General features: G+C 34.4%; 10 protein-coding genes and 2 non-coding genes across 20 annotated transcripts; 5 read left to right on the plus strand and 7 right to left on the minus strand.

Moving 5' to 3' along the window:
* Window positions 1-5,299: 5,299 nt before the first annotated feature.
* On the plus strand, window positions 5,300-11,745 carry LOC100247482 (uncharacterized). Of its 6 annotated transcripts, none has more exons than XM_019219637.2 (7): window positions 5,372-5,449; window positions 5,661-5,777; window positions 6,239-6,531; window positions 7,257-7,362; window positions 7,611-7,712; window positions 9,614-9,757; window positions 11,095-11,745. In XM_019219637.2, exons 3-7 carry the CDS (start codon window positions 6,254-6,256, stop codon window positions 11,341-11,343), a joined length of 879 nt encoding a protein of 292 aa, XP_019075182.1. In that variant the 5' UTR covers window positions 5,372-5,449; window positions 5,661-5,777; window positions 6,239-6,253; the 3' UTR covers window positions 11,344-11,745. The 6 variants fall into 6 exon arrangements, with proteins under 6 accessions (XP_019075180.1, XP_002278710.1, XP_019075182.1 ...); XM_019219636.2 differs by having other exon boundaries at window positions 5,373-5,449; window positions 5,661-5,703; XM_019219635.2 differs by lacking the exon at window positions 5,661-5,777 and having other exon boundaries at window positions 5,300-5,449.
* Window positions 11,746-12,167: 422 nt separating this feature from the next.
* On the minus strand, window positions 12,168-14,063 carry LOC100266178 (probable protein phosphatase 2C 72). Its single transcript, XM_002276918.4, has 5 exons — window positions 13,671-14,063; window positions 13,185-13,514; window positions 12,991-13,105; window positions 12,681-12,904; window positions 12,168-12,572 (listed from the first exon to the last, which is right to left on the minus strand). The coding sequence occupies exons 1-5, from the start codon at window positions 13,890-13,892 to the stop codon at window positions 12,366-12,368; spliced, it is 1,098 nt and encodes a 365-aa protein (XP_002276954.2). The 5' UTR covers window positions 13,893-14,063; the 3' UTR covers window positions 12,168-12,365.
* A 1,521-nt stretch (window positions 14,064-15,584) lies between these two features.
* Window positions 15,585-20,475, minus strand: LOC100260976 (uncharacterized). Its single transcript, XM_002277045.4, has 3 exons — window positions 19,922-20,475; window positions 18,795-18,953; window positions 15,585-16,244 (listed from the first exon to the last, which is right to left on the minus strand). Exons 1-3 carry the CDS (start codon window positions 20,288-20,290, stop codon window positions 15,888-15,890), a joined length of 885 nt encoding a protein of 294 aa, XP_002277081.1. The 5' UTR covers window positions 20,291-20,475; the 3' UTR covers window positions 15,585-15,887.
* Window positions 20,476-20,763: 288 nt separating this feature from the next.
* LOC100255897 (uncharacterized) lies at window positions 20,764-26,576 on the plus strand. Its single transcript, XM_002277087.5, has 9 exons — window positions 20,764-21,020; window positions 23,241-23,321; window positions 23,631-23,680; window positions 24,481-24,558; window positions 24,739-24,796; window positions 24,879-24,928; window positions 25,237-25,345; window positions 25,426-25,487; window positions 26,345-26,576. Exons 1-9 carry the CDS (start codon window positions 20,937-20,939, stop codon window positions 26,385-26,387), a joined length of 615 nt encoding a protein of 204 aa, XP_002277123.1. The 5' UTR covers window positions 20,764-20,936; the 3' UTR covers window positions 26,388-26,576.
* A 1,243-nt stretch (window positions 26,577-27,819) lies between these two features.
* Window positions 27,820-32,739, plus strand: LOC100250728 (serine hydroxymethyltransferase-like). The gene is made up of 12 exons (XM_002277110.5): window positions 27,820-28,077; window positions 28,698-28,945; window positions 29,428-29,623; window positions 29,712-29,886; window positions 29,980-30,097; window positions 30,196-30,308; window positions 30,462-30,584; window positions 31,314-31,418; window positions 31,526-31,612; window positions 31,694-31,801; window positions 32,042-32,114; window positions 32,204-32,739. The coding sequence occupies exons 2-12, from the start codon at window positions 28,732-28,734 to the stop codon at window positions 32,476-32,478; spliced, it is 1,587 nt and encodes a 528-aa protein (XP_002277146.1). The 5' UTR covers window positions 27,820-28,077; window positions 28,698-28,731; the 3' UTR covers window positions 32,479-32,739.
* A 301-nt stretch (window positions 32,740-33,040) lies between these two features.
* On the plus strand, window positions 33,041-34,343 carry LOC104878979 (uncharacterized protein C6G9.01c). The gene is made up of 2 exons (XM_010650020.3): window positions 33,041-33,234; window positions 33,654-34,343. Exon 2 carries the CDS (start codon window positions 33,671-33,673, stop codon window positions 34,142-34,144), a length of 474 nt encoding a protein of 157 aa, XP_010648322.1. The 5' UTR covers window positions 33,041-33,234; window positions 33,654-33,670; the 3' UTR covers window positions 34,145-34,343.
* Window positions 34,344-35,932: 1,589 nt separating this feature from the next.
* LOC100245594 (60S ribosomal protein L28-1) lies at window positions 35,933-41,848 on the minus strand. 4 transcript variants are annotated; one of them, NM_001378014.1, is made up of 4 exons: window positions 41,698-41,848; window positions 38,678-38,830; window positions 38,137-38,300; window positions 35,933-36,457 (listed from the first exon to the last, which is right to left on the minus strand). In NM_001378014.1, exons 2-4 carry the CDS (start codon window positions 38,823-38,825, stop codon window positions 36,335-36,337), a joined length of 435 nt encoding a protein of 144 aa, NP_001364943.1. In that variant the 5' UTR covers window positions 38,826-38,830; window positions 41,698-41,848; the 3' UTR covers window positions 35,933-36,334. The 4 variants fall into 4 exon arrangements, with proteins under 4 accessions (NP_001364943.1, NP_001364944.1, NP_001364942.1 ...); NM_001378015.1 differs by lacking the exon at window positions 41,698-41,848 and adding an exon at window positions 39,009-39,032 and having other exon boundaries at window positions 36,158-36,457; NM_001378013.1 differs by lacking the exon at window positions 41,698-41,848 and adding an exon at window positions 38,922-39,021 and having other exon boundaries at window positions 36,168-36,457.
* On the minus strand, window positions 37,268-37,358 carry LOC132253698 (small nucleolar RNA R24). Its single transcript, XR_009465584.1, has one exon. It is a non-coding gene; the product is annotated as a small nucleolar RNA R24 (small nucleolar RNA).
* LOC132253699 (small nucleolar RNA R24) lies at window positions 37,726-37,816 on the minus strand. The gene has a single exon (XR_009465585.1). It is a non-coding gene; the product is annotated as a small nucleolar RNA R24 (small nucleolar RNA).
* Window positions 41,849-42,233: 385 nt separating the features above from the next.
* Window positions 42,234-46,559, plus strand: LOC100264627 (ferrochelatase-2, chloroplastic). Its single transcript, XM_002277254.5, has 9 exons — window positions 42,234-42,525; window positions 43,576-43,843; window positions 43,950-44,093; window positions 44,269-44,370; window positions 44,628-44,731; window positions 44,823-44,949; window positions 45,079-45,231; window positions 45,419-45,519; window positions 46,016-46,559. The coding sequence occupies exons 1-9, from the start codon at window positions 42,440-42,442 to the stop codon at window positions 46,326-46,328; spliced, it is 1,398 nt and encodes a 465-aa protein (XP_002277290.1). The 5' UTR covers window positions 42,234-42,439; the 3' UTR covers window positions 46,329-46,559.
* A 618-nt stretch (window positions 46,560-47,177) lies between these two features.
* Window positions 47,178-50,756, minus strand: LOC100267911 (uncharacterized). Its single transcript, XM_002277297.5, has 3 exons — window positions 50,563-50,756; window positions 49,422-49,613; window positions 47,178-47,765 (listed from the first exon to the last, which is right to left on the minus strand). Exons 2-3 carry the CDS (start codon window positions 49,601-49,603, stop codon window positions 47,579-47,581), a joined length of 369 nt encoding a protein of 122 aa, XP_002277333.1. The 5' UTR covers window positions 49,604-49,613; window positions 50,563-50,756; the 3' UTR covers window positions 47,178-47,578.
* Window positions 50,757-51,669: 913 nt separating this feature from the next.
* Window positions 51,670-58,282, minus strand: LOC100259454 (uncharacterized). The gene is made up of 6 exons (XM_002278725.5): window positions 57,660-58,282; window positions 57,011-57,294; window positions 56,602-56,691; window positions 56,448-56,519; window positions 56,144-56,260; window positions 51,670-53,143 (listed from the first exon to the last, which is right to left on the minus strand). Exons 1-6 carry the CDS (start codon window positions 57,997-57,999, stop codon window positions 51,974-51,976), a joined length of 2,073 nt encoding a protein of 690 aa, XP_002278761.1. The 5' UTR covers window positions 58,000-58,282; the 3' UTR covers window positions 51,670-51,973.
* Between the last annotated feature and the right edge of the window lie 2,677 nt (window positions 58,283-60,959).

Below are 60,959 nucleotides of genomic sequence, written 5' to 3' on the forward strand. Positions count from 1 at the left end.
TTATTTTTCTATTCAAATGTAAGACAAACTCATTAGAATTTAGAGTTTGATAAATTACTAAAGATGGAGTTGGACTTAAAAGACTGATTTTAAATTAATTTAAAATATGTTATTTAATTTTTATTTTAAGTATTAAAGTTGTAGGATAAAACTTAATTATTTTTTTAAAATTATTAAATTAATGTAATAATTCTCGTGGGAATGTAAAAAGAATTGAATTTGATTTAAATCTAAATAAAGCTTAATGTTATTAAATGTTTAAATAATTTATATTTTCTGGTTTGCATATTTTTTTTTAATTTATTTATTTTTAAATATTTTGATTTGATTGATTAAAATAATAATATTTGAAAAAAAAACCTTATGAAACGTAATTTAACATATTTCTAAATATTCGAAAATACCATGATTTATTATTAGTAAAAATTACATAAGAATTAATGATTCTTTTTTCAATATTATTGATTCTAATAGATATTGAAATGGACATGAATTATGTTATAAATTTTAATTAAAAAATTATTAGCATTGATAAAAAAAAAAATACTATTGTCAATTTGATTTCTAAATATATTTTAAGTCAAATCAATCCCCAAACAAAAAATGAAAAATCATTTGATAGATTAATAAAGACGAGGGCACGTGCTATGATTGATTAATTTCACATGAAAAGTCGTTTGATAGATGATTATGATTAGAATTATTCAACCATTGATCTCCAAAACAATTTCATAAAGAAAAACTCGAAAAAATAAAATTTGTTAAGAAAGTTGAAATGAATATTAAAACAAGAGACTAGTTTTACTTTAGAATTTGTATATGCCGAGATTTTAAAAAACATTTATAATATAAAAACGTTTTTAAGAAAATACTAGGTATTTTGCAAAATTTATAATGCGTATAGCGATAATTTTATAAAATGTTTTTAATCTTTTTTTAATATTTGAAAATTTTTATTTTTTAAGTATTAGAAATATTAGAAACATTTCCTAAAATCATCTTCAAACGTAATCTTATAAAGTACTTTAAAAAAAATTTAAATTACTTATAGTGTTTTTTTAATAAATATTTGATAGGTGGTTTTCTAAAAAAACAATTATAACAAAATCATTTCAAAAGTATTCTAAGAGTCCGTTTGACAATAATTTTAAAAAGTATTTAATTTTTTTTTTATCATTTAAGCATTAGATAAACTAAAAAAAAAATTTAGAATTACTACCAAACGCAACTTAAGAATCCATTTAGTAGTGATTTTAGGAAGTGTTTTTAATATTTATAATACTTGAAATTTTTTATCATTCAATTGTTATAAATGCTAAAAACGCTTTTCAGAATCACTCATAAATGCATTTTAAATCACTTTTAAAGTAAATGATTTTAATAAAAATGTTTTAAAGTGGATTTGAGAATGCTTTTCTTGAAAATGCTTATAATAAAGCATTTTCTGTGATGTCCCATGTCGGATAGGGGAGAAAGATCTTGACACTATATATGTAGAGGCTCCTCTTAACCAAGTAGACACATTTTAAAGTCGTGAAGGCCCCCTTGGGCCTAAAGCAAACAATATCTACATGGTTTGATGCGGGTCGTTATAAATGGTATCAAAATCAATCCCCGACCCTGGTGTGGGGGTTTGTTTGGCTCCGTAAGGGATGTTTATCTGTTTGACCCCACAATTCCATGGGACACAACAAGGACGTTGTGTCTGCATGGGGGGGTGTTTATGATGTCCCACATCGGATAGGGAAGAAAGATTTTGGCGCTATATATGTAGAGATTTCTCTTAACCAAGTAAATGTATTTTAAAGCCGTGAAGGCCCCCTTGGGTCCAAAGTGGCCAATATCTACATGGTTGGGTGCGAGTCATTACAAAATCAGATGATGGGATTTTGAGGTTTAGGACTAGACTTTGTGTCCCAAATGATGGAGACTTAAGGAGGGAGCTTTTGAAGGAAGCTCATTATTCTAGGCTTGCGATCCACTTAGGAGGGACAAAGATGTACAAAGATTTGAGACAGAATTATTGGTGGTCAGGTATGAAGCGAGATATTGCACAATTTGTGGCTCAATGTTTGGTGTGTCAACAAGTGAAAGTTAAGCATCAACGACCAACAGGATTTTTGCAACCACTTTCTTTTCCTGAGTGGAAATGGGAACATATTACTATGGATTTTATGATAGGGTTACCAAGGACCTTAGGAGGCAATAATGCAATTTGGGTGATTGTTGATCGATTGACAAAGTCTGCTCATTTTCTGCCTATGAAAGTCAATTTTTTTGTGGATTGTTTGGTTTCTCTTTTATATTAAGGAGATTGTGAGAATGCCTGATGTACTTGTTTCTATAGTATTTGACAGAGATCCTCGTTTCACTTCTAAATTTTGGCATAGTTTATAGAAAGCATTGGGTACTAAGTTGAGTTTTAGTACTGCTTTTCATCCATAGATTGATGGTCAATCAGAGAGGGTAATTCAGGTCTTGGAAGATTTGTTGAGAGCTTGTGCTTTGGACCTAAAAGGTAATTGGGATTATTAGTTGCCCCTAATGGAGTTTGCCTATAATAATAACTTTCAAGCTAACATTGGGATGACACCTTTTGAGGCGTTGTATGGTAGGAGATGTCGATCTCCTGTTTGTTGGGATGATGTTGGAAAGAAGAAACTTTTGGGGCCTGAACTTGTGCAGTTGACTGTTAAAAAGGTCTCTTTAATTAAGGAAATATTAAAAGAACACAAAGTAGACAAAAGAGTTATGCTGATAATCGCAGACGAGATTTAGAGTTTGAGGTGTGAAATGACTGTCACGCCCTTGGAGTGGGTCTTGGGGTGTGACTGAATGGTATCAGAGCCGATCATCGACCCCGGGTGGGGGTTTATTTGGCTTCGTAAGGGGTGTTTATCTGTTTGACCCCGTAATCCCATGGGACACAACATCCTCGTTGTGTTTGAATGGGGATGGGGGGGGGGGGGGGGGGTGTTTGTGATGTTCCACATCGGATAGAGGAGAAAGATCTTGACGCTATATATGTAGAGATTCTTTTTAACCAAGTAGATGCGTTTTAAAGCCATGAGGGCCCATTTGGCCCTAAAGCGGACAATATCTACACAGTTGGGAGTTGGTCATTACAAATGATATCAGAGCCGATCCCCGACCCCGGTGTGGGGGTTTGTTTGGCTCCGTAAGGGGTGTTTGTTTGTTTGACCACGCAATCCCATGAGACACAATGAGAATGTTGTATCTGCATGGGGGGTGTTTGTGATGTCTCATGTTGGATAGGGAAGAAAGATCTTGACGCTATATATGTAGAGACTCGTCTTAACCAAGTAGACGCGTTTTAAAACTGTTAGGGCCCCTTTGGGCCCAAAATGGACAATATCTACATGGCTGGGTGCGGGTCGTTATATTTTCTCTAAAAATATTTTTAAGTAAAATGTTTTCTCTAAAAAAAAAAATTTAATAAGTAATTCTTTAATAAACAATTCTACCAAAAAATTTTCAAGTGTACTCTAGAGCACTTTTAAAATAAAATATTTTAATAAAAAAGTTTTAAATTGCATTTGACAATGCTTTTCATTGAAATACTTATAATAAAATCATTTTCTCTAAAAATATTTTTAGATATTTTTATATAGAATTCATGGAAATTAGATATATCTCTCAATTTGTTTTATTTGTTTATTTTTACGATAGGGGTGATGCTGACTTTTAAAAGAGGTTGTGTTGTTAATAAAATAATAAATTAAATAAGTGAAGGCTGGAAGGTTGGAAGAGGATGTGTTGTTCAAATAATAGAACAATAGAAAGGATTGTAATGGCTCACATGGGTTGAAGTGAGTGAAATAATTCATTGATAGTGAGATTTGGTGGTGGCGGCTCCATTGAAGCCAAAAATGATGATGGTGATGTGATCTTGATCTTCATAATAAAAATAGAATGATATTTTAGTTAAAAATAAAAAATAAAAAATAAGGCATTTCATGAAGACAAATAATAATAATAATAATAATAATGTTAATACAAATAATTTTTATTTATGTTTATGTTGGGTGTGGATCAAATCTTTGAGAGGCTTCTTTCAAGGTAAATCATTTTATAATTTGTTATTTGCTTCAATTTATAAAATAAATCAAATAATATTTTTTTGAAGTATACATTTCTCGGTTTACAAAAATAAATTGAGAATATCATATGACTTGTTCGTGGTCTTGGTCCATAGATGATAAATTGTTGACTTTCTTTATTCTTGATAAGGTAGTGATATAGAGTAAAAAAACATTATAATGCTATTTTTCACCATATATTGTATAATAAAAATAATAATTTTTGAAAAAAAAATCATATATCAATTAATTATTTAGAAATAACTTCAAATAAATTTTTAAAATTTTAAAAATAATTTTATTTTTCAAATATCTAATTTAAAAAAATTACTTTTAACCTATCAAAATTACTCCAAATGGACTCATATAAAAATATATTTTACATAAAGTTATTATATAGTCAAATCATATTTAAATCTAGTAAAGTTTTTCACATGATACCTATATGGTTGGGGTTGCTTTTCCAATTAGTTTTGATTTTCCCACAAGTAAAGTTAAGTGAACATGATCCAATCATAAGAAAATTAATTTTCATTGAAATTAAATTAAATTATTGAAATTTTATAAAATATAAGAAAATAATATGGTTTCTCTAAAAAGGAATTTTTTTTTAGTATTTTCCTTAATTTTTTTTTTCAAAAATTTTCATGAAAAAAAATTTGTTAACATTTTTTGTCTTTTCTATCTCTTAAATAAAGTTAAGAAAAGTTTGAAAATTGGCATTAAATAGTGCCAATTTGAATTTCTCTTAAATTTTATCATAGGAAAGATGGATGGCAAGTTGGGATTAATTAGAATGCGACTATGAAGATTTTTAGTTTGTAGTTAATCTCAATTTTATGTCACATTATTAATTATTGTCTTAAGATTATTATTTTAATGATAAGATGATAATCTACTACATAAGTCACGTAATAAATGAATGAAATTAAAAAAAATGTTCAAAACATTATTAATGTGAATTATTATTCTTAATTACATAATTTTTATTCAACTGTCAATGGTTTCTATTTGTGATTTTTAATTTTTAAATATTAATTTTATAATCTCAATTTCAATTAAAATTAATCTCAATTATAATATTCATCAAATGGATCTAATTAATTATGTTTTTTTTTATTATTAAAATTAAGAATAAGCGGCACATAGAATATTCATTTACCAATTGGGGATAGGAATATCCTCGACTCGTCCAAGAAAAGCCGAGCGTACGATATCCAGCTATCCAAACAATCCCTACTTTCTTCATCACCCAATTAAAGACCCAAACCAACATAGCCCGCCGATTCCAGAGCTCAGACCACAACCAAACACGCCATATCTGGGCACTACTGCCTGTTGCCATTAAGGTTCCACTCCTTTCTTCTGTTTCTTCATATGCTAGGATTTATCGAATCACTGAAAAAATTAGGGTTCAGTCGTCACTTTCTAATCACATAGTACCATCTGTTCGGTTGCTGAGAGAATTGAGAAAAAGAAAAGATAGTTTTCTTTGTGCCGTGTCCTGGAGAAATAGTAATCTGAAATCAAAATTTTGATTTTCTTCTCACATTTTCTCAGACACCCAAACGGAGCCGGGATGGACGATTGACTGGTTTTTTTGGTGGGCGGTTTATTCTTCTGCGTTGGGCGCACTGTTCAATTATAAAATTGCCAAGTGACCTGATTGTTTTGAAGGCAAATTCTATTGAATTATATAACGAATGCTAGGTTTTTATATATATAAACGCGTGTTTGTGTGTGTGGAAGGATTTTCTTGTTGAATGTGTGATTGTTTTGGTTGCTGGATATGTTCTACTAAAAATTGTATTTTATGAGGGTTTTGGCCTAAATCTGGAACCATTGATAATGGCAACCATTCCCTGTAATGTCCTGATGTTATGCTGTCAATTTGAATTTGTTTCTGCTTTTAGAGAATTCTTTTGAGCAATATAATATAGTTATTTCTGATGTACATCTCTATTTCACCCATCTAAAAGCGCCTAAATAGGAATTTTTTTTTTTAATTTTTAATTTAAATTTTAGATATTGTTAGCTTCTATGATTTGTACATTGCAGGTGTTTCATAAATTTGGATCTCTCTTTTTTATTTGTAATTATGTTTCAGTCTATAATTTATATATTCCAAATCTTTGCAGTGTGGGTGTTTCTTCATGGAGGGAGGAGACAACATATTAGAAGCAATATATGAAGAGGATGACTTAGAAGATGTTGAGATGCTTGATATAGAAGGAGAGCATGTGGATGTGGAAGAAGGAGAATGTGTGGATGTAGAAGGAGAGTTCATGAAAGAGAATTCACAAAGCAGTGGCCAAATTGTGAATACGGTGAATCAAGATGCTTGCAGTAAAAACCGCAGACGGAGGCAAAATAAGAGGAAGAATAAAAGGAAGAAGAGTGGTTCAGTGCCGAAAGTCACTGACATAAACAGGTTCTATTTTGTCAAAGATTGTCATGTTTTATTTGTAGGAAAGGAAAAAGCTTTTGCTTGTTATTAGTATTATATTCTCTGCTTGCAACCAATTACTTATCATGCAGGAAACCTGAATTTACACATTCCCTCTTGTGGATTTTAGTTGAAAATCTAATTAAGTATAGTGCATTTAGTCAATTTTTTAAAGTAAAGTAATATTTGTGTTGAGTTCACGAATAAGATACAAAGAAGAGAAGGTAGAAAGTTGAAGTGAAGTCAAAACTTGAAATCGAACTTAGCATAAGCCTTATGCCAACCATATCTCATCATTTTACTACATAGTTCATAAGGCCATATTTAATGTCATGGGTCACATGTCTTTTTTTCGTAGATAAGATATACATAACTTGTGCCATGTTTTATGGTAGACTATCACATCTTTTCTCATAACCTCTATCCACATTCTTTTTGGCCTCTGGCCCTTGTTGTATCCCCTTTCAATTTAAGACAGATCACTCAATTCTGGTAGCTTGTGGTCTTTGTTCCATATTATCAAATCATCTCTACTGAATCTTTCTCATCTAGTCCTTATTATTACCCATAGAAGTCAAAGATTCTAATGAACTACTCTATCTTTCCCTCCCATCAGTAATTTCAAATTTGAAATATTTACTCTTTCTATTGAGAAGGGAAAGGGAACTTGTGTGTGGTTCTGAGTTTCTTCTAAATTATGTTCTTTGCAGGTTTGTTTTAGATACATGCAAGCGTCTGAAGGAAAAGAAATCATACCTGGTCTGGACTGCTGTGGGTTGTCTTGGGGTATCTGCATTGAGTGATCTTGTCAAAGAGGTAATACTCTCATCTAATCTTGTGTTTATGAGAGTGGGTGAAAATAGAACTTTCTTGGCTTACTTTGTATGCGAACCGAAATGTCGTAGACTCCTAAAGGGAAGTTAATGTGATGGATACTAACTACTAAGACCATGATGCGATATTCTATTGACCATGATCAAATTTAATGATACCCCTTTGGATGTAATTTGTTTTATGGGCTATAGTATGAGCTTAATGTTTCTACCACTTTTAATTTTTGTTAGGAGGATATTATCAAGCAAATAAATCTGATCTCAAAATGGATAGAAGATATCATTCAGATAAACCTCTTGCATGTTAAATGGCTGTTGAACTGGATTAAAAATGTAAGTGGAACTCTAGTTTACAAATCCATTCATCTGCATCAACAATAAATGCTACCGTTGTTTACAAATCCATTGGACAAACATTGCGTTTGTCTCCAAGTTTGTGGCTGCTTTGTACTGCTTGTTATCTCTTCTTGGAAGGATGTGTTCTCATGTTCATGATGTAGTTGTCTTTCCATGTGATGTTGTGAACTTGCAATTACATTCTAACAGGGAAGACATACAATTTAACTTCCTTGAAGTTGCTAATTATTTAATTTTGTTGTGTTTGCCAAAAATTCTAGATTGGGAAAATTCGATTTTCCTGATGCTTCATCCTTCCAGTGACCCTATATTGCAGATGCCATTTTTGAATCATATCTAATATGGGCTATGGTTGTCTGTCTCAACGTGTCTTATAAGATGTCTGAAGGTACCTTCTTGTGCACATAAGTTCGTGGCCATTACAATCCAGCTATATGCTTTATTAGACCTTTGTGTGCTTCATGAACTTCTCTCCATCACCTATTTCGTTATATATATATATATATATATTCCCTTTTTAACACCTTTAAGTTTGTTACTTGTATCTGTCCTGACCTTCACTGGTACTCCTAAAGGTTGGTCTGATCTCATGATCCCTCTGCCTCTTACTTCATTCCTCCTAATATAGAAAATATGAGAAATAAGTCGTCATTTGTTTTGGTATAGAAAAGTAAGATTCATTTGGTTCCTGCAAGTAAAGGTGAGAACTTGGGTTTGTAATTGACTTTCGACCAGCCGAGAGCTGACAATTCTTATTCACTCTGTTTAACACCATAGTGCCTTTCCTAATTTCTGATGCACAGTATTGTTTCCCTACCCTTGCAGATGTCTCTTGCAGGAGTCATTTTTTACTGCTTCTGATCCCGTGGATCTCTGAGCTGAGATTTCCCCTGGCTGAACTGCTTCATTGTTTCCTGTTGGTGTAGGTTAATTTCAAATGGCTTGGTGCATTCTTTTTTAGAGTTTTGGCACTTCATACGAGTATATGTTCCTATCAGAAAAAGGATTATGGATAGGAAAAAGTATCATCTCAATTTTCATAGGAAAATTCATCCACAAAGTCTGGTCTTCAGATAAAAGTAGACGATTTCACAAATTCAACCATTAAAATTGGATTGGACAGACTCCATCGTACTAATTTGGAACAAAGGTTTTGCCCATTTCCTACTGCCAATTAAGGACCCTATGTAAGATATATAGTGTAAGTTCTCATTATATTTTTAATGCTAGTGTTGTCTCTTGGTCTTTTTTTTTTTTCCTATTCCTTCTTAACTTCTGTTAATTTACTTCTCCTGTTTCAATCCTCCTATTACCCTTCAATTGGAGGTCTTCTTAATTTTTCCATTATGTGCAAACACACTAATCTTACAGAATCAACATACCTATGGTCCAACAGAAATCTTCTCTTATGTAATTGGTAGGAATTATTTTCATGATGTATTACATCATATGCTTAGAAACCATAACTACGAATTTACATAAATATATATTTGTGCAATGATGTAATGGTTAATAACCGGTGATAGAATGAAAGTCAAACTTCTTTCATTGATAGCTATGAAGAGTGCTGATTGATATTAGTGTTTTACACAAAGCTCTGATCCTATGTATAATTGCAAGGGAAAGTAATATTTGTTATAAAGCATGTTTGCTATAGTAACTTGTGTTAGATGTTTGTATGTTTTCACATTTCAAGTATGAGCTGTTGATTCCTTTTGTCAAGATGGAATTTAATTCATTTTGAAAATGTCCTACCCCTTGTGATATTCTCAAAATGTAAGGTTATTTTTGAAATTTTAACACATCTTTAAATTCTTTATTCTCTACTAGATTCCTTTTACTGTTGGAATATCTGTGATGCAACATAAAACTTGCAGGTGGATGCAATTCAAGCTTGTGGAGGTCAGATGACAGCTGATGGCAAACGCTCTAGAACAGGGGGTGGCATATTATGGAGCATAATCAAAGTACGGGATCCTAATGCCTACAAAGAAATAATGAAAAGAGGGAAGGAATTTGAGGTGTGTAGCCAATCAGTTTTTAGCAATTAATCAACAACTTTTATGCTGCTGGTATTCCATGCATATCCACGTGTTATATTTAGAGCATATTTCTTAATAGGAGATTTGGACCCTGGAAATATTTCAGACTGGCCCCATTGGTCATGTTTGGAGCAAGCAGATGAACAATCCTGATAGAGAGAACACTTTTAAGGCTCCATTGGTAATAGGGAAAAAAGATGCTAGGAAATGTCTTCAGAAACGTTCCCATCTTGTTACAAAATGCCGACCCTGAAAATTAATTGTACATGCATTTTACAATAGCATTGAGGCCTATGCTTCCAAGTTTCAATTTCCATTGAAACAGTGGGAGACTAGTTCTGATTGAAGAAACGCAGGAGTGCAGTACATCCCTTATTCATCCTGCATTTTGGAGTACTTCAATTGTAAACATGAACATGAGTTCTGGGAAGTTCTGAGTGAGATTTTCTTTTATTTTCTTGTACTATAGAATGCTACCTCGGGATAGATTTCAAACCATTCAAGCTGGTGTTGTCAGTTCACTGCTATAAAACAAGGGTCAAGTAAATTGGGAAATAATTCAGTGGAGCTTTGACCTATCAACCTTGAATGGCTCTATGCTCAGTGCCTTATCTCTTAGGTATCTTACATTCTTACTTTTGGCTTTACATGATATTTGCCCCTCTATTGAGGCTGCAAGTTAGTCTGGTCATGCTAGGAATACCCATCAATAATTGGTCCATCTCAAAGAATTGAGTGGCCTCATATATTATATGGTTGCTAGTCTATTCTTCTGATAAGTCTATTTTACCTAACCCTTGTCCTAAATATTTGGGGCTTTACATACCAAAACAACATGGGGCATTCCTTATCAACATGAACTAATTTCAGTTTTGGGTAAATAAATCTGTTTTTCCTTTGTGCTTCATCTGGGATTATATAAGCATATTTTAGTTAAACGATAAGCCATTATGTCTCTTTCACCCCCTTTATCACTCTTATTTTTTATCATTCCTGTCATGCTTGTAGTTCCTTCAAGTTGAGCCACAATGCCATTCCAAAAACAGTGACACCTTAAGAAGCCATTCCAACAAGGACAAAACCTTAATCATTAATGGGTGTCAGTAGCAAATTTTATTTTGTATTCTGCTCCATGGGGACCCATATATTTTGCCCACTTTAAGGTCTCTTTTCTGTTGTCTTCTCAGTGCCTCAATTCATGGATTTCAAAGCTTTTTGCCATCCTCATGTTCCCAAATTGCATTACATCATACATTTTAATTTTCAACTTTCAAGTTGTAGATTATAATTGCTGTTATATTATTTACCATTTGCAGAAGCAATTCAGGCAACCAAACAGTAAGCAACCACCAGCGCAGAACAAAGAGGCATCTTCTCAAAATATTGTCCATACATCCATTGATGATACTGCAATCAACGTTTCAGATGGTTCCCAGCTTACACCTCCAGTCCAAGATCAACTTGAACAACCTAATGCTGGAGGAAACCGTGTCTCTGTTCATAATAGGATGAGGGTACCTGTTACATACGATGACTTGCTTGTGGAGAATCCCAAAGATGATTAAACGTGATTTTTGGAGTGAATTGGCTTGGGGTGGATCCCAAAGAGGCTTTGTCATTTCTTTGGAAGTTTCTTGACAGACCCTGATGGCAGTGCAGATACCTTTCTAAAGAAGAGAGAGCATATTTTTTCCTCTCTTTAAAGAGATTAAGATTTTGTCCTCTAGCTTTACAGCAATATATTGGTTTGTTTTAAAAGAATTCTTCTAGTGGCACTGTGGCTTTTCTGCTTCTAGTTCTCGAGTGCAGGACATGTTGCATTCGGGTGTTGGAGCTGCGGGAAGAAACCCCATCTAGCAATCAGTTCTTTGTTTTGATGTTGGATGGGGAGGTGGGTTTTGTTGGGACTCGGGAGAGATGTGGGAATTTCTGATTTAAGATTAATCAGTTGCAGTTATTCCTTCTTATGAAGTGTTTCTTAAAGAAGACTTAGGTCCAAAAACTTACTTGAAAAATCACTTATTCAAAATATATTGACCTGGCTAGAAAAGCTTCAAAGCTCTGTCTCTGTACCCAAGAATTGAATTCAAATTGTTAACAAAAATTTCTTATGATCTCCTAGTTTTTCAGCCAGGAAGCCTTTCCAAGTTGTGGACAAGGTTTATATCAAGACATGATGTGGTACACATCTATGGAGGTGCATGGCATGCTAAAATTTAGGACTGATTTTGAGAAAGTGTTGTAGTGTTTTTTTTATTTGATAAAATCACTTTTTTCAAGCAATAATTTTTTTGTTATATAATATATTTATCAAAACATTTCTTTTTTATTATTTATATTCAAGTACTAATTGATTCTCTTTAAAAGAATTTCTCCAATTAACGAGCAATCAACAAAATACTGTAAATAAAAGCACTTTAACCAAAATCACTCCGGATTGGGTTTTACATCCTAATCTATACATTGGTGCCTTCTTTTCAGTCATATCTTCAGCGCCTGCATCATTGAGATAACTTCAATGCCCAAATTATTATCAATTTTGCTTTTCTCCTTTCCTGACTATTGCAGTGAAAAAGAGAGGAAATCCTCAACTGGGAGGGTTGCAGGCTTGAAGCACTTGCTGCCTCTTCTGCAAGAAGAGGCAGACCACAGTGCAGTCATCCACCTTTGAAGAAGGGAACTTGTGCTTCCATGCAGCAGTGGCCGCATCCACCACTGCTTTCGCCGCCTCCTCTTCACTCTCTGCTGACCAAACTATCCCTGCAACTTGGCTGTTACTCAGCACATCCCACACCTGAATCAAAACAGAGTATGAAAATGATCAACATCCTTCCCAAGAGTTAACACAATCGTTATTTTGTTCATGATTCTAGAGGTGATATTTCAATGAAGTTGGCCTTACCCCATCAGTTGCTAGAACAAGAAACTGGTCATTGGAAGCTAGACGGCGATATGAGATATCAGGGATGGCGATTATGCCATGGTTCTTGAGCAGGAAGTCTCCAAAAGCTCGAGACATGGCTAGGCCAGGTGAGTCCTCATTGGGCAACCACACGCGCTGAATGTGCGGCTCTTCCTTCAGCGAGATCACTCTGCCATTGCATTTCCTTATTCGGTCTGCCTCCACTGCATTGCCAGTGATATAGTTTCTAAGAAATATGAGAACAAAAGATGGGAATTGCCCAGAAGATAAGCTTAATCAAAGATCTTACTGGGCAAGCCAGGCTTCAAATCAGTAGTTAACTGAACAGCAGTGACTCCATTCTCAGTAATTGTCCCTAAAACTGCTCTTGAATCGCCAAGATTAGCTATAACAAGATCGTCTCCCTGAAAAAAAGTTGAAGTGAATTGAGTTATTTATTTGAGAAATGATTTGTTCAATTCACTTTCTTTGTTTTTTTTTTACCTGTTTTACTATGACTACAGCAGTGGTTCCACTGCAAGAGCAGTCCAAATCCTCTTGAAGCTTAATCTCCTTGTCCATCACCTTGAAAGCTCCAACACAAGCCTCTTGCCATTTCCTGAAAATCTTGTTTGGCATCACCATGCCATCTCTTCTTTCCTTTTGAGTATGCAAATCTTCACCCTTCATTGCAGTATTCGCTTTTAAGAGCGCGTTCTTTTGGTTTAGCAGCAATGATGGTAAGTGGTTTCTCACAATTTTGCTCACTATGTGACCATTCTTTCCATGGCCGTCAAAAACTCCACAGAAAGCTCCATCTTCCATTCCATAGCCCTTGCAGAAGAAAAAAAAAAGTTTGAAAACAACTATACTATATACGCCTCTCAACATGAAGAATACTCTGGATTATATCAGTAAAATTCATAGAAGAACAAGCTTTGATCATCATTTTCCAAAAGAAGACAAAAAAGATGGAACATATCAACTAACCTGATGGAGGATGGCAGCATCTTGGTTTAGTCCTTTGCTTCCTGGCTGAGAATGAAGAGAGCCAAGCCTCTGAATTCCTATAGAAGCAGTGGAATCTTCAAAGAATACCATATTCTCATGGCCATCTCCAGAGTCTTGAATCTCTGAAGATACAGTGGATATGCAGATTCCCATCTCAGCTGACAAAACACCAAGTTTTAAAATCCAAGTCTCCTCAAGCATAAATTTAAAGACCCCAAAATCCTATATTATATGCAGAAGTGGCTCCCAGTGTGCTCAAAATAACACCTTGGTTCAATAATTCACTGTTTTTTTTAATGTTGGGTATTATTCTAGGCTACCTAAAGGGCATATGAGGTGTACCCATGTAGGATTAACTCTTCAAAAACAACTATTTTCATTGATTCAAACTAAATGCTGCATCTAATTTACGAGGGCCATAAAATTCAAATAATTCAAACTTACTGTTCCTTTTTTTCTTTTTTCTCTTTCGTTAGGTGAAATAGTGATTGAAATGTGTGAACAGTGGCAAAGCAGGTAATTGCAAATGGGTGTTTGGGCCCTAGGAAAAAAGAAAAGAAAAGAAAAGGAAAGGAAAAAAAGGAGGGTTGACCCTTGATGCAGGTTGATGCTTACTTTACAGGCAAGGGAGATAGGAAAAGTGGCAATTCCAATTGGGTGAGAGTCCCTTAACAGTTTGGACAAAACCATGAAAAGATGCAACCAGTGGGTCAAGCATTACAAATAATTTATTAGTAATCATAGTGTGATTAAGGGTTTATAAATGGGGATTAGACCCACATTCAATCCATCCCCACCTATTAAAGTCTAAAGCTGACAAGTCAATCAAATGATCCTGACCATAAAACAAGTGGACTTTTTTTGGGTGATTAGGATCCTTCTGTATAGGTTCTGACTTTTCCCATATCTGTGGGGCTTCTTAAGATAGTCCCATTTACTATAGAATATGTAAGTTCTATAGTATGAAGGAAAATATTTTGGGAAGAAAGCAAATGGGAGTATAAGAAAAGACTCTTTCAAAATGAAAAACTTTAGCCGCTCATGAAAGGGCAGTAGTGCTGAAAAATACTCAAAAACTATGCCATCAACAGAAGTGATGATGCCCTTGTCATTTTCAAGAAATGATTATTAAAAGGCAACCCATTTGATTGGAGTTCTAAGATATTTTTCTGACTTCATATGGCTCTTGGGCCTGCAACAAAACCATTGACTGCATTTACATTTTCCTTTCTTCAAACTCCCTTGAATCCAACTGATTCCATTATTTTGAATCAATAATTGAACCCAATACTTTTAATATTTTGATTCAAATATAGGTATTTGATTCTTTAATCAATCGAGTATTAACAAAGGGCTGTGGCATAGAAGAGTTGAAAATGAGCAGTTGTGGCTGATAAGCACTACACAAGATATGGGAAAAGTATTGAGTTAGACTGATTCATGTATCAAAGCACTTTAATGGATGAAAAGCTCTGGATTTATCCAAAATTTTGAAGTAATATGCTTTAGGAGGATGCTGAGGTGGATCGCAATCCCCATTTTCTTGCTCCTCCAGCTCATCAGTCCCCGCATTTTTAAAAAATTTGTAACACACCCAGCCCTAATTCTTATTCGTCAACACTCAGATTTGTTCAATGAATTCAAATAATTTTTGCCACCCTGTATAATTCAAACCCTTTTCTTTTTTGTATAAGTGTAAGACCTTATCAAGAATTACATCTAGATGATTATATTTTTAATGGGTTTCCAATTATAAACATAAATTATTGTTCAGTGCATGGAAATTATCCACCTGAAGCTTCAGAAATCAAAGGGAATATTAATCACTAGATACTATAAAAACAAATAAAATGATAAACATTTTTCACTCTGGATTGGGCACTCAACAAAGAATTCATAATGATGCATCATCCTTTTTTTTCTGAGCCATTTTCCAGGATGTACTTTCCCATTCCCCAAACACCAGCTTAAGATGAAAATACAGTATGGAATGTTGAGAGCTTTTAAGTTTTGTTACACATTTCAAGGACCCAAAGAATAATACTTCCACAATTTATACAGAAAGGTGGGTGCAAATTTGGAAATTCTCATTGAACTACAGATGCATATTAACTTCTTTCTGTAAAACCCCAAAAGCATACACATAAAAATTAAAAGACCAAAAGCAACATAAACACACTTTAATTTCTTAGAGACTCATTTGCTGGATACAGGCACACTTTCTTCAGCTGGGGTGGAGTCAGCTGCAGGCAACTTCTTTGCGAGGGACTTGGGTATGTCAACGTCGTCTTGTTGACAACGTTGCTGGGGGTGTGATAATAGAACACACATATAACGGAAGAGGACACGTGTTAGCCCCTGCCCGCTCTCATGGATGTAGCCCTCATACTCACTGACATGTTCAAGGGCATCCACAAGTGCATCATAGACCTTTTGTGGGCAGTTCTCAGGACCAGGCTTGTCATGGAGATAAACCACGTCCAAAGTGAAGAGTTTCTGGTTGGCAGGCCATTGATGCTGAGGAGGAGCAGAAGATCTGCAGTAGATTAAGATCTGTACATGGAAGAATATTGTAGTGTCATATTTTTAAGGATGAAGTAGGAAATATGCAAATGGAAGCCACAAGAAAAGGAACATTCCATTATGTTTTCTACAGAATTTGGATTCACAAATTCATTGCACAAAATGATGTCAACATCACATGGAGCAAAAATGGGAGCCACCACCAACGAGTACTTCAAAATCCAGAAATAAAAAAATTGATAAAAAATAAGAATGATCTTTTTACTTAAATAAACCACATGATAAATAGGCAAAAATATTTCGACCTTACCCAGGATGCAAGCCAAAAGCTCGTTATTGGTGCCATAAAAATTTATTAAAAAATGAAATGTTTTAATTTCATGTGGCTTTCCTTACACCTTCTGGTCAAACATTAGCTTTGAACATTTCTTCAGTGACCACTCATAGAAACCATATTTTAGAGAGCTACCTCATAGAAGCTCAGAATAACTTCTTCCCTTCTCCATACTCCTTCCTCCTCACTACCCCAAAAATATATATATGGCAAAAGGTAATATTATTAACAACAACTAATTAAAATGGGGAGCACAAAGGTACATAGGTAAGGTGTCAAAAAGGCAAAATAGATAGAGAGAGGTTAACAAAAAACACATTTCCCACATCAAAAAGAGCTCAACCAATAACAAAATCTGGAATAGACATAGAGGCACCGTCTAATTACTTTCTAGCCCAAAGCTAAAGAGCACATGGGAAAGAGTTTTTGAGCCCTTGATCCGATTGTTCTACCCCAAAAATAAATATATTAATACTAGTTCCCACCAGGTGGCAGCCTGAACCTAGTGGCTAGAAATAAGAAAATGTGCTTTTCTTTCATAATGGATAAGTGTGCATGGACATGCATGTGCCACTGCACCTGTTAATGCAAATTCATGCTAGTCCTTCAATCATGAATTGTGCTATGAACATGTGTTTCACCATATTGAATCTATGTTAGCCCAAGCCACACTTGTCACTGTGTTATGTAACACTATCAAGCAATCTATATGAATTCTAGTACTGGTGTTTGAGTTCTCCGTTTTATAAGCAACTTCCACTTTGAGTAAATTATTTTCAATGTTTTGAGTTTGAGCATTTGCATGCAAAATTCATGGAACATGAACACAGAATAATAAAGCACGTTATTTTTATGAAGAATACAACAATTGGAGATGGTCTTAAAATCACCAGGGTGGACAGACGAGCCTATAACATCTAAGGGAAGTAGGTCCCCTTTTAATTTGTAGTTTGGATAGTTCCTGAAGAAAGGAGTTCCCCTACCTGCTAGAGTCATTCTGATACACACTTTTGAAACAAACAAAGGTGGACTCTTTGGTAACCATCCAAATAGGTGCCAGGCATTGGGTGGACTCTTTGGTGAGAGTTCAAATAGGAGCTGAACATGATGGACATGGGCATCCTTTGTTGACAAGTATTCAACACACCAATCATTGATTGGGAGAATTATTACAGTTCATTTGGACCTTGAAAAGTTTGTAGGAAAGAAAGGGAAAAAATTTATAAAAAAAAAAAAAAGAAATCAAGGAGAATAAGAAATAAGTTTGAAGTAAATAAAATTCTCACAAGCTTCTCCAAATTTATTTCCCTTTTTTTCTCCTCTTCTATACCAAAGAATGAAGAATTTCAAAAGATATATAAACTCCTAAATAATTTTCATTATATTTTATTTTTCTTCGTATTTTCCAACAAGAGATGCAAGATTCCTTCCTACTCCTTTTCCTTTTCCTAGTTCTTTATGTGACCCAAATGGAGCCTTGGAAAGCTGATAATATTTCAAGCCTCTAGTTGAGATGCAGCCTAAACATAACACTTCAACTACTTTTTAAAAAAAAATAGGTAACATAACACTTTAACTACTGTTCACAAACATTCCATAAATACCAAATACCTGCCTTGGTATGAATGTTTTGATACTATATTAGATATGTGTTTGAAATTAGTTGCTAGATACAATGTCAAATAAAGCAGCTTCTGGGTTAAACTACTAGTCTAAGCATGTTAGGGTTTGAGATATTACATTCTGCAACTCATATCCCCCAGCACTGGATGGGTTAGCAATAATTACTTCGGGATGAAAAGTAATAATTTTTTTTGTATCACTTCAGTCAAATAAATCAGTTCCTAATTGTACAACAAAAGCCATTCCATACTTATTCAAAAAGGTACTCCATGTATGATTTGCTACTACCATAGGATTTCATTACCTCAAAGACATAGCTATAGAATTTAGAAATGTGCTCAGGGAGAATAAGACACCGCTCACTATCAGGCCCAGTACTGTTCACTGTCTAAGTTACAATGTTACCTAGAGAACAAGGAAAAATAAACAAAAGGCATACCATAGAGAACCAATTGGGAGAAGAAATACTCCAAACCATTCTCTACTACCACTCTCAAATACAGCTGTATCACAAGCAAAGATGCAATAGATAAATGAAAAAAATTTCTCAATGTAGAAATAAGTAAATAACTGTATAAGCAAATAAATATAAAAGTAACTGAGTGAATTGAAGCTTTGCTTACCACCCTGAAAATCCGATTTTGTGCACGAGATTTCTTTGCTTCATGAGCTGCTACCCGGAATAACTGGGTCAGATCTGCATTACCACAAGAGCCATCAACTGACAGACCCCGAAGTGCAGCAATTGCAGAATCAACTTCACTGCTAAACTCTCTCTGAAGCTTCAAAATATTGAAGAAGAAACAAGACACCTCTGAATTAATAGCAATTAACAGCCCTTAACGAAGAAGAAGGAAATAGCTTAGTTATTCAAGCAAGATCCCCAGAGTTCCTAAACGTGATTTATGCATTAAATTCACAAAATATTAAAATTAATGCAGTTTCAAAATGCATTTTCACAGAGCACACTTTGTGCCATAGGTGTGTTATGCCCTTCTGAAATGAAGCCCATGGGCAATTGATATTTGAGAATTGCAGAAATGTGATTGATTAGAATTTTTCTTTATCAATCTTATTGAATTAGAATCAAGCGTTAGGCTAGGCCAGAGAGAAACTCAAGATTCGAATAATGTATGAGTACAAAAGTTTTCTGTCTTCGTCAAGAAGAACATCAAGTTTTAGGTGGATAAGAACATTATAAATAGTCAAACAACACAGAACACAAGTTCAAGAGCCCTGGTCATAATTAATAACATGCGAATCAAAGGAAAATCAAAGTTCAATCCAAAGTAGACATATGGAACCTAACAAAAGACAGACTCTAAGCTATGGTTGATACGGCCACCCTAGAATTGAGCATGGTACGGATATTCCAAGATTAATACAACATAAATACAAAAAAAAAAAAGGGGTTCTTTTCTTTTCCTTAGTTTTCTCAAAAACCAAGGATTGGCATATGGGCAAAATAAATGGAAATGGGAAGTACCCAAAAGCAGATTCATCCAGGCAGGATAAGAAGTTCCTTTCTTTCTTTCTTTTGGTGGTAGAGATCCGAAATTTCACTCCTATTACTTTCTTCATTTTCTCACCAACCAAACAGACCAGAAACCAGAAATAGAGGGGAAACGAGAGCAACCCATGAAGCCTAATTTCCAAAAATCAACAACGCCGAAGTGAATCGTTCAAAAAGAAAAAAAAACCCCAGAGTCAATTTTGAAAAAATAAAAAAAGGAGAGAGAGAGACAAATACCCAAGAAGCGGTTTTGCCCAGAGCAGCAAAGGCGAAGCGGTGATCAGAGTTGATGGCGAGCTTGGAATGGACGAAGAGAAGAATAGCTTGCTTGATAGAATCCATTCTGGTGATGGGTCTCCCCTTGGATCCCGTCACCTTCATCTCCACCATGGATTCAGCGTCGACATCGATGCAGAAGAGTATGTCTTCGTTGAACAACTGTGAGGGTTTCAGAACGTAGGCAAGTGTTGAAGAGCTTTGAGCCTCCATGCCCTCCATTTTCTTCTCATCGATTTTCCCACGACTTCCACCCTGCGGATTTGGCTTCTGCGCCATTTCCCCCTGCGCTCTCCTCCGGACCCCTCTAATGATTCTTCTCAGCGTCATGGTTTATCCTTCTGTTATTTATGTATTTATTGGAATTACTCCATGATTTCCTTTTAAATTATTTTCAATAATTGAGAATTTTTTTCGCAGAAGAAAAAAATAATAATTATTTTCCTTGAATATGGAATTAGGGTTTAATAGAACTATATTTATAGCAATAAGCATCTGCCAAATACTATCATAATAATTTTTTAATAACATTTTTTTTAATTTATATATGAATATTAATGTTTCACCTTCAGAGGTAAAAAAATAAAGTGTATTAATCAAAATCATTTATGAACAAGAAAGTATTAAGAAAAAATAAATAAATATTAAGAAAAATAATTTTATTATATTTAGTTTTATTTTTAAATTATAAAAAATAAAATATAATTAAAAGTAATTTTAAAATAATATATAAAAATAATTTATTTATTTATTCTTCCATTTTTCTTATATACGTATAGTTTTAAATACTTACTGTCCAAACAAAAAGAATGGTAACTTGGCTGCCAATCACTCCTTTAGGCTTCCAATGGAACGATGCGTTTTGAAAGGACAATTGTTCTAGAAAGTAAAAAGCGAAGGCGTCTGTTGGCTCCTCTTCCAAGCAATTTTCTAGGCTCGTCTTTTTTTTGTTCTTCTGCTGTGTAATTCTTTATCAATGGCTTGCTTACACGACCACAGCTGTGAAGATCACGATTGTGCCGCTGATTGGTCTCTCTACAAACATATAGACCTCTCTAAGGTGAATTTCCATCTCTTATATTCCATTAATTTATTTTTTTATTTTCCTTTTTATAAATTGTAAATGGTAGTGAACTGCTCACTGTATTGTGATAGGATTTGATTTGTTTTGAAGAACCCATTCTGATTACTGCGACATAAACCCTTGGGCTGAATTTCATTTTTATGCATTAATATCAATGTTCTGACGTGCCCAGATGAGTAATTTGTATTTTGACAACAACCCATTTGCATAAATTGGAAATCTGAACCTTGAGATGCTTGGCTTCTGTTTGTTGCTGTGTTTTTAAGGGGTTCCCTGATTGTTATTTCATTAGTGTTATGTTTGTTGGGAACTCAGTCTTGTTGATCGGTAAAGGGGAGAAAGTGGGTGTCTGCGCCTCCGCCTTTGCTATTTCTGATTTTCTGCAATATACCTGATGCTCTTTGTATTTCCACAAAATTTGTATATCAAGTTGTTAATGTTCCAAATCTAAAATGTGGGAACTCATGAACTGCTACTGCTTTATATCTTTGATTAGTATAAAAGTTTTACTCCTCTTGGCTACTTTGAATTTGGGCTTACCATGTTTAGTGTGCGATCTCTTTAGGAAGTCCATAGATTGTAATAGAATATCCCATTATTTGTTAGTTACTTGATTAATGTCGTTTTTGTGTTATTTCTTTTGTGGCCTTGCCATTTTGTGCCCGTTGTATATGTCCTATGTATTCTAGTGTACTGTTTTCTTTTGCTGTATATATACAACCTCTCTTGCCTATCAACAAAAAATTGTTAGTAATTTAATGAGTATCCTCTATTCAGCCCATCATATTGGCTTGGTCAAGTTTTTGTAGTTAGCATCGTCTTTAGAGTTGTTAAGGTGAAAGCTTTTGCATGGCTTTGTTGGCTTGGTTATGTTGAGTAAATTGGTGACAAAGGAGGCAATGGTGAGGATGTTATTTTCATGGAATGGGAAGGGTGGTCCTAGCCTCCTAGGGTTTTAACTCCTGCCTTTTATGTCGTTGAGAATTGAGAAACAGTAACAGATTACTTACCATAGATCTATTTTTGCTTTGAGGTGGTTTCAAGACAAAGGTTAACTCGAGGAAAAGTAAAACAGTGCTAGTTGTGGACTGAACAAGACTAGCCTTTTGAAATCCGGTGTGGGATGACTTCTGGTTTTCTTCCTTCACCCTAACTTTTGGTGTTCCTCTGGGATCTTTATTGCTAATGCTCTGAGATAAATTTACTCAAGTGGGCGAACTAATTTTGGTATGGGTAGGAATATCTGAGACATGTGCTTTGGAACTTACATTATGAGCACCTGACCAGGAAGTTATGGTGGCAAATTATTCATTTATCTGGTTGAGGTGATGCAGTAGGATCCTGGATTTATGAGGTTACTTCATGATTGCATACTAAGACTGAGTGCAGAGTTCTTCAAGAAATTCTATTAGGTCCAATTTAGGATTGACATGACTAAATGAAGAAATAGCAATGGGAGGTTATTGCTGAAATCCTTTTCTAATGTATAATAGTGAGAATGGAAAGTCTTCTTTTAGAAGGAGGATGTGACACTCTTTTGTCCTCTGCATGGTGGCTGGTTGTCACTATGCAGGAAAAAACTCGAATGGCTGATCATTCAGTGCATAGAAACTGGGTGGTTCTATATCTTTTGTCATTTATAAGGAGGATGCAAACTGAGGGGATCATCTTTTAATAAGTTGCAAAATGGCCCAGGACATTGTAACATTCAAGGAAAAAAATATGGGATGTTACAAGAAATAATTATGGGATCTTTTCAATGGGTCATTTGATCTGGAGAACAAGCCTGTGGCAAGATTGCCTAAGTCTCTTTGTCCCACATAGGAAATAGATGAGCGATAAAAAGGAGTTTTTATTGAATCTCACTTTCTAAGCCTCATGGACTTATGGAGAGAAAGTGGAGGCCCATGTGAGAGGAATTTTGGGGGCCTGATTCAGAAAATATTTCACTGGGCAGGAATTCTCTGATTAATGAATGATTTTGTTGCCGTATCTACTAATGAAATCTAACAAGACATGAATATTTCCATGTGTGTTCTTGTGCATTTTGTTTTTAACTTTGTTTTCTTTCTTCAGTTAATGATATATGTTAGTGGGTTCTTGTTTGTTTGTCGAGAAAATTCTATGTCTATTGACTAGTTATTTGCCTATATTTTCCATTGTCATACATCAACTTTTCTATCCGAGGATTTACAGGTATCTGCTTTAAATGAGGCTGTGCCAGGAAGTGTTAAGTCAGTTTTTAAAGCTTGGGAGCAGCGTTTGAATTCTTCAGAGGTAGGTTTAGTGTGTGGAGCATGCCTTTCCCTTATCTATTTAGAGACAGTCTGCTTTTCAATCCTCATTTTTTTATATGTTAATTAATTTATGATATAATTTTTTGATATAACTCATTTACTACTTTTACAACTATGAACAACACAACAATTTTTTATTCCAAAAATAAATTCTGGGGTCCAAAATTGTTGGTGTATGGTATCAATTCTTTTGCAATAAGGGAATACCAATTTTAGCATGCCTGGTTTATTTGATGGAAATTTTGGAGGTCTCGAGGTGTTTGAAGTATGATCCTCTTTGTTGTAACAGGGACATTTAGAAAGCAATGATGGCGACCCTGAATTACTTGTTTTCATCCCGTAAGTGGTAACTTCTGTTGTTTTTAGAGGCTGCTATTTCCTTAGCATGAAAAAGGTAATTTTAGAATAGCCTAGAACCTAATAACAAAATCCAAGATCTTCCATGAAATTTTGGCTTTCTCTAAAGTGATATCAGATTGTAGTCACTAGACAGTCCATCATTTAAGGCTTATGATTTTGTATCTCTACTTTTTCTCTCAATATATTTATTTTCTACCAAAAGTATGCTGCTCATAGAGCATGGTTTGACTAGTTAAGCAAAAGATTAAGAAATTAACCTTGTGATGAATGTCATAAGGTTTTTCTCTCTTTCATTAACGCTTTTGATTTCATATTTTATCTGTTATTTTAATATATTGGTGGTACCCTTCCCTTGGAAAATCAGATATTGCTTTATGCTTGTGCAGGCCATACTCTCAAATTAATTTCCCCTTCATTGCATTGCTTTACTGCCAATATTTTTCATTTCTAATTGGATGTGATATGTATCTTGTCATGCTTGATGAAAATCATGTGAATCATTTCATCCTTATGAAATTTGTCTGGTTGTAATGTTGCATTTGGTAAACTCAGAATTTTGTTATCCTCTTGGTTATTTGTTTACCAACATCCGAAAAAGTGTTTTTAGTGTGGTTGTATACCCTAACTCTTGGACAAAGGGAAATAAATTCCTGAATAACTAATGTTCATTTGTATTTGTTAATTTGTTGGTGTTACTATCTTTTTATTTTTATTGTTTTTTTTTTTCCTAGAGGGGTGAAAAAGTGTTCTGATTTATTTGCTGGAATTAATTGTGATAGGTTTACATCAGATGTTAAGATCAAAAGTATTTCAGTTGTTGGTGGTGCTGATGGAACAAGTCCTTGCAAGATGAGAGCGTAAGTTTGTCCTTCTGAACCCATGGAATTATTATAACAGTGAGCTTGTTTTTTATTCGGGATTCCTCACATAAAGAGGGAACTTGATAATGTTTCTTTGACCAGCTGTATATAGTTCATTGTTTTTCCTTCCAAATAAAAAGGGGGGAAAAAAACTAAGTCTGTCCTGTTGAAATTCAGGTTCATTAATCGAGATGGGATTGATTTTTCAGATGCTCAAAGTATGCAATCTATTCAGGTATTACCTGATCTTAGCTTGTCAGAGAGTTTGGACATAATTTTTAAGACCTATATGAAGCATTTGTTTGTTTTGCCTCAAGGAGTGGGATTTGGCTGAGAATTTGCAAGGAATGCTAGAATACCAGACACGGTAATATTCCTCATCTTCAATTCTAGTTGACGTAACAAAATGCTATTGGTTATGAATAGATTATTTTGATCGATATGGAATTTTTTTAGTTCTCATTGCTGCCAGTGATATTAATTTGATCACTTTTACAACAAACGCTTGCTCTCAGCAGTGTGATAAAATGGAAGGTTGTGTAAGGGAGAGGAATGAAGGCAGGTCTAAGCCTTGGGAATATGATTGCTTATCTGTACAGATATTACTGGGCTCTTCTCCCATTTTGTACACAGTTGTTTTCTACTTTATGACATTGTATCAATCCATTGAATCAGGTATTCTAGATTTCAAGGTGTTGCAAGTCTCACTTTGCACTTCCCTGAGAACTTTGGTGGTGAGACAACTCAGATACGCTATATTGGGTTGAAGGGTGAAGCCACCCAGGTAATTTCATTGCCAAAGATAGGTTGCCATGGTCGTGTTGTTGCTTCAAGTGATGATTTTCTTTTGATATGAATTAACAGTTGAAGCGGGATGTTGTTGCAACAATCGTGTATGAAATTACTCCAAATCCTTCTGATCACAAGTAAGTCATTGTTTGCCTTCATGGGATGGTTTTGAATGTTCAGTTGCTCTTCAACAATTGTTGATTTGTGCTTAAACATACATTAGTTCTTTACATCATGCTTTTTTCATGTCTTATGCTTGCTAAATTTATGTCAGCACCTGCATAAATGCATAACCTTTGGATTTGACTAATGTTGTTATAAAAACTTTTGGAAGCTTGGGCCTGTTTGGTAATTGTTCCTAAAAATACAGTTTTCTAATTTAGAAAACACATCTGATAAACTTTTGATAGAAAATCATTTTTTGATAACTTATTCTGGAAACAAATTGTTTTTTAAAATAAATTTAAGGTCTTTTCAGTTGCTTTTTGTAAAATGTTTTAATCAACAATTGAAAAAAATGAAGAATACTCTCTAGAAACTTTTGCATTATACGTTAGTGTTAAATACCCTTCAAAATAAGCTTAGAAAATTGTTTTCATATTTGAGTTCTCAAATAGGATTTTGTTCCTGAAAACAATTTAAGAACTATTTTAAAATCTATTCTCAAAAACTGTTTTTTTGGTGAAGTAAGCCTTTTCATTTGGTGCCATCCTGCCTTCTGAATCAATCCCCTTTGCTTCTTTTTAGATGGTTTAAATGTAGAATTTCAAATGCTTCGTCAATTCCATTTGAAGCTGTGGCCTTGTTTAGAATGAGGGTTTTTCCAAAGCCAAAAGATTTTTCTTTTTCCTTTTTTTTTTAAAGCCCAGTAACAGATTAAATGAAAGTCGTTTGCCCATTTGAAATTAGCTTCTAATTAATAAGGAGAAGGGGGGGGAGCAATAATCTTATACCCAGAATAGCCCTGAAAATGGTCTTATATACATGTGTGCAGGACAAAGGCTGACAGTGGAGCTGGCTTCTCCCATGTGGAATGAAGAACACATTCACCCTCTGCTGCTTCTCCAAAACCCACAGTAACAAGCTAACTCAGTGTTCTACTTTGCCAACTCCATACTCAAAACCTTTACTGGAGATTAGACTTGAATCTTCCATTTTCACTTGTTAAAAAGGGACAACAACTTTTATCAACCTCTCTTGAATTCTATAGAGCTTCTTTTGCTGAAGTTGTCCTTATTCTCCATTTGGATTACATTTCATCCATTTTATTTCTGCTCATGATTTTGCCAAGTAGTTCTTTTCTCACTTGAAGATCACTCAATCAACTTACTTCTCAACTGTGAGCAAATCATTTGTTAATGATATCTTCAATCATATATATATATTAAAATCTCGAGAAATTAATAATCTTATTTAAATAATAAAATCTTAGGTTCCAACTCAAGGTTATATACTAAATTAATAATTTTGTTAAATGCACATAAAGTAATATTTTTTTTTTTGGAAAATTTTTAAAGATTAAAGGAAATATAAATTAGTAATTGATGAAGTCTATGAAAAGAAAAATGAAAAATAAAAAATTATATTACAATGTTGAGTAATTTTTTATAATTTCTATTTTTTTAATGAACTTTTTCTTTGAATTATAATAACATGCTCCGAATCTCTTTATCTTATAAGAGATTAAGTTTTAATACCATATATCTTTTTTTAACGGTCTTTCTATCTTCTTATAATTAATATTTATATCATTTTTATAGAGTATTGTCGGTTTTTTTATATTAACTTTTAACAACATCCATTGATTTTGAATTTATAAACTATACATTTATAAATGTTATATAGTAAAAACATATTAATCTCTCAATTAAAAAAATATTTATTTATTCATATATTAATAATTACATTAAATTGATATTTTTCTTGATGGCAAGAATATTACTTAATAGGGGTTTTAAAGTAACAAGAATCTTGGGGTGGATTGGATATAAAATGAGTCATAAAAAAAAATAAAAAATTATTGTTTTAAATTTTAAAATTATATAAGGTGAAGTCTATACTTTTCATACTTTTTATTGATGTAAAAAATTATATATTTGTTATTTAAACAAAAAAATAGAAAGTGTATCCAACTGGATACTTGCTTTTCAATTTTTGTTTTTTCAAAATTATTTATTGGATTTTCCATATAAATACAATGTACAAGTATTCCTACTTTAAAAATAATTAATTTTATTTGAATAAATTAGAAAATTACTTTAGAAAACAAAATATTCCTTAAAAAAGACCCACAAGTTCAAGCCCACCAGGATAAATTTTATTTTCAAGAAGTATTTTCGGAATCACTTTCAAAGTATTTAAATTTTCCGAAATTAAAAAATGATTTAAAGATGGGCAATTGTAAAATATATTTAATTTATTCCTTTAAAAAAATCATCCACAAGAGTACTGAAAACTCTATATCAATTTGGTCCACGTGGCATAAACATATGATAATTTGGTCCGCGTGGCATTTCTGCTGTTGTTTTATTCTATTTTGAGTATTTTCGCATTCCAGTGCCTCTGACATCCAAATCTATATTGTCCATTTATCGCCACGTGGTTGCTCTCGCTGTGGTATTTATTTATTTATAATTATTTCTACTTAGCGTAGCGTGGCTCCCTTTTTAAGAATTAGGGTTTTAGTCCATCTCATCACTTTGGAGGAAGCTCTACTTCGATTCTCAGGTGGGTTTCATTTTCCTTTGATTCAAGGCCTGTATGAATTTCTATTTTGTATTTATTTCTATGGCTGTAAATTCAAGTAAAGGTTCTATTACTCCTCTGTTTGGTTGCTGGGTAATAAAAAGGATTTTTTTTTTTAATTTTTAATTTTTGTTCTTTTATGTCTGTTCCTAAACTGAAAGGATGCTGTACTTGGTTTATGTTATATATTGCTTTTCGTGCCATGAATGACTTTCATTTTCCATCGCAAGAAAGTTTTATTCTCCCTTTTTGCAAGTGTGTGTTTTTTTTGGACTTTCTTGTGGTCTGTTTGTTTGCCGAGAAAAGATAGAAAAATAAAAGAAGCTTGATTTTTGAGCGTTGGATTATTCGTCTTCTTCCTTTTACCTGTTTATAAAGAGAGAACGCAAGATACCCCTTTGCTCTAGGGTCTATTTTCAGATGCTCTGTTTGGTTGGCGTTGAAATGGTGGAAGAGCAAAGAGATTGGAATTTCAATTCCTGGGGAATTTTAAACGGAGGAACTAATTTTTAGCATGCTTTGAAGTTTGCATATTGATGTTTATGTATTGACTTTAATCCCATGTTCTTAATCATGGATTTTTTTATTTTTTTGGAGTGCAGAGGAATTCTGCAAGGCATCATATTAGAAGCCAGAATGCAGGCTTGTAGTGGAACTGCTGCTATGGGTTCTCTGCAACAGCCCATTTGGATTAAGGGGTCAAGTTTTGCTCCAAATGGGTCTACTGTCAATGGGTTCCCACACCAAATTAAACTGAACTCGGTTAAGCCATGTAGATCTTATATCAAAGGAAGCTTGGTTACTGGGAAGCCACCTTCCTCTGTGTCTGTCACTGTGCCTGGAAATGGGGGTAAGGATTCTTTTGAATATTAATATTTGGCATCAGTTTATATTTAATTTGTTTTCATCTTCTAAATGTCTATGTGACTGTCTTCTCATGACTCTTGCGGACATTGTTTGGAAAGATATTTTTTATTTCATGCATGTGTTCTCGGGTTGCAGGGGATTGGGGTTGTTATTGCTCTGGTTGGGAGTGGGCTTGCAACCATATGCATAAAGCAATAGCATGATACAATAAAAAAACAATCCAGTGGTTTTGAGTTTTGCCCTCTGTGTGAAAATTGCATGAATTTGATATATCATCTCTATTCTGAATAACTTTAAGACAGTACATGCTTTCTGCTAGATGACTTGTGGTCACTCTTTAATTATTGGTTTATAGTTGCTTCTTGCATATGATTTATGTTGGAAGTAAATTTGCAGATGACATTAGCCCTTCTTTGGGAGAACTTGAACACTAATTCCTTATGCATGGAATGTTTTGTTATGCAGATAGTGGAGTCAATTTTATTGACCATGGCTTGAATGAAGCTGATCCTGAAGTGTGTGCAATTATTTACAAGGAAAAGCAACGGCAAATGAAAAGCTTAGAACTTATTGCCTCAGAGAATTTCACATCCCGGGCAGTGATGGAAGCTGTTGGTTCTTGCCTCACAAACAAATATTCTGAGGGATTGCCTGGTAAAAGGTAAAACATGGTTTATTTCGTGGAAGTGTTTTTGTTCTTGCATTCAGTCTGCTTTTGCTTGATCCCATTGGTCAAATCAACGTATCAGGTACTATGGTGGTAATGAGTTCATTGATGAGCTGGAAACTCTGTGTCAGAAGAGGGCTTTGGCAGCATTCCACTTAGATGGAAAGAAGTGGGGTGTCAATGTTCAACCATTGTCTGGTTCTCCAGCTAACTTTGAAGTATACACTGCCCTTCTCAATCCACATGACAGAATCATGGTAAGTTGTTTTTTGCTTAATATTGCCTTTGATCATTGGAATTGTTTTGGATTGTATTGATCCGCACTAATCACACTTGTAAACCATACTTAGGGCTTGGACTTACCTCATGGGGGCCACTTGTCTCATGGTTTCATGACTCCTAAAAGACGGGTATCAGGCACATCAATTTATTTTGAGTCTATGCCTTATCGACTTGATGAATCTACAGGTGTTGCATCTTTATTGTTTTTAACTTACTGTAGGATAGTTGGTCTACTTATGTGATTGGATTTGTGCCTGATTTGAAGTTTACAAATTTTCAAACAGGTCTTGTTGATTATGACATGCTTGAGAAAACAGCTAATCTTTTTCGACCAAAACTCATTATTGCTGGTGCTAGTGCTTATCCTCGAGATTTTGATTATCCTCGTATGAGGAAGGTATGGGTATATGTAGTTATGCTTGCTCTTCAATGATAGTACTCTTAGTAATAAGTATTCAAATGTATTTTTCTACATTTTCTTTAAATTCGTTTTTTTCCCTATTTTTTTTTTTTTAATCTAATATTAGTTGCACTTGATATGCTCTGAAAGATTGCAGATGGTGTTGGTGCTTTTCTCATGATGGATATGGCTCACATTAGTGGACTTGTTGCTGCTTCTGTGGTTGCTGACCCCTTTGAGTACTGTGATATTGTGACAACAACAACACACAAGGTACAAATTGAACAATCTTGAAGTTATTTTGTACTAGGTTCATCCTCATTTGTGCCAATGCTGTGTATCATACTTGTGGTTTTCTTAACTTATTTTGATTTATTTAATAAGACAAATTGAGAATAAGTTATCAGTGTTATGCATATGCATTTACATTTTTAGCTGTCTAACTTGGTCCTCATTTGATAATTTTGTAGTGTAGTATATTGTGTAGAGACTTCTTTTCTGTATGGGTCCTGATTTATTCAGTGTAGTCTGTGTCTTTGTTCAATTTTTAGCTAACTATAATTTACCGGGGCACCAGTTTTATAAAATAACTGATTGCAAGATTGTTCTAATTTTTTTAATCTTCTATCTTGAACATTGCAATTTCTTAATTATAGCACAAAAAGTAGTTATTGTGGTAGAGGAAAATCATGAAGGGGTTGACACTGTCAAGACAAATGATTAATACTAAGGTTCATTGTTTATACGCTTTTATCTATTATTTTGAAATCCATTGTTGTATGTATTTGCCCATCTCTTTCTGCGAGTTTGGTATATAATGTTCAATGCACATGAGTAGCCACAAGAATTAGAATGGATTTTTATGAATGATCCTTTGCGTTGGAAAGGAGGAAGTTTCTACTGGTATATTTGTGAACTTGCCTTATACATGTGCGTATGCATATATTTTTCCATTGCAATCTTCACATGCTTGACTTAATTAACTTGGATGATTCTATCCAGTCTCTTAGAGGTCCTAGAGGTGGCATGATCTTCTTCAAGAAAGATTCTGTTCTGGGAGTTGACTTAGAATCTGCCATCAACAATGCTGTTTTTCCAGGTTTACAGGTTTGTTGGAGCCGTCTCTATGCTGTCTTTTTGCTTATGTGAACCTCTATTTCCTTCTCTGGTTTCTATTTATGAAATAAATGAAAGGCAATGATTTTTCTTTACAGGGTGGTCCGCATAACCACACAATCGGGGGACTTTCAGTCTGCTTAAAGCATGCCCAATCCCCAGAATTCAAGGCTTACCAGAACCAGGTACTACACTTTCCTTCCATTATTAGAATCTGGTTCCACTTGTGTTATCCATATAACTCAGCATTGTGTGGTGTCTTTTAGGTAGTGTCAAACTGTAGAGCTCTTGCTGGCCGGTTAATCGAATTGGGATATAACCTGGTTTCCGGGGGAAGTGATAACCACCTTATTCTTGTGGATCTTAGGCCATTGGTAAGTTTCTGGCATCTATGCTATGTTTTCAATCTTTCATGTTTAAGCTGATTTTTTGCCACTCATAAATACTCTACTTGTGGAGGCTGCTTTTTACTTGATCGTGAAAAATCTTCAAAATAATGATGAAAGTAGATGGATATTTAACTATATCAGTGAATCTCATTACAACTGCCCATTTCATTTCTTCTCCTGCGACTCACTCAGTTTAATAGTAATCCATGTGTCATCCATCAACAGGGTATTGATGGGGCTCGGGCGGAGAAGATTCTTGACATGGCTTCTATCACCCTCAACAAGAATTCAGTGCCTGGTAAACTTCAATCCTTCATCCCTTTTATATTCCACTGACTCCCCCTTTTCTCCACCTTATTCTACTTGCTCCAAATGTTAAAATCACAGGCGACAAGAGTGCCCTCGTGCCTGGTGGCATTCGCATCGGATCACCTGCGATGACTACCAGGGGATTCTCCGAGAAGGAATTCATAGCAACTGCAGATTTCATTCACGAGGGCGTGCAGCTATCTCTTGAAGCAAAAAAATCGGTTTCAGGATCAAAGCTCCTAGACTTCATGAAGTTTGTAACGTCCCCAGATTTCTCTTTGATAGACCGGGTGTCGGATTTGCAGAGGAGAGTCGAAACTCTCACAACCCAGTTCCCAATGCCTGGATTATAAACGGCACAAACTCACAAAGAAGTAGTGCTTAATATGAGAGGACCAAAGTTTCAAAGTTGATATTTGGCATAATGCGGAAGAATGCTGAGATTTTTGCATGCTTTGTATTATCATAACTTAGTACTTTCACCGATATTGCTGATAAAGGAAGAGACGGTGGAAGCCAGCCATGTCTATTAATTTCTTTTCCCCTTGTCATAAGCACTTGTATGGTGGCTGGACATGGAATAGTTTTCTGAATGCCAAAAGGGCTTTTGCTTCCATGCTTGATTTCAAAATATATAGAGAGAATAATTGTAAAAAAATAAGAGAAAAAAATCGAAAGATGAGAAAGATATATTTAGATGTATATGTAAAGGTTGATGGAAAGAAAATTAACCATTTACATTTTTCTTACTTTTATAAAAAAATCTATTTTATAAAGTTTATATTTTCATATTTTCGCTAAACATAAATTATTTAATTAAATTAAAATTTTTAAAATATAGTACTTTTTTTAAATTTTAAAAATAGAATTCCTAAGTATAAATTTTGCTGGCATCGTATGCTAAATCACTAAAACTTCAACATCTTCTATTGTTAAATGCTTAAAAGCCAAACAAGGTTTTATATGCTTTCTTACCCTCTTCAACGTTAAACCCTCGAACGAACAAGCGTGCGGCGCTTGTGCCCTTCTTCTCATTCAGTGGGAGCGCTTCTCTCAGACGCCGACGACATCGCCCACGGAACTCCGACTTGTAGTCTTCTCTTTTTTAGGTCAGTGGTCTCTCTGTTTCTCAAGTTGTTTCTGCCTTGGTTGTCTCTGACGAAGAGGGATTTTCCCCTAGGCTCGGTTGCTTTTAGTGTTTTGGCCAGGCAATACCTCTAGTCTCCACGTATTCTGAAAAAATCTGTTTCATCGCTTTTCTTGTAAATTTGTTGCCGTCTTGTTTCTGAATTTTGTTCGGAATTGAGATTTTTCTTGAAATTGATTTCTCGAAGCCTTGGTTCCAGGGCACCTGAATTTCTGTTTTCAGAAAATAACTTTTGTTTCCATCAATTTTAATTTGATTTTATCAAAATCGGCTGCTATAAAATGGGAGATGGCATTGCCCTTCTGATTCCACCTCTATTCAAGTTTGATTTTCTTGTTTTTTTGTTGTATATTTTGCAATAATAAAGAAGTGGGTTCGCAGCTTTCAGTCACAACTCAATGCCTAAAAAGAGTTCCGCAAAGAAACCTAAATCAAAGCAAGAAAGCCCAGATGTGGAACAGAAGAAACCGACTCCTATAGTGAAAGAACCTCGTAATGAGATTGATGAGATTTTCTCGGGGAAGAAGAGGAAGACACCTGAGAAAGAGAGCCCAGATGTGGAAGAGGAGAAACCCACTCCCGCAGTGAAGAAATCCACCAATGAGATTGACGAGATTTTTGCGGGAAAGAAGAAGAAGAAGAAACCTAAGCAAGAGCAACCGGAGAAGGGGATAGAAGGTGTGAATTCAAAAGTGAAGAACAAGAAGAGGATTAAAAGAGATGAAGGGGGTGGTTTTTCAGATTCACCTTCACGGGCTAGAAAGAAAACAGAGGATGGACTCGTCCTCTACACAGAGGAGGAGTTGGGTATTGGGAAGTCAGATGCTGGAGGTACCCCACTTTGCCCTTTTGATTGTTCCTGTTGCTTCTGATCATACCCAGCTACTTCTTTGGGTGTTGAGTTGCTCCCTTGTTCTTCTGAAGTTTTGGGATATTCACTAAAATTTGAAATTTTGTAAGTTTATTCTGCAATTTTGATGGTCCAGTTTGAGGACGGTTGAGGGTGCTTATTCCATTATTTAGATGTACACTAGAGAACCATATTACATGAACCACTATCTATTTTTATAACTGATGGACATAATTTTGAAATTCTACAATTTGCGTTCCCAAATGAAGGATTCTGTTCATTCTAAATTTGCATTTTGAAGACTTGGGTAGATTCTTCTCTAGATTTCAAGCTACTAGCAGTTGCAGCAATTGATACAGTAACATAGGCATCCATCAATCATATAATTGAGAAGTTGAGTTAAAAGACTCTTAAGAGTCCTCCAATAAGCTGTAAATTCTGCTGCATTTTTTGATGATGAGTTCTTGACTAAGGTTTACACCCTTACCTTATTTCTATTGTCATTTATGGGCTTTGTTGTGTGAACACTTTTCTTTGCCAATCAGCTCGAGCTTTGGAGTTTTCTTTGTCAGATCACAGGTTCTTTACTCACCAATTCAGACGTCTCCTTTTACTCTTTCTACCGGCCTTGAAGCTTAAGGGAAAGTTCAGTTCTTATTATTCTATTTTGCCCTCTAAAGAGCTAGTAGGTTCATTGCTTGGCTTCCCAAACAGTTTTCCTCATCAGCATCAACACAACAAAATTGAAAAATTGAAATGCTAGATACCATTTTGCAAATGCTCCTCAACGCCAACCTGCATAAGAAATGACCCATCAGTTTCCTATATTTCACCGTTTTCTTATACCTCAATTTCCATCATATAGTTTAAACCATTGTTATGGACTGCATATTGTTTGCTCATAGTATTTTTAATGGCGAAGCATCTGCATTTCTACTTGCCCCCACCCATGCATGTTCTCAGTGTTTCCATTCCTGAAACTATTCAGTATGTTCAGGGACATGCTAGGTGAGAAACAATGCTCAAATTATTTGGTTGCATGAACTCGTATTCTTCTGAGTTGTTCCTATGTTCTTGCTGAGTTCAAACATATGTTCATAGGGCAACGGTTGGCTCAAAACATATTGTTTTGGCAACCTGCTCCACCCAGTTTCGCATTGATTCTGAAGTTTTCAAGTTTTTTAACTTTTTATATTCCCTCCATTCATTAGTATTTATAAAATTAGCATTGTTGTAGGGCTATACTTGAGTAGTGTTACAACACTGGCGGTAAGTTCATCCCTTAGTGTCTTGTTAGTTTACTTACAATTTGGTTGCCATTGGAAGCTAAGGTCAAAAACAACTTTCATTCCAGAAGTGGATCACCGCAATTCTGGAATAACAAATGGTATCATTGAATACAGTTTATTGTAGATATATATCTGAACTGAGAAGCCCCTACAATATCCAACAGATGCTTTGCTTTTAGTTTGGTTAGAATGCTAGGGCTTATGAAGGTAAGATGCTCTACCTCAAGATGGAATACCCCGGCTTTATGACATCAATACTAAACAAATCGCCAAAGCAATCAGTACTATTTTTTGCCATTGCCCACACATGGCTGTAAACTATTATGCAGCAAAATGTGCACAGGCTCATGCCTTTCTTTTCGCCTAAAACTTGGAGCAAATAACCTCAGTACGACTGCATTTTCTTTAGTAACCCCAATTCAGGGCATGTTTGGAATGGCTGGAAATCATCTTTCACTTAGAAGTATTGGAATAAGAAATCTTCCTCATTACTGTTTTTGGAATTACAATTAGAAATGAGAGTGAAACTAAAAAATAATTTATTGTCATAAAACCTAAAACCCAATTTGTAAGAATTTTGATCTCTTTCATTGCAATTCACTTCCATTCCCCTACTTATTCACATTCCATTTCTACATTCCAAACACATCCTCAAGGTAATGGTGCAGGCATTAGCAATTTTAAGTCTGACCAGCTCAGTCACCATGGAAAGATGGCATTCATGCTCGCTTTTAACAACACAAAAATGGCAGAACGTAGAGAATTATTTAATATTTTATAGATTGGAATCTAGGAAAAATTTCTTTGCAATACATTGAATTTTTTTTTTTTTTAAAGACTAGAACCATCTAGAATGTCAAAAAAAGGACAAAGTTCAAAATAGTCCTCTTCCATCCTCAAGTGTCTCACTTTCAAGCGTGGAATTAGACAGCCTGCCTGTTCCTCTTCTTCACACCAGATTTGGCAACCTTGAGGCTCCTGTGCACAGCACTCAACCTTGCAAGAGCTGCCTTCTTTAGATCAACCCTGTAATAATTATCTGAAACCTGACATTAATGAAAAAAAAAAATTGTAACACAGGAATGTTATCACACTGAATCATTTTATATACTAATTTGGGGTGGCTGGGTATACCGTATAGCACAGCAAGAAAATGAGATAATAATAATAATTATTATTAGTTTTATTATGAAAGAATTTGACTCTGCATGTAAGCCAGGCTTTGCACCATCTTTCCTCGTGTAATTAAAGGAATGACAGAAGATAGAAAACATGGCCACTTTAATTTAGCTTATGATTATGTTAAGTGCTAAAGGGGGGAAAACTAATTAGCACTAGACCGTCAATAAGCACCAAAGACACTGCAGTACCATATAGAACAACCATGAAATAAAACAGAATGGTAATTAAAAAACACCAAAACCAAAATGAAACACAAACAATCCTGATTGAAATTAAGACGTACATTAAAAAGAAAAAAGAAAGCTTAAAAGACTTCCTAAAACAATATGTACAAGAGTTTGCATGTAAGCCACATTTAGTGTCATTCCCTCATGTAATTAAGGGAATGGCGATAGAAAACATGCCTCAATTTAATTTAGCTTATGATTATGTTAAGTGCTAATTATTTGACTAATTAGCACTGGACCGTCGATAAGCACCATAGACATTAAAATGGCATGTAAAAAAACCAGAAAATGACGAGACATTATGTCAAAACCCCAAAAGCCAACATGAAAACACAAAAAATTCCAATTGAGATAAGAAATTCTCACATATGGGATTCAGTCAAATAAAACCAACTCAATTTTCCAAAATCATAATCTCATCCACTTCAAAGTATGTGGGGTTGGGAAGGAGCTCAGAAGCCAAGCGTAACAAGAATATTTCATTGAAGATCCAATTAATATGGATTCTTCTTACATGTTAGCTTCTCATCACTGCATCAAATTCTTCCAAGTGTATTTTCAAGAAACACTAAGTCATTGATCAAATTGTTTATTGGATGTCTAAATTTCAAGACAAAAACTCAGTACCTACATTAAACTAATGATTTGGAAGACAAGCACCGAGGAAACTTTATTCTTTAAGAATCCCATAACAAAAGGATGCTAATGAAATAAAAAAAAATAAGACCCTCTTTGAAAACTATTCTTGAAGACTGTTTTATGTCAAAACCCCAAAAGCCAACATGAAAACACGAAAAATTCCAATTGCGATTAGCAATTCTCACATATGGGATTCAGTCAAATAAATCCAACTCAATTTTCCAAAATCATAATCTCATCCACTTCAAAGTATGTGGGGTTGGGAAGGAGCTCAGAAGCCAAGCGTAACAAGAATATTTCATTGAAGATCCAATTAATATGGATTCTTCTTACATGTTAGCTTCTCATCACTGCATCAAATTCTTCCAAGTGTATTTTCAAGAAACACTAAGTCAATGATCAAATTGTTTATTGGATGTCTAAATTTCAAGACAAACTCTGTACCTACATTAAACTAATGATTTGGAAGACAAGCACCAAGGAAACTTTATTCTTTAAGAATCCCATAACACAAGGATGCTAATGAAATAAATAAAAAAATAAGACCCTCTTTGAAAACTATTCTTGAAGACTGTTTTATGTTCTTCTAACTCAGAAAATACGCCTAGCACAAGCCAAATAATAGCTTTACAGTGATCTATTCAGCTGAACTTCTGGTTTTCCAAGAAAACTAATACCTGATTCACAACAGCTTTTGCCATTCGAGGGAACTCCTTCTTCATTACTGACTTCTGAAGTGAAATTGAGGGATTGTTTTGTTTCTTTGTTTTTGAAGTTGCAAGTACCACAGACAGATCTTTACCTCCGGGCTGAATTGTAACTGTCTTGCGGTTTGCTAGTCCTAAAAATTTCCGAAGCCAAGAAAAATTAACAAAAAAATAATAATATTCAAGTGGATACAGATAATTTTCTGAAACATGACTAATTTTCCCACGACTCACAACTTAAAAGAATCTGTTGGGTAGCTGAAAAAACTGAGAAAAACAAAAGAAAATAAAATCTTATGGGTTTTATGTTTGAGAAAATGGATTTTTTTTTCAAGGTTCCAAAAATTAATGAAAAATATATCTAAATTAATAAGTCGGTTTCTTTTCTTTTTCCCACTTTCTCAGTGCCAACTCGCACGTCAAATAATATTTTCTTTCCCCAGAAGGTTTTTATAAACCACTTTCCCTCAAAACGAGCGAATCCAAAAACAGATCTATGAACTTTTATTACCGGAGTGCTTGAAGGAGTGAACATTGCAGAGGTTGTTAGTCTCTTTACTGAACTGTACTTTTGCAGTTCCATTTCCAAACTCCTTCACAAGAAACGAGTTATTCTTCTTCACTATCTCCCAAATCAACGGTCCAGGTACGTTCGCCATTTGATCTGCACAAATTGCGGAAGCTTTAGCATTGAGATTGACAAAAATCAGAAAACCAGAAATTACAGGATGTGTATATGATTGAAGAGAGATCACTGTTTGGTTTTTGAGAAGTGTAGATTGTAGCTTAATTTTCTCAGAAACCAAACAAAGGGTTAGGAAAAGCAGAAGGCCTAGACAGACATAAATGGCAAGCCATACGCCCATACCTTGAAATGAGATTGCGAGAAAAACCCTAAATAGAAGTCCATTTATATAGAGATGCCAAAACCCTAAGAGGGAGGGATGCGGAGGGGTTTAATGTGAAATTACGGAAAAGACCTCCTGTGGAGAAGTATTTGCCACTTGGTCGTGGGTTGTGCCTCAATAACAAATATTTACCATATGGCGTACTTTACTCTTTGGGCCGAAGCCCAACCCTGAGGGGAAGTGGCTGACATTGGACTGGGCTTGGATCCAATTAAAGCTCACCCAATTTAAAAAATTATCTTGTCTTTAAAATGAAAGAATAAGAAAAAAAGGAACACTTTTAAACAGAATTTGGACTACCAATAATCCAATAATTAATAAAAGAAAAATGGATTAAATTATTTTTATAAATTTTTATTACAAGAATTTATCATCACAAAATTTGTTTAAGAATTTAGGGATACTAGATTTATTTGTTTATTATTATATCATCTATTTCTTATAGGTTATGTTTGATTTTTTCATAAAATATTTCAAAAATAATTAAATATAATTTAAATTAATTAAAAACTTATACATTTTAAAATTATTTAATCTTTATAGTAATAAATTAAAATAAATAAAACAAGTTTAAAATAACAAATAAAAATAATTTATTATCTTTTATTTTCCTTCATTTTTTCTTTCCTTTTACTTTTCTTCTCTACTCTATTTCCTGAACCAAATATAGCCATAAAATATTACAAAAAGATGAAAAAAAAAAAACAATAAAAGAGGGAAAAAGTTTAAATTTAATAAAAAATTTCTTCCAAGTTTAGCAAATTTATTTCTTTTTCCTCCTTATAGGAAAGAATTTGAAGAGGTGTAGGAAAAATAAATGGGAAAAAAATAGAAAAGAAAGGAGGAAGGAAAGAGAACATGAAGAAAAATAAAAACTAGATTTAGTGTCTAAAAATTATTTTTATACAGGTTGCAAACTAATTTCACATCTTTTTATTTTTTATGTACAAATTAAATAATTTTAAATTATAGAAAATTTTAATTATATTTGATTTTTTCTTACATTTTTCACAAAGAAATTAAATATAAAAAAAATTATATTTAAAAGAGTCTCGATCTGAACTGTTATAAGCTGAAAGCACTTTCATTTAACTTGGAACATGAGAACAATATGATGACCACTTGTTTCACGATTAAGTTAAAAAATTAACCAACTTTTGTTGATAATAATTTTCTATCAAATTTATATTCATATCAAATTTATTTACCATCCATTTTTTTTAAATATAAATTACATCTCTAATTTACAAACCAAGTTGTTACATGTCCAGATTTGTACGATTAATTGAACTTTATGCTAAAACCAATGGTCTCCTACAAGCTCACTCCACCACCTGGCCGGGAAGCACTGACAAGTAGTCTAAAAATCAACATATTCCCAACATATTTTTGTAAGGTTCTTTGCAAACCAGGATTCAAAGAAATGCATCTACACTGAATCCATGAAAAATCAAATAGATGGGACAAGAAAAGAAATATTTAGCTACTTTAAATTTGAAGGGAACTATGGCAAAAAATTGCAGCTCACTCCAATCGTGTTAGGTAGCTCTTTTTGGGCACCGTGCAAAAGGTGGCTGGTTACCATAGTGAACCAAGTCCCCGTGTCTATTGTGCCGGTTAAAAAATCCAGTTACAGATGGGAAGGGAAATGTATCCGGGTATTGTATCGTGAAACAACAGTGAATTTCACAAAAGTCTTCCTCCGGAGAGTCCATTTTGGCTCCAAGCGGCAGTCAGGTCACCATGAACTGGAGCCCGCTGTTGACTCTGAATATGGAGCCATGACTGAGTGTATATTTGATCCCCCAAGAAGTAAGGCTTGTAGAGATCAAATACCACACCATTTCACGACACAAGATGAATTAATCCAAATTGAACGTAGTAACACTACTGGACTTTGTTAATCCAATCTATGTACCATCTGTCAAGCTTAAATCTACAATTTCCATGATCATATGTTTCCCAAACTTATTACCTAAAGAAATAAGAGCTTTGCTGTCCTATCAATTGAGGATTATATCGTAGCAGATATGACGTTAGAAATAAATAGACACAAACTGCACATCAGAAGAACTTTTTCTACAAAAGATTCACATATTCATTTAGCTTCGTTGTATTCATTGCCACAACGAGAAAGACAGTTGATTTCAGGCACAAGAATGAAAGAAACATCCATTCTACCATGTAGAGAAAATGCAGAAATAATAAAATGTTTTAAAACTCGGGTCATGGATGACTCATCTTTTAAAAGAAAAAGAGCCTGAGACGCAAATAAGGAAATGAGATATATTAACGGACCGTTTGGTTGCCGAGAAAACAGAGTAAAAACCAAAAAATGTTAGGATGGAACTAGGACAAATAAATGAAATAGATTCACAAATCCAAAACCTTAATGATCCGCTTGGTTACAAAAAAAAATGGAAGGAAAAGAAGAGAAATAAAAAATTCAACTTCTAGGCATCTATTACGCAGAAAACCAAAAACCGAAATAGAAAAAAGAAAAAGGAAAAAAAATTCAAGAAAAATCAAAAGATTCAAGACATTTTTTCTTTGCTTTTCCTCCGTTTTCTTATAAACCAAACAAAAGGCATAAAAAATATATATATATTGCAAACTTGATTACCAGGCGGCATATGGGTGCCAATGTTGAGCACCAAACTGCAGAATACGCTTGCAGTTCCATCGGATTTGCCCTAAAATCCTATTGGAAGAACTGCAGATTCGCGCAAAGCAGAGGAACCCAACTCAGAGAAGAGGCGTGGAAATTACGAATGGCAGAAATGATGCATCGGATGCGAATTTATAAAGGTCCACACAAACCCTAAAAGAACGAGGGTGGTGAAATTACAAAAAAGAACACTCGGTCTTGAACCGGGGAGTGTGATCTGGTGTGGACTGGACTGGGCCTAGTCATTTGGACCGAGACCGTACACAGTACCAATTTTATTTCTAAAGAGGTTAAAAGTTAAAACTCGATTTTATTTTTTAAAATTGGATTATTATTTTTCTTTGGATTTTAGACGACAATGCTGAAGGAAAATCGTTGTTTGATTGCCGACAAAAAGAAAAAGAAAACTGGAAAAAAAAATTAAAGGAAAAAAAAAAAAAAAAAAGAAGAAAGCAGAGAAGTCAAAAGGCAGCGACTCCACCAAACTTCTCCGAAACAGCTGGTTTGAAAGACTTGGTACACACGTCTTTTTCCGATACATAGTAGAGAGGGAGGATTTGGTGGAACTGCGACCAGCGTTTTTGACATTTTCAATTCAACACTCCACTCGAAAGCCCTAGAAATCCCAATCTCATTTCCTCACAACCTATCTCTCACTTTTCCTCATTTCTCGAAGATTCGGGATTCGATTTTGGCCATGGAGGCAGTTTCAACCTCCAGTATTCTCCCCCATGGGAAAGTCTCCGGTTTGAATCATCGGAGCTTTAATCAGAAATCGTCTATGTAAGCATTTCTGCAGTTATCAATCACTTTCTCTTTGTTGAATTTGGAAGATTTATGAATCAGGAATTAATCAAACATTGATCGATTCTTTTCTTTTTCGTTTTTTTTTTCTTTTTTTGGGTGGGGGTGGATTGTGATTAATTTTTCGTTTGATGGATTATTGGGTGCTTTTTATTTGATTAATTCCTGTTGTGTGATATGATGCGCAATATGCGCAATTCAAGAACACCAATTGTTATCGGCTATTCGTAACAGTGAATTGTATTGAAGGCATTGTTGAGACAACCATGAAAAGTTGTATTTGAATATCCTTGTTTGGAGAAGGTGGCGGCTACCCTGGTAAAGGAAATGGGTTTGTGAATGAGACCGATGATCAAATCCTGGCTTCATCATGACTACAAATTTTGTAGCAGATCATCCCCTTGGAAGGGAAAAGGGAAGGAAAAACTTTCATTTGTGTTAACCTTTCAACGGGGTAAAGTCACATGGAGGATTGTGTGACTTGTGTCAATACCAGGTCTGAGTTGGATGATGAATGTACTCTGTCTGGTTGCTGAGAAAATGTAAGAAAAACAAGAGTTTAAGATTTGGGTTTGGTTTTTTCATTATTTGGGACTGGAAGAATGAGGGGTTTTCCTTAATTTATGTAATGCTGCCATTTGGTTTAGAGACAATGACCTAATCTCTCAGAATTAATAAATTGGGAAACACAAAACTCAGGCTTCTTCTTTTTTCTCAGCTCCATCAGCAGTCAAAGCCAGGGTTTTTGACAATGCATTGCGATTGGATTTTTCACTTAACAAAAACATACAAGAGAATGATAAAAAATGAGGCTATGGAGGCAATGTTTGTTAAGGTGGTTTTTAGAGAATTTTTCCACTGTTTTTGGTCTTACCTGTGATATTTTTCCCATGAAGGAAATATACACAATGGAGGAGCAAAAAAAGGCCATCACATTAATAGAGTTTATTGTAGTTTATAACACATGACAGGCTAGTCAGTATTTTATTCCATCAAATTAAAGTTCCAATTGTGTACTTCTGTTGCCAGGTCATGCCCTCAGACCAGATCGTTTAAGTCTGCACACTGTTATTCATCTGAGGGTCTCAAGGGATCACAGCTTTTGAACTCCATTGAGAAGAGAAATCCAGTTGGGCAAACATTTTCATCTGCAGGAGCATACACTTATGTTGGAAGTGCTGTGGAATCCCCTACACATGCTGTGGAAGAAAAGGTTGGAGTGCTGCTTTTGAATCTTGGAGGACCAGAGACACTTCATGATGTTCAACCATTTTTGTTCAATTTATTTGCTGATCCAGTACGTTATTCAATTTTATTTTATTTTCTTTTGCATTTTTCTCTAACAACATGAGTAGGTCTCAAGTCTTAAGTGTCACATTAATGTCTTCAATTCCTTGATGCAGGATATTATTCGACTTCCAAGGCTGTTCCAGTTTCTCCAGCGACCATTGGCTCAACTAATTTCTGTGATCCGTGCTCCCAAGAGTAAAGAAGGGTATGCTGCAATAGGAGGCGGTTCACCTTTGCGAAAAATCACCGATGAGCAGGTAGGAGATGCTTGCTCATGTTAAATTATTCATTTTATTCTCCTTTTTATGATCTTTATTGGCATCATTTGTTATACTTCTGCAGAAATCAACCATGTTTCAGATATTATGTTGTGTATTTTATGCGTGTTTGTGTTAGTCTGGTCCGGTTAATAGTCTGAGGTATTTTTTGCAGGCACATGCAATTAAAGCGGCTTTGGAAGCAAAGAACATGCATGTAAATGTTTATGTTGGCATGCGTTACTGGTACCCATTCACTGAGGAAGCAATTGAGCAAGTGAGTCCTTAAGTTCTGTGAGGCTAATGATCATTGTCTTGTACCAATCCCTAGTTATGTGGAAAAAAATTCAGTTCCACAAAGCTTGCTGATTTAGGAGAAACATAGCCCTACTTTTTTGTTCTATTAATAGAATGGAGGATATCTATGCTGATTTTGTAGTCTTCTAGTGCTATCCAAAGTTCAGTAAAAAAGTGCCTCCTCTCTCTTAAAATTATTCTTCATTATGGTTGAAATTTCTTCATTATCTGTGGCAGATTAAGAAAGACAAGATTACAAGGCTTGTTGTGCTGCCACTTTATCCTCAATTCTCTATTTCTACAACTGGGTCAAGCATCCGTGTTCTTGAAAGTATCTTCAGGTTAATTCTTGTTTCAGTTGGTATCTTTTTCTGCAGTCTATCGAAATTGTTTTTCTCAATTAAATCCTCTAAATTTTGAGTCATCTGCCAGGGAAGATGCATATCTGTCAAGGCTTCCTGTTTCTATTATACAATGCTGGTATCAACGACAAGGTTATATCAACTCTATGGCTGACTTGATTGAGGAAGAGCTGCAGATTTTCTCTAAGCCCAAGGAGGTGGGTTTTGTTCCCGTTATCTTGTTTTCTTTTTCCATAATATTATTCTTTGAAATTTTATTATTTGCACCATTAGTTGAGTTTTACTGCCGTAACAAATGAGTTCCTAACTTTTTAGAGGAATTCTAGGTGATGATATTCTTCAGTGCCCATGGAGTACCCGTTAGTTATGTTGAGGATGCTGGAGATCCATACAGAGATCAGATGGAGGAGTGCATCTACTTAATCATGCAAGAGTTGAAAGCTAGAGGAATCAGCAATAAGCATACTCTCGCTTACCAGGTTGGTCATAAAATTTGAGTTCTTAAGTTCAAGTTTCTGTTTCCAAGTGTTGCATGATTATCGGCTCTATGTCAGGCTGCTCTCTTTACTTTCTGCTTAACTGTTGATTTTCTTCTCCTCCTCACTACATAGGGGCTAAGTTTATTTTGTGTTGCTCAACTCCTTCAATTTGATTATTTTTCTTCAGAGTCGAGTTGGTCCTGTACAATGGCTGAAACCATACACTGATGAAGTTCTTGTTGAGCTTGGCCAAAAGGGTGTAAAAAGTCTCCTTGCTGTTCCAGTAAGGTATGTCATTAATAGTTAAAATAGAATTTGTGATTGTTCTTGTCTTCAGTTTGCATCATGCTTCATACTTCCACATCATTTCTCCCATTTCAATTTCTGGGTGTTAGTTTATGGGAGATTTTAGTTAGTCTTGAGCTTATAATGATTATCATTTGTTATTTGGTAGAGGCCTTAATTGTTAATATGTTGTTTTGGCTTCAGTATGAATGAACTTTGACCCATCTGCAATTTGTGACCATTTTGCAACTTGTAACATTTTCTGGTCTGCATGATGGGGTGAAAGGTGGATCAAAATGTGAATCTTTATGATCAGATGCTAATTATGTCTTTAGAATGCACTATCTACATGGGTCATGGCTTAACCTTGGTCTAGTAGTTGTTTCAAAACATTATTCGTGAATTTAGGAAGCAAATCCCATGTGATTTTATCATTTTAAGAAAATTTTTAGACAGTATGTTTAACATGTTTGCTACTCCAATTTTTTTCAAATTCCAGCTTTGTAAGCGAACACATAGAAACACTTGAAGAGATTGACATGGAGTATAAGCACCTGGCTCTTGAATCTGGAATCGAGAACTGGGGCCGAGTCCCTGCTCTGGGTTGCACCTCTTCTTTCATCACAGATCTGGCAGATGCTGTGATAGAAGCTCTACCTGCGGCAAAGGCCATGACAACACAGAGCACCTCTAAGGAATTCAACATGGATCCTGTGAACTATGCTATAAAAATGTTCTTCGGATCAATCTTAGCATTTGTTTTGCTCTTGTCACCGAAAATGATATCAAAGTTCAAAAACCAGCTCTTTTGAAGGATATTAGGACACACTAAACCATTGCGGACTCCATCATACTCGACACAGGCAGCCCTTACAGAGAATGAAAGATGAAACATAAGAACACAGATTTTTTTTATTCAAGAATCTCAAATATTCTCTCTTTTTTTTTTGCTTATACCAAAGATGAGATTTTTGGGATGTAACTTGTGTCACCGGCATATAGTATTGATTTGTGAAATCTTTGATTCCAGTATATTATCTTTATACATTGTCTTATTGGGAAGGCATGAATATGACAGCAGTGTGTAACAATATACCAGTTGGGCATCTTGCTTTTTGCAGGGGCCCTTAACGCTTGCCGAATGTATTACACCTTCTCATTTCCCTTTATCAGTTAAGGTTTGGTGTGTAAACCAAGTGCAACCCCAACTAAGAGCCTGTTTGGGACTGATTCTAGTTAAAAATTAGAAGCCGCTTCAGTAGAAACACAGTGGCTTGGCATTTGGACATAAATTTTTACAAAAAAGAAAAAATGAAAAAAAAAAAAGGGTTTCTAGTATTTTTTGGCAATATATTACATAATAAAAAAGTGATAGAATCACTTCAAAGTGATTCTCCACTTCGAGCATTGAAAAGCGCTTTCAACCCTTTTAAATCACTCCTAATCGAGCTCCAAGTGATTCAACTGCAACAAACCAAACCCTATCGTAGGTTGCAAAGAAAAAACCAATCTAGTCTTCTGGAAATATTTCGATCTCCATGGAGATTGCATAACAAATGGCAAAATTATATGCAATGTGTAGTAGCCACATTACCACAAAATGGCATCACGCTGGTCCATCTGATGCAACTAAAAATTTAGTGTGCAGAAAGCCAGAAACATTATTAATGTGTATACCATTTAGGTAAGCAAATAGGTAGTAGTATCAAACACATTCAGCCTCTACATGAATCATACCCCATCTGGAATTGTTCAGATATCACATGCTTGCAACACCAGGTACCTTCCTCAGCCAAATTTGGCTTAAATGCATCAACAGACAGGCAAATTATTCAGAAAAAAGGATGTTCCTCTGACTCATCAGTATCACAATTCTTGGGGAAAAACAAATGAAAAGGGGAAATTGCCATGTTGGATTACGGTCTCAATTAACTAAACCATGTTACTGAAAAAATATATCCAATGGTGAGCATCATCAGATTGATTCAAATCCAAAGATGATTCTCCTTGATGCAGCACTTAGTGATCAGTGTGATCGCATTCGTGATTCTTCATGCAATACTTAGACATAGTAGCCAGTGAATGTAAATCCTCGTCCTACAATCTCACCAGCACAAAACCAGGCAAAGCACTCCAGCCCAAACAAAGCAGCAATGCCTGCATCCTCGACCTTCATCTCCTGCCTGTTCTTCCATAGTTGCTTGACACAATCAAGTTCCTTCCAAAAGGCCTCATAGCGTCCAGGAATACTGTACCAATAAGTCAATTAGATAAGCTGATCATTGATGATTTAACATGAACAAGAAAGGAAAAGGAGTCCACATTGAATTGCTTGAGGAAACAGTGCATTTTGTTTCGGTAGGAATTTCTTAGCCCAAATTAGCTAGAGTTGTGTATAACTTTTAATCAGAATTCATTTAAGGCAACAGTAATCAGATTTCACAAGAGATTGCATGACAAAGCAGGCTTCTTTTTAAACGATCATATTCTTGGTTGAGGTTTTCTTCTGTCATACAAAACTACATCCATGCTTCAACAAGGATAAAATACAAGAATATTCACAAAGTTCACTAAAAATGAGAGGAATGAAATAGAAATTACACAACAGAATAGAACTGATGCATCCTCATCAAAATTATGGACCACAAGCACTATTCCTTTCAACGCCCAAAGGCATCCAAAAGAAAGTGCAAATCTTTTTTCAGTTGAATGATTGGGTATAAATAATGAAACATAGAGAGTATTCTTTGATATTTTTTACAGCAATAGAAAGATCTATGGAGTCATCACAACAGTTTAACCATATCTAAAAGCACTCATAAAGGAATCCAGAACATAATGCTAATGAGTATGAATTAATAACATGAAATACAAACACGTAATTCACTTCTTTGCCAGATGGTTTTCATAATGAACAATTAGAACCATCAAGAAAGCTCTATCCAACAAGCAGAAAAAATGTCAGTCGAAATATATCATTAGCATGAGCAAGATGACAGAATGCCTCCATTAAATGAAGATGATTGAACAAGAGTTCTAACTAACAGGTGGTATTTAGGAGTAACAGTTGTCAAGCCCAAACTCAGTCAAGTATAGAGACCAATCCAAGCTCAATCAAGGTTGATCTCAATCCAAACCATCCAATCCAAATTCAGCCTCTTGTGTGTATCAAGATGTGCTCAAAATTTGGATGACCTGAATTGAATATCCCATCTAAAAATATCCACGTAGCATAATAGAACATTTTTACTCGAATCCCATATATTTTTTCCTATTGATTTTTTACTTCTAGCAATCTTTTTTTAGCATTTTCCCCAGAGATAGCATATGAAACAGATTGGTTCAAGCTCATATAAAAAAAAAAGTTCAGTCATTCTCAAAAACTTGTAGCCAATATGATGCCAAACTAGCCAAACTTGGGTCAGCCCGTGTATAATTGGAACAAAAATAAATTCTCAGAGCTTGGGCTGTAAATGAAGTGAGGGTGTTGTTTTTGGTGTATAATAGTAATTGCTTTACCTATCAAAAATAAAAAATAACAAAACTCTGAGAGTCACCCAAGACAACCTAGATTCAGTCCAATTCAGCCAGCGCACATTTGTGGCAATATTGCCAATATATGCAGAGATCAAACTGTAAAGTCCATTCTAATCATGAGCCCTAAGATGGATTTTCTGCAAACTATTTGAACCTGTATAATGAATCAAATATTGAGTCAAACATAACACTTGTCAAAGCACAGATTCTTAGGTTTTTAATACAATTGAGAATCATCAAAATTACAGTCCCAAACCATAAGAGATCAAGGAAAACTGAAAGCAAAATAGTATAATGGACCCAGCAAGTTTGATTGAATGACCAAGAAAATTGAAATATAGATAGTTGGAGTAATTTGATAAACTAACCTGGCAAGACGAGTGTAGAACAATTGTTTCGACAAAAGATTGCATTTCTCCACGGTCGGCGGCTCCTGGATGTACTGCTTATTTTGCTCCATCAGCTGCTTGTAGTAGGCACATCCATGCTTGGCCACGAACTGTGAGGCCTGGGAAGCCTTGGATTGCAGTTGAACCAGTTTGGAAGCCATGAATTCCCACCTAAGAAGACATAGTCATTCACTGTTTCAGATATTGTAACCATAAAAAATAAAAAATTCCCATATATATGGAATCATTCATATGCTTTGTGGAGAAAATGAAGGAAAGCACTTATTGTTAAGAGTGTTTTATTTTGACTTTCACTTAAAGACTTTGTTTTCGAAAACAGAAAAAACCAAACATAGAAAACAAGTTTTGCAACACATTTTCAAAAATATTTACCGGAAAAAAAAAATTAATCATTCTTAAAAATTGTTACCATACTGTTTTTTATGCTTCAACCGTGCACATTAGCAATTGAAAATGATTGAAAAAACAAACTCATCATTGTTTCAATTCTTTGAAAAAGGAAATTTTCTCTGAAATAACATTTTCATTTCCACACTAACACAGGCTCTACAAGATTTGGTGCCTGAACAAAAAATTTGGTACCCAACTTTTGGGGTTAGGAAGGAAGATTTGACACCAAATCTAACACATTTTCGGGCATTTTCTAATAATTATATGATATAACAACAACAACAACAACCTTTTATCTACAATACATTTTCTTTTTTATAAAAAAAAAAATTCAGTATTACAACACTATAATGCCAAAAATAAACAATGAGTTCTCAAGCCATCAAGCTGCGGACAACAATGAATCAAAGATTTGAAACCATCGATAAACAGTCAGTACACGAAATTTGTGGATTACATTATTTGAAACTATCGATAAATAGTCAGTACCCGAAATTTGTGAATTACATTATTTGAAACTATCGACAAACAGTCAGTACACAAAATTTGTGGATTACATTCATCAAACCAACACATCAGATCATTACTAAATAATATATCAGACCTTCATTTCAAGAATCTTATAGTTCAAGTCACAAACCCTAATCAAACCACCAACAAATAGACAAACGAGCAGGTACTTATAAATCTTAGGAATGAGATTTAATACCTGAAGTTTCTCAGTAGTTGATGAGGGAGGGAGGAAGAGAGAGACAGATAGGGTTTTATGGGTCTATGGCAGCTCTCAAGCTCACAGATCTCTATAGCCTTGGCCGCTCCCTCCAGTAAATTCTCTGCGGTGTGATCAAGTGACCACTAAAATTTTGCCATGTTATTGGATCCTTGGTACACGTCGGCAAGGCCGTGTTGGTTGGAATTATGTGTAAAGTGTGATTGTAGAATTGATTGAATTCAAAAATAAAAATAAAAAATTGTTTTTAATTTTGTGTGCGTGTGTTTGAAACCTAGAATTTTTCTTGATATTGACTCATTTAATTTTACATCGCTAGTTAATCTACAAATCATAAATCAGTAGAAAATAAATTTTGTAAATTCTCACATTTATTTATTTTTATCATTTATGCATTTTATCTTTTTCAATTTATTTGTTATATATTTTCAACTGTTTTAATGCAAATTCATATAATCTGATAAGATTAATAAAATATATTCTTATTTAAATATCTAAGAAACTTATGATAAACGATATTGATGCTCTATAAAAAAAAAATTATGTAAATGATAAATAAAATTTGATAATATTTTAGGAAAGACAAATTTTTTTTTTTTTTAGACCTTGTTTAATAACTCTTTCGAAAAACAATTTTCTGTTTTTCTGTAAATTTTTTTTAAATTTGTTTTAAAATAATTAAAAATAAAATATTATATATAAAAATTATTTTAGAAATAGAAAAATAATATTAAAAAATATTTCAACTCAAAACGCAGTTACTAAATACACCTTAAGTTTCCATTTCAAGCTTTGAGTTTAAACCACGTAAATTTGTTTGTAAGCTGGCTTCAAACAGGTTAAATCAAATCTCAATTATTTTAAAGACTAAAACTTTTATATGAAAAACAAATCTTTCTAACTTATTCAATTGCATGTAAAAATTCTTAATAATTTTCTTTTAAAAAATAATATATTTTCAAAGCAAATTCTCCGAAATAATATTTTTAATATAAAAGATACTAATTATATATATATATATAAGTTAGAAAGTTTTTTGTAAGAATAATTAAAATATACTAATTATAAGATAAATCGCCAAGAAAATAAAACCAACCTGTCATCCGTCATCCCATGCCGCAAGTTCAAATAAAAATGAACAGCACAAAGCATATATAGGCTTGTGTGCGCTCATGAAATACAACCAGCCTGAGCTTGTTCTAGTTTTTAAGACTAAACACAACCAGAGTCGCAAAATCAACAACTAGAAACAAAAATCCTTACCTTTTTAAGTATCTGCATCTGAAAATGCTCTCTCAAATACTACAAATACTAAAACCTAAAAGACTAACGGGTAACAAATTCATCAGCAACAAAATGTGCCCTACCACCCACCACAGTCCATTCTCTCTCAGCTCTGGGGCGATGTTTTGGCAACCCCACTCTGTTGTGCAGGCTGAGAAGTTGGAGTTGCATCCGCAGCATACATTGGAGGCTGTGAATAACCGCCACCATATGAGCCACTGTATGGGGGCTGCTGCCCATAACCTGCCTGAGTCACTGTTGGTGCACTGTAAGCTGAAGGTCCTCCATACCCTGGCTGACCAGCTGCTGTTCCATAACTGGACGGTGCAGCTCGCTGGGAACTGGAATCAGTTTGAGCATACCCAGACTGAGCAGGCGGCTGCTGAGAATGGGGATAACCAGGCTGCACAGGAGCAGGCTGGGCATAGCCTCCCTGGGCACTGGGGGACTGTTGGGTTTGTCCATAAACTGGTGGATTGGCTGGTGCCTTCTGAGCCTGTGGTGGTCCATAGTTGGTGGTATAGCCAGACTGGGCTGGTGGTTGACTCCCAAAACCAGTTTGGGAAGTTGGGGGCATCCCATACGCTGGCTGATTAGATCCTTGAGGTGGATAACTTGCAGGGCTTGGACTAGGCTGCTGAGTGTTGTATCCTTGCTGACCAATTGCAGAGGGCTGGACAGAAGGTGGTGCTTGACCAGTCTCCCCTTGAGCTCCATAGGAGGTAGTGTGCCCCTCTTGTGTTGGGTTGGCCACATTACCATAACCAGTTGCAGAATTATAACCTTGCTGCTGATCATATCCTGGAATTGGTTGAGGCTGACCATAGCCAGGTTGAGGAGCAGGTGCGTGATACCCACCACCATAGCCATCCTGAGGATAACCTTGCCCCTGTTGATTATATCCAGAAGCTGGTGGTTGATTGTAATTGTAACCAGAGTTATCAGCTGGACCAGAAGGACCACCATGGGCTTGCTGCTGCTGTTGAGTCTGCTGTTGGCCATAGTAATCATAGCCACTTCCTGGAGTTGTCTGCTGACTTGGTGGGGCAGCCGTCTGGTCCCAACCAGTGGCATTAGGCTGAGAATAGCCGGCATAAGCTGGCTGAGACATGTTATACTGGGGTGAAGGACCAGGATAGGATCCAGGCTGCGCATAGCTATAACCAGGTTGCTGCATTGGAGGAGCACCAGGAGGGGCACCCCAGCCCGATGGAGGTCGGGCTTGGTAGCCTTGCTGAGGATATCCTCCAGCCATTGCTGGATTTCTGATACGATTCTGCACAAAATTGTTTCCTCATATGAACTAAGGTAACCTTTTGTTGGATGGCTGAATGCACAAGCAAAGAGAAAAGCAGGATATGCATATCGATATATTCAACTAGAAAAAAAGGTGTGCACAAAGTTCAACACAAAAGCAGCTCATAAACAATAAAAGACTATTCCATATATACGAGGATTGATGCATTGTATATTCATATTGAAAGGGGTTCAGACACCTACATACCGTACTGGTTGGTGGAATTACTGAGTTACTCCAGCAGAAGCCCATCCTCTCCCTATATGAAGTGAATGGGTACGAAAAGAACCGCAAAACTATACAAGTTCTTTAATAAATGTAAAGAAAAATATCCAAAGTCCATGGCCACTATAAGGCAACAAGTCTAATACTCAAGTGTTGTATGCCAAGTTATATCTAGCCAAACATCCAGTTGATGCATTAAAAGAAGCATCAAGCTAAGAATAAAGGCAACCAGCATAATGAATAATAGTATCCTAAAATATAATTAGGCTCAGATCACCTGATATGTATCAAATGAGTGACATTCGCTTTTAATTGGAATGTGAACATATATTTTTTTTTCAGAAATTATGAAAACAATCTAACTTGGAACATTCAAGAGCACAAATAAGTACAATAAAATTTACCTAAATCTAAGGGAAATATGTTTACAGACTAACTTAAAAAATAAATCAAACGAGTTTCTCCCTAAATTTACAACCTGTGAAAATCACTTAAACTAAATATCATGCACACCATGTGCTGACATGTACTCTTTTTTAATCAGACATTGCATGCACTCTGCCAAAATAAATAATGGCTGAAGCCTAAAGGAACCAATCTAGGAACACAACAAAGCATAGGAAACTTTTCAGATGATGTTGAGGCACATGTTGACCATTAGTTTAATTATAACAGTTAATCCCACTTCAAAGAGTACTCAACAACTAAAAAAAGATAAATAAATAAATTGAAACTCAAGGCAAACTATAAAGAACTTCGATTTCAAAGAGAGAAGAAACGACGAAACAGATATGAGGGCAAAGCACCAAGACCAAAATTTCAAGGAGGCTTATCTTGATAGACAAAATATAATCAGTAAATGATACATTAGAGGCATCAAGAAAGATTTTAAAGATAAGATTTGCAAAAAATTCTTCAGGTTATACCAAAACAAGAAGAATACGAGAGAGTAACGACATTGGCAATTCAATCTCAAAGCAGCCCATGAAAAAAGGAAAATAAATGAGACTTTTATTTTATAACAATTACCAAGATTAAGCAATAGCTTAGAAAATAAATATATGGTATGTTCTTATAAGAGACTAAAAAGAGGATTATCTTAAAAGGCCCTTGATCCGATCCTGAAATAGTATGGCGTCCTTTGTATCACCAGAACAACAGTAAACCTTACAACTCCTTTCGACAATGTCATTACCAATTATCAGAAGATGGGATTTAAGAACCATACCAGAGCAATGCTGAGGGAACACCAACACAAGAATTCCATGTTGGTGTCACCAATAATCCAATACACACTAACCCTACAATAGTTCCCAATAACAATATCAGTCAAATGATACACAATCAATAGGTACATTTGAGGCTAGAACATGATATAATCCCAAATATTATTCACTTTTGGATATTCATCTAAGAACCATTGCAATACCAGATTGAGATAAATCTTAGGAATTAAGGAAAAGCTTCAGTATGGCCTTAATAACCTCAATGGAAAACAAGTATATAACCTACCTCACGAAACTTAATATCCAACAAATCAGAATAGCCTTAGAGCACAACTCAGATACAAATAATCAACCTTCATAAAAGCTTGACAATTCAAACTAAAGGATTTCGCTTCTGACCAACCATCAACTCATATATCCCTTATCCAGCTCAGTTGATATATACAGAAGATATATGGCAGATAAACAATATATCTATGCAGTAGACAAGTCAAATGATCCTGCAGATTCATGTCCTATGTATACAGTCATAATTTCATCTATAAGAGATCTAGGTGGATATTTTGCAATGCAAATTACCAGGCCACTTTCAGGTCCTATCTTGCAACTAGAAACATGCGTAAGATTTGATACAGAGGTCAAGAAATCTCTCTCAAATAATGATGTACTGCAGGAGCCCACCTCCCTCCATATGTCATTTCAACACATAGAATATAATTCTCAACTAGCCAGGTTGTACCTTCAGCAGGATCGGCAGGAAAAATTATCTGCAATCTTTGGGAACTTAACAATCCAAATAATGGAAGCAAAGCAACTGATGACGATATAGATACAACTAATGGATTCATAAGAATCACCAATAACCACTTTCAAGGAAATAGAAATTCAGAAACAACAGTCTTAATCAGAATCACTACAATAACTCAAGTAACAAAAGAGAAAGCCTGTAAGAAAAATGGGAATTCATTAGCAGACTAGGAATCTTGTTCATTTTCCCTGACACAAAGGCAAGAAAAAGGGGAGAATCATTTGCTAGAGCATAATTTCAAATGCAAAATTGATGAGAAGGGCATACAAATCCATGGAACAGATTAGCATTAAAACCTAATATCCGATCAATTAACAAATAACTCAATTCAACTGAACGAAAAATGATAAAAGTTTAAATGACCCACTGCTACCTTCCACATTCTCATTGTATCTACAGTAGGAGATAGAAAAAGGAAATCTACTAAAATGAGAAAGTGCAACAAAAGGAAGAGAATGTACCTTATAAAATGAAAAAGGGAAAACAAAATACACATACATATTTATATAATGCAAAATCATATCTTACAAACCATCATGGAGCAGGCATGAACCATGGAGAGTGTGAAATATAACAATAACTAAATCTGAAAATGCATTTAAGAACAGTATTCCATTTTATTATTATCTTATGAATAAAAAATGACTAAGTTTAGGGAAAGATCTAAAATAAAGTTGAGCTAGGCCAAATCTGCAACTCAATAATAACCAACATATATACCTCACTGATGACTTCATTGACCAACTGTTTAGCAGACTCAATCTGTTCACTGGTGCCATCTATTTGTACAGTTCTCTCCATTGATGTATCACCAGGGGGGAGATGCAAAGGTATCACCTAAAGAAGATGAAACAGGTCATTGTCACATAACCATAACTGAAGAACACAGAGAAGAAAACATTAATATCACATGAAGGAGAATTAAACATAAAATTTCTAGAAACCCCATGCCATATAACAAATAAAAGCAAAACACAGGCCAAAGGCACCAAGTCTAGATCAGAGAATAAAATTCAGAACACACCTGAATACGAGCTCCTGTCCTGGCTTGCATATTTTTAATGGTCTCACCACCTTTACCAATTATCAGACCAACCTGAAAACAGGTGTACATCAGATACTATCTTAAGCCCAACAGGAAGTATGAACTATGACAAAATATAGAACTTTCTATATACCTTGTTGTTTGGTACTTTCATCACAAATTGTTCAGACCCAGCCTGACCAGTTAGCCTTCGAGAAACTATGCCAGACCCCCCTGCTTCAGCCTGGAGCATACATTAAGCAAAAGTAGTATGCATAAATAATTATAACTTTAGGGAGAAGACAAGAGCCAAAAACAAATGTTATGCATGTGAATACATGGGCACCATACATTATCACCCTTCATCTTGATTGATGAGGCTCAGTCAAGATGGAGAAACTCTGAACTAATACCATTCAAGGAGAGTATTCCAAAATTGAATAATTACATCGATATCAAAATCAGTTAATGCTCAGAAGCTCATGTATCCAAAATTCTGTTCATGAAGACAGAGAACTGATGGATATTAGCATGTACATTAGAGAAGACAAACAGAAAACTACCTCAGAAAGAACATCGTTAATCAATTGCTCTGCCTTCGCAATTTGGTCCGGAGTACCCATGAGCTCCACCAACCGGGTTGGGGAATTAGGATCCGCATCCATATCCCTAGTGACCTGAATCTTAGCTCCAGACTGAAGCTGAAGATACTTGATAGTCTCTCCACCTTTCCCAATAATAACACCAACCCTCCCATTCGGGATATCAATCTTTTTGCTCGTACCCTGGTAACCATAAGAAACTGGAATTGCCGAAGGAGTCGAGATCATAGGCTTCTGTCCAACATCTGCATTCAATAAAACCACAGTTACCAACAAAGAAAACTTAAAGAACAGAACCCTAGAAAGAATGTTTAAAAGAAACTCATATAAATTCAGGGGGGGAAACCTATTAATTGAAAAAAAAAATCAAATAAATAAGCAATTAAATCTCCGACGTCGCCAAAATAAAATCATAGTAACCACGAAGAAAACCCAGAAAGAATTATGAAAAATATATTATAAATCTTCGTATCGATAAAAACCCTTCAAATATAACCCCAAAAAATACAAAAACAGTCAAAATCAATACACGTAAAAATCCGTCAATCAAATTCGCAACTAAAAAAAACCCTAGAAACTCAGAAATCAGAGAGAACTCGAGAAGACTAACCAGAAGGAGCAGAGCTGAACCCCTTATCACCAGAATCAAACCCACCAGCACCGGCACCATTCTCGACGCGAGGGCGCTTAGCTTCGGTGTTGCTGGCGTTGCTGAAAAGGCGAGCAGCGATCTCCTGCGCGCGCTGCTTGGCGAGCTGGATCTCATCTGCGGGAGGCGGAACACTGTTGTATGAGGGCGGGGCGTGAGAGGAGTCTGGAGAGGGAGTGGAGATCGGAGCCGAGAAGCCGGTGGGGCGGCGAGTGGATGGCTGAGACGGCGTCGTTTGGTCCTCGTACTTACGCTTGTTGGTAGCGTCCGTACCAGACGAGTACTGTACTTCTTCAGCCATTGATGATGTAGAGAGAGAGAGAGAGAGAGAGAGAGAGAGAGAGACTGGGTAGGGTTTCGAAACCCTAGAAGACGGAGAGAGGGAATTGGGTGAGGAGTGAGGATTGGGAGAGGGTTTATATACTCAATCGCAATCTCTATAAGGATTTTTGGGGTTTGTGTTTGGGACTTATGGTCTAGGGTTTGATAGACGCTAAGGATCTCAAACGGAGCAACTTAAGCGACGTCGTTTTCGGAAGGGGTGCGAGAGAATGCTTAGCATCCAAGGGCCTGTTTGGTTTTCAACCACAAAAATTTGCAAAAAATCCAAATTGTCTATTTTCAAATCACTCATAAGTTATCTTATCCAGACTCAAGCTATCAAATGAATTCTTATCACACTATTTATAAAATATATTAAAAAATTTAATCAAATCTTATAAATATATGAGAATTTATCACATTGTGAAAATATATGGATTATCATTTATATTGATGTAAATTTCTTCATAATTCTTTATAAAATAAAATATTATCTACTAATGAAATAACAATTCCATTTTTTCTTTTAACATTCCTGATTTTCTGTTATCTTAACATTATATTTTTTTCTCTTTTCTTCTTTCAATTCTTATATTTCACAATACGTTATCAGCACAATCTGCTATTTTTTATAACACGATCATAAGTTAAGAAAGTTTCATTTTCAATTCCCTTTCTTGTTATTGACTTTTATGTGCTCTTTTCTATAACATGATTCTAAGCTCAATAAGGTTTCTCTTTCAAATCCCTTTCTTGTTATTCTCTATGGTCAAATATGACTTTCTATGGACTACTTCATGATTCAAGTATCATATGAAAGACTTATTGCCAACTTTAAATACTTATGTATCACATTTTGTGAAAGTTACTGTCACAATATAATTTTTATTTTTACGTAATTATTATAATTGATCAATTGTTTTATTTTTTTTATAATGTTACTCAATTTTAATTAATCATAGCATGAAGTTATAGAAAAAAATAGTAAATTAATAAATATTAAAATTCATATAAAGAATAAACTATATAAAATTTATTTTATTATAAAATAATATATATATATATATATAACGAGAAGTTATGTAATTGTTATTATTCATAGCATGAAGTTATAGAAAAAAATAGTAAATTAATAAATATTAAAATTCATATAAAGAATAAACTATATAAAAATTATTTTATTATAAAATAATATATATATATATAAAACGAGAAGTTATGTAATTGTTATTATTCATAACTTCTAGTTATGAATACGAAAAAATTAACATTTTTATGCTGGTCAAAAATTGTTAATATGCATTTTTTAATAGCCATAAGTTATAAAGAATAAATTTATTCATTAACGATTTTTGTATGACTTTGGGAAATTCATATAACATTATGCCAAAAATATTTTATAGCGATAAGTTGTATAATTATTATTCATAACTAAAAATTTTGAAAAAATTAGAGGTTTTATAAAAAATTGTGTTATTATATATAGGTAAAAACCATGTACTTATTATCATTCATAACTTAAAAGTTATGAAAAAGTCAAAAGCAATATGAAAATATTGTATCATTATGTATTATTAGAAGTTGTGTAGTCATTATCATTCATAATCATGAGTTATGAAAACAAAAAAGAAATACTTTAACCAATTATTTGATTATTTTTATTGTTTAATTATTGTTAGTTAATGTTATGGAATTATAGTATAATTTTATTCTTAATTTTTTTATACAATTTTGATTAAAATATATATATGTGAAAATACATAAAGATATAATTTTTTTTTGGCCTGAATCTATGAAGATATGATAAATTTTCATAAATTGAAACTATATAAATTTGACATATTTTCATGGACCAAAAGTTCGAAAAGAAATATGAGTTTTTTATTTATTTGAATCATTGAAATTCTTAATTTGCTGTAATTCATATTTTGATTTTATTATATCATCAATTAGTTTTTTTTTTCTAATCATGGAGGTTGAAATATCTGAAATGGTACCTTCCATATTATGAAAAAAATTAATTAATAACTCTTTTAATACATGTATATGTCATATTTATAGTTGTTTACATACAATATCAAGTGTTTAGTATAAATTTATTCAAAAACATTTGTCTTATTAATTTTACAATATGGGTAACACTTGTTTCTTTTTTTACTTAAATTTAAATAAAACTTAATTTGTCTCAAAATACAATTTAATAGTATTAAGTATTAAATTGTTTGTGCTTTTTTTATTGTTTTATTTATGATAAGTATTAAGTATTAATAAGGTGAAAGTCATGTTAAGATTGTGTTTTAATTGCTTCAAAAAAATATTTATAGCATTTAACAAAAAGCCAAGTATTCTAATTTTTCCTATTCAATTAAAAAAAAGTGATAAATAAAAAGAATTAAAAATAAATCATCTAAGGTTTAAAAACAAATTGCATTCAACATTGAGTTACAAAAACAAGTATCACCTTAATGGGTGTTTATTAAACAAACTTAATAATATAAAGCGACTTAATAATTTAATTTAAATCATTAAGTAAATTAAGTATGTTTAGTAAGATAATTTAATAATATGACTTAAGGTAAAAAAACAACTTTAAGTAAAAAGTAAAAACAACTAAATTATTTTTAAGTTCATGTCTTCATTTTACCTTTATATATTTTAATTACATCCACGATCTCTTTTGTTATTCCACAATCTCCACAATTACTCTATCTTCTTTGTCCTAATTATAATTTATAAAGATAAATATATTAATTTGACAATTTAGAATAAGTTTTAAGTTAATTTTATCAAACAACTTTAATACTTCAAGTATAAATTAAATAATAAGTTTTAAATTAATAACTTAAATATAATTTAATTTTAAATTAACTTAAATCATTAAGTAATAAGTATTAAGTTTTACCAAATACCTCCTCAATCTTTTGACACCAAAACCTTTTT

This window comes from Vitis vinifera, chromosome 4 (genome assembly GCF_030704535.1).
Source record: "Vitis vinifera cultivar Pinot Noir 40024 chromosome 4, ASM3070453v1".
Lineage (NCBI taxonomy): Eukaryota > Viridiplantae > Streptophyta > Magnoliopsida > Vitales > Vitaceae > Vitis > Vitis vinifera.

Coding starts and splice junctions, on each gene's coding strand:
- LOC100245594 (NM_001378014.1), bottom strand. CDS start 38,825: ATGGCGAACGTACCTGGACCGTTGATTTGGGAGATAGTGAAGAAGAAT. Junction 38,301..38,677: donor TCACTCCTTCAAGCACTCCG/GTAATAAAAGTT, acceptor GGAAATTTTTAG/GACTAGCAAACCGCAAGACA. Junction 36,458..38,136: donor CAAAAGCTGTTGTGAATCAG/GTATTAGTTTTC, acceptor CATTAATGTCAG/GTTTCAGATAATTATTACAG.
- LOC100247482 (XM_019219635.2), top strand. CDS start 6,254: ATGGAGGGAGGAGACAACATATTAGAAGCAATATATGAAGAGGATGAC. Junction 6,532..7,256: donor AAAGTCACTGACATAAACAG/GTTCTATTTTGT, acceptor TGTTCTTTGCAG/GTTTGTTTTAGATACATGCA. Junction 7,713..9,613: donor TGTTGAACTGGATTAAAAAT/GTAAGTGGAACT, acceptor TAAAACTTGCAG/GTGGATGCAATTCAAGCTTG.
- LOC100267911 (XM_002277297.5), bottom strand. CDS start 49,603: ATGGCTTCCAAACTGGTTCAACTGCAATCCAAGGCTTCCCAGGCCTCA. Junction 47,766..49,421: donor TTCTACACTCGTCTTGCCAG/GTTAGTTTATCA, acceptor TTATTGGTACAG/TATTCCTGGACGCTATGAGG.
- LOC104878979 (XM_010650020.3), top strand. CDS start 33,671: ATGCCTAAAAAGAGTTCCGCAAAGAAACCTAAATCAAAGCAAGAAAGC.
- LOC100266178 (XM_002276918.4), bottom strand. CDS start 13,892: ATGCTTGAGGAGACTTGGATTTTAAAACTTGGTGTTTTGTCAGCTGAG. Junction 13,515..13,670: donor ATGCTGCCATCCTCCATCAG/GTTAGTTGATAT, acceptor TTCTTCTGCAAG/GGCTATGGAATGGAAGATGG. Junction 13,106..13,184: donor CTGTAGTCATAGTAAAACAG/GTAAAAAAAAAA, acceptor ACTTTTTTTCAG/GGAGACGATCTTGTTATAGC.
- LOC100250728 (XM_002277110.5), top strand. CDS start 28,732: ATGCAGGCTTGTAGTGGAACTGCTGCTATGGGTTCTCTGCAACAGCCC. Junction 29,887..29,979: donor ATCCACATGACAGAATCATG/GTAAGTTGTTTT, acceptor AACCATACTTAG/GGCTTGGACTTACCTCATGG. Junction 31,613..31,693: donor TCAAGGCTTACCAGAACCAG/GTACTACACTTT, acceptor GGTGTCTTTTAG/GTAGTGTCAAACTGTAGAGC.
- LOC100264627 (XM_002277254.5), top strand. CDS start 42,440: ATGGAGGCAGTTTCAACCTCCAGTATTCTCCCCCATGGGAAAGTCTCC. Junction 43,844..43,949: donor TCAATTTATTTGCTGATCCA/GTACGTTATTCA, acceptor TCCTTGATGCAG/GATATTATTCGACTTCCAAG. Junction 44,094..44,268: donor GAAAAATCACCGATGAGCAG/GTAGGAGATGCT, acceptor TATTTTTTGCAG/GCACATGCAATTAAAGCGGC.
- LOC100255897 (XM_002277087.5), top strand. CDS start 20,937: ATGGCTTGCTTACACGACCACAGCTGTGAAGATCACGATTGTGCCGCT. Junction 23,681..24,480: donor GAATTACTTGTTTTCATCCC/GTAAGTGGTAAC, acceptor TAATTGTGATAG/GTTTACATCAGATGTTAAGA. Junction 25,488..26,344: donor CCAAATCCTTCTGATCACAA/GTAAGTCATTGT, acceptor ACATGTGTGCAG/GACAAAGGCTGACAGTGGAG.
- LOC100260976 (XM_002277045.4), bottom strand. CDS start 20,290: ATGACGCTGAGAAGAATCATTAGAGGGGTCCGGAGGAGAGCGCAGGGG. Junction 18,954..19,921: donor TGGGCAAAACCGCTTCTTGG/GTATTTGTCTCT, acceptor AATATTTTGAAG/CTTCAGAGAGAGTTTAGCAG. Junction 16,245..18,794: donor AAAATCGGATTTTCAGGGTG/GTAAGCAAAGCT, acceptor TTCCATGTACAG/ATCTTAATCTACTGCAGATC.
- LOC100259454 (XM_002278725.5), bottom strand. CDS start 57,999: ATGGCTGAAGAAGTACAGTACTCGTCTGGTACGGACGCTACCAACAAG. Junction 56,520..56,601: donor TGAAAGTACCAAACAACAAG/GTATATAGAAAG, acceptor ACCTGTTTTCAG/GTTGGTCTGATAATTGGTAA. Junction 56,261..56,447: donor GGACAGGAGCTCGTATTCAG/GTGTGTTCTGAA, acceptor CATCTTCTTTAG/GTGATACCTTTGCATCTCCC.